The sequence below is a fragment of the Ceratotherium simum genome, chromosome 31 (assembly GCF_057802395.1).
Source record: "Ceratotherium simum simum isolate JZ-2026a chromosome 31, ASM5780239v1, whole genome shotgun sequence".
In the NCBI taxonomy this organism is placed as follows: domain Eukaryota; kingdom Metazoa; phylum Chordata; class Mammalia; order Perissodactyla; family Rhinocerotidae; genus Ceratotherium; species Ceratotherium simum.
The window spans coordinates 12,301,509-12,373,597 of record NC_141930.1 but is presented as its reverse complement, the minus strand read 5'-3'; the positions used below and the strand labels follow the sequence as shown (position 1 = coordinate 12,373,597).

General features: G+C 36.3%; 1 protein-coding gene across 1 annotated transcript; it reads left to right on the top strand.

The window, feature by feature from the left end:
- Positions 1 to 17,290: 17,290 nt before the first annotated feature.
- CRISPLD1 (cysteine rich secretory protein LCCL domain containing 1) lies at positions 17,291 to 64,212 on the top strand. Its single transcript, XM_004436299.3, has 15 exons — positions 17,291 to 17,705; positions 18,691 to 19,010; positions 44,442 to 44,560; positions 44,911 to 45,043; positions 46,066 to 46,181; positions 46,900 to 47,000; positions 48,652 to 48,792; positions 48,966 to 49,026; positions 49,138 to 49,204; positions 49,408 to 49,538; positions 51,272 to 51,315; positions 51,409 to 51,481; positions 56,534 to 56,609; positions 60,399 to 60,529; positions 63,106 to 64,212. The coding sequence occupies exons 2-15, from the start codon at positions 18,753 to 18,755 to the stop codon at positions 63,155 to 63,157; spliced, it is 1,503 nt and encodes a 500-aa protein (XP_004436356.1). The 5' UTR covers positions 17,291 to 17,705; positions 18,691 to 18,752; the 3' UTR covers positions 63,158 to 64,212.
- Positions 64,213 to 72,089: the final 7,877 nt, after the last annotated feature.

Below are 72,089 nucleotides of genomic sequence, written 5' to 3'. Positions count from 1 at the left end.
CTTTCGGATCTCTTTATAATGCAGCTGAAAAGCATATTTCTGCTTCAGTGGTCTCCTCTCTCATCCACCCCCACCCCAAGACAGTGCTTACCAGACCCCTCGAATTTCAATCTGAATCATAATTAGACGCAAGAGTAGTGATCAGGGAATACTGAAAGTGTTTTTAGGGTAAAAAATTTTCACTAACCAAAGGTGAGAAACTTAACTTTAGTCCTAAGAGATGCTATTTTAAAACTACCCTCTAAGGTCTCAGTTGGGGGCTTTTCTAATTAATTACAATCTATTTTAAACAGTTTACAGTAACATTTATTTCTCTGAATGGTTAAAACTACTCTAAACCAAATGCCACACATTCAATATTTCATGTTTGAAATATATTGATTTACCAGAAGAGGGAGCAATCTATCTAGACTCTAAAAACTTAATTGGTCTACCTTTCTATAATTTGTATAAACACAAAACCTTTGAAAACTAGCCACAGTTTTATGCAAATATGTTTTCGCACTTTAAAATTTATTCTATATTTAAATGAAAAGTAGGAAAAATTCGAGATTCTAGATTGTATTAAGAAACTGTAATGAATTTTGAAGAACAAATCATTTTTTAATTACCTGCCTTTTCTGAAGAAATTAAATGAGCTATTGGCACAGTTAGGATGGAACCATAGAGGAAAGAGAATGTCAAAAGGTAAATTACCTCGAGTTGGTTATTGCTACTCATTTCTTTCGTCCATTGCACTGATGCCATTTTTACCAGTTAACCATTAACAGATTAAGCAATGTGAGATGATATTTTCGATGTTTCACTTCTTGTTTTTACAATATCTTAATAAATATAAGGTGGGAATCAATTAATGGCTAATATCAAATTATGTTGGATTAGCCCCTCGAAGATTGGAAGAGAGCGATAATACAGGATATAAATTTTCCTTATTTTTTTCACTTTTTATTGCCAATGATAATATTCAACATATTGTATTAGGTGAACTTGTCCAAAAACATGTCAAGGATTATTTTTCAACTTAAATGATGAGGAAAATATTTATTTCAGTCTAGTTTTTCTCATACCTAGACTGTTGTCCATGGTAGATAAGATGTTTTGAGATTAAATTTCTCTGTTTATGTCTTTAAAATAATGAATTGCCTGACTTTATTAGGTATTAGAATCATGGAAAATACATGAAATATAGAATCATGAACATACAGGTGTAACTAAATGCACCTGTTATATTTAAATGTAGAACTGATTTCTCCAGAGGCTATATTGTGGGAAGGTGAGTTTTGGTGACTCTCCATCATGGATATACTTTATATACCCGAGGCCTGTGAATCAGGAAGAACTAATCTGCCCTTCATAGCTGTTCACCAGGCTCCTCTGCCCACAAGAACCAAGAGCTTTGCCATATTGCTGAATCTGGTCTTCAGTGTCTCTTTTCAGCAAAAAGGCACTCCTCAGAGCCTTCAGTCTTGGGAGAGAGCCTTGGGAAAAGTGGATGCAATCCAAGGGTGTTACTGGAATTAGGGCTCCACGGGGCCAGGTTAGTGTGAGCATGGTTGTGGTTTGGTTTTAAGGGTTGTTGTTTTTTTTTTAATTTTTTTAGTTGCCTTGTGAAGCTGTCCCCATTTGAACCTCCAGTTCTGTCTTCCTTGTGGCCTAGATGGAAAGGCAAAAGAGAGCTGGATTTCACATTGAACCCTATTTTCCCCTGTGCCAAATATGCCCTCTGGTTATAATCGCATATATGCTAAGTCACTCTACGATGGTAACCTGGGCGGGCAGTGATTCTTGAAACAGCCAGGGTTCCATGTCGCACATGGAAAGAAATATTAATGGTGACCCAATAGGCAGTCTAATTCACATGTGTTACATTCACATCTCCCCTTCAGCGCACAGTTTAGTAACATAGAGTTGTAACGGTGCCAGTCAGACCTTCCTAGCCTCAGTGTTGAAGTATCTCCCTAATGCATTATCGTGGAGTAATGAAATTCTCTCCAAAGGTAATAAAAGACGTTCTGTCAGGCTAAGTTACTTTAAACATCAATGAAATGGCATTTTGATTTTAATTTCTTTACCACTGGAAGAGCGTGAGCTTTGGCAGGAAGGTGGTGTTCTTTTCTTCAATTTCCACTGGAGAGGAGACTTGGAATTCTGGCCAGTTTTCAAGGAGGCTTGACAATTAAGATTATTAGGATGCCAGTAGGAACTAACAGGACAGGGAGGGATGCTCCTGTTCTCCCTGAACCTTTATTACCTACTTCCTGACTTTGCACTCCCTTGGCACATCTCAGCGGGGGTGGGGGGCTGCAAATTGACTGGAGGTGGATTAACCCTGATGCTGAAGAAGATCAAGCTTCAGAGTCCCTGACTTGCAGGGGCCCTACCAGGAACTCAGGAAAGGCACTAGCCATATGTTCACATGGTCATATATTTTTGTAAAATTTGCAAAATATTGTATTTTGATTCGTATTTGATTAGCTAAGATCTCCTCTCCATCCTGCTTTTCCTTTTGCTGAGTGATGTTGAAGTGGTCCCAGAGATTGTTGGGTTAATAGGAGTTGAGTTGTGCAGTTAGCCCTAGTTTGGAATAGATGGGATATATTTACATAGTTCACAATCTCTTCTAGGTGTAGTTAAATTATTGCTAGCTTTGTGAGTTAGAAACATTTTCTTTGATCAGCCATGTTGGACGAAAGACTAAATATCTTTCTTTTATCTCTTTAGTAAATATTATAAGATTGTTATCATGTGAAGAGGCAATCAAAGACTATTCACCCAAAGACTAAAAGATTAAATATTATAAGAGTGTTTCATATGGTAATTGATAAATATATTATGCTATTTTTCTAGATTTTTTGATATTAGTGGTGTTTGTTAGTGGTGTTTTTTAAAATTGCATTTTGTTGTGACTTCTAATTTATTTCCTCATTTTAAATGAATATTCACCATTGAATTATTTTTGTTTCATCATTTTGTTTTCTTTTTCTTAAAGAGGGTCCTGAGATTTGTCGAAGCTGACAGATTTGCCACAAGAGCTGACTTGGGCCCTGACTCAGAGTCCCCAAGTGGACTCCTGGCCTGGAGAGCCAGCTGCTTCCTGTCAGAGCTTGGGTACCACGCACCTGGTCATACCTAGGTAGTTTTCTCCTGCCTACAACTTCATAGACTGCCTGATGTTCCTGCATTTTCTCCAATCATGAGTAGGCAAAGAATGAAACAGGTAAGTGTATGCTATGCATATCCTCCCAGTCCTGTCTTTTCCTCTCTCCCTGGGTCCCTCATAGGCTCCCAGCAAGACGTCCTTAGTGTGCTTCCCCTTCCTTTCCACTAGAATGACTTTTAACACACCACGTATGTCAGCCTGGGATCCTTTACTCCCTTCTAGGGTAATGTATTTATATGGGACTTGGACAGAGAGCTGCCAGTTCTGGTTGACTTCCAGGTTCCTGTGTGGACTAGTCAACATCGCCATTAACAAATAGTCATTGAATGCTTACTATGTTCAAGCACTGTGCGAGGCAATGGGAATTTGGGGATTGCGAATTCCTAATCAGAAGAAATTGTTTCTTCTTCTGAAGGAAATTGTCCATTGCCTTGCATCGATAAAGTACATTATATTTAGCATCATATTTGACCCTCGTAGCTCTTTGCAGTAGGTGTTACTGGATTTCTTTTAGAGATGAGGAGTAATCCAAGGCTCAGAGAGCCTCAAATTGTGGCTCACTGTGGCCCCTGCTCAGTGTAGTCATAGCTGGTGGAATGCCTTGCCAGAAAATTTTCTTGGAGCATATCAGATCGGAGTTCTGATTGTGACTCCCTCAATTACTAGCTTTGAGCAAGTCAATTAACATCTCCCAGTTTCTGTTTCATTGTTAAGTGGAGTAATAATAACTATCTTAACTTGCTGTGAGTATATATGGAGATCCTAAGAACGTGAGTTCTGGGACGAGACTGCTAAGGACGGAGGTTAGGAAGCTGCAGAAAGCACAAAATCTAACAATTATTCCCTTGGCTCAGATCTCGCTCTCTTTCTTATTCATCCCTCCACCCCCTTCTCTGTTTCTCTCTCTCTCTCTCAATTTAAAAGGTAACTGACAGACGCAGATGAAACTTCTTTGGAACAGTATTATCTGATTACATTCCTCTATTATCTTTCCTAAAGGCAACCTCTACTCTAAACTGTCATATATCATTCCCAGGCATGCTTTATAATTTATCCATATTTAAATTTGCATCAATGATAGTATGTGCTTAGCAGAGTTTCTGGCAAATAGTAAGTCCCAATAATGTTAGTATGAGTCCTTTTTCTGCATCCTGGTCAAATATTGATATTGCCAATATGATGAATTTAAAATGGTATTTGTTATTTTAATTTGCATTTTCCTCATTACTAATGAGGTAATACATTTCATAAGTTTATTAGCCATTTGATTTTCTTCTTCTGTTCTTTGATAATTTTCCCTGGTTTTTCTTTTGTGTTTTTCTTAATAATTTTTGAGGTTCTTTGGTTATTCTGAATACAGATCTGTGAGTTATGTAAGTTACAATTATCTTCTTTTAATCTCTGATTTGTATTTTAATTTTGTTAATGGTTCCTTTATCATACCAAAGTTATTAATTTTTATCATAGTTAACTGTATCAAGTTTTCTTTTAGATATTGTGCTTTTTCTATCTTGTTCAAGAAATTCTTTCCTCACCTGGTATTAAAAAGATATTCCACTTATATTTATTCTACAAGTTTCAAGCTCCCCCCAATAACATCTAATGAAATTAATATTATTTTTGTTTGTAATGTGAAATAAGTATACAAATTCATTTTCCTCCGATTTTCACAACATGATTTTTGAATACTCCAGTCCACTTCTTTATATACAACGCCACATCTGTTATATACCAAATTTCCAAATATGTGTGAGCTTATTGTGTTCTGACCCGTTGGTCAAATAGTCAATCCCTGAACCAGCAAACATTTTTAATGACAGATAGAGAGGACTTTGTTAATGGAATGTAACTAACAGGAGTCTCTGTAGCCAAACACATGGATGCATTGGCTACTTTTCCTTCAGGTCACACTTAAAGATCTTTAGCTACCTCATTTCCGTTGTGCAGAAATCATCATGGGATGCTATCTACAAAGAGTGGCTCCCTGCCAAGTTAGGGCTGCCCTCTTGGCTTGCTGACCACCTTAATGACCACTTTTATCCTTTAAAAAGATACTTGACGATGATCCAGCTGATCTTCCACATCACTGATCATGATGCTCACTTATGGATGTGGTCCCTGAAAAAAAGATGAACTTGGAGAGATAGAATCATAGAAAATTTGCTACAAGTGTTCCTTATTAAAACAAATTCCACTAAGCTTTGCCAACCATGGTGTTCCCACTTGTGGTAGTAAGCACTACTTTTCCTAATATCTCTTTTTTTTTTTTTTTTTTTTTGTAAATGTCTTGACCAGAAGAGAAGTGTTCATTCAAGTTACCTCCTTTTGGTCATGACTGGACTTGTTTTCTACTTTTCCAAAATCCAAAATTTCAAAATCTTCTGAATCTACAGCTAGAATCATTCCATTTCTGCAAAGTTTGCCCTCAGGAAAGTTGGTGTCTGTGTAGATGTACTTTATCCCTGCTTTAGGCTCAGAAGTTAAAAACAATATGACTTTGCTATATGGAAGGAATTGAAATCCTCATATATTTATGACACTTTCACCTCCATAAACTAGGCTCAATAAAAATAATTAAAATATATCTGAAAACCTTCCACATAGATAGAGTAATGGAGGGGAACCCAATGGCTCCAGTTTTATAATCAGAGAGTTTACCCATCAATCTCATCAGAAACTGCATTTCCCCAGCAATGTTCTCCTCTCTTCCCTTTACTAGGAGCACATGTCGCAGGTGAGGTATCTGGTCAAAAGGCCATCACTCTCTCAAGGCATGCCTGAGAACCTCATCTGATGCAGCCTCAAGGACTAACATTCAGATTTTGTCCAAAGTAATGTAATAATTCCATTAGAAGCTCAATCAAGTGGAAGGTGCATTGACTAGACTTCTAAGCATTCAACTTTTAGACAGAATAAATACAAAGTTGATTGGTTGGATTTTATTTGTAAACTTATTCTTTCATTTAGAAAAGGAATACTTGGGCTATAAAAAATAAGAAAGTGTGTAGAAAATGTCCGTGTGCTGAGTCCTCCATTCTTGTGAATTCATTCAATTATATTGGTTAAACCCTAATTCCATCAGACTCGAGTCCAGAAGCAAAGGTTATTTTTTGTACTTGAAATCTAGAAATAGCTATAAACTAAAAAGATTAAATAGTCTTAGTAAAGTCGGCAAAATAGGTGGAAATATTATCTCAGACTATGGACCAATGTTGTTAATTGTCCTTAGCAGGCATGATGGCCTCTGAGTTTTCCAAATTTAACTAAATGTATATAATAAGAAATTGATATCTTGAACACTTTTGTCTTTTGAGATATTATCTCCAGTGGTTAAACCTCAAGACTAGACTAACCTTTGGCTTTTACTATTATCTCATCGTCGTGAAAGACATGATTCTTATAAACAGAGCAAGCCAAACCAAATTATGGCATTTTCCTGGCAGAAAATTTTTTAAGGTAGTGAAGTTTTCATTTTTAAAAATTGACAATGCTTTGCCAATAATTTGCCTTGTAAATGTATATGCATAAACAATAGTGAATGATTATTTCTTCTACTTGAGCTTACTTTTCAATAAACATGAATAAAGAAAATTCTTTTTAATATACATTTTAATATATCATTATGCCAACAATAATTTGAGGTTGCTCATTTTTATAATCACTCAAAGATATTTACCATATTTTTATAAAACAGATGAGTAAGTGAAAACCAAACTAATAAATAAAATACATTTCCAGAGTCTGTTGAAGCTCTCTGTATTTTCGTGGTGTTGATTACTGATGGAAAGCCACCAAAGTCATGTAGACTTATGAATCAGTAAGTCGTAATTACTGAGTATTCATGAAATGACAAGACAGGGCTACTTCTGTTTAAGGATATTATATTCTCCCCTTAGACGGCCACAGTAGTAGAGTGACGCCAAGGTTATGCCACAAACTGAAGATCAATAGCAAGGTATATTTTACCAAACTAAATAGCTAAAAAAAAAAATCTAAAAACGATTTTTAGTTAAACGCATGTTTAACATATAAACATGCTGATATTAAAAATAAAATTAAATGTCACCAAAAAATGTCTTTTAAAAGAGATAGTAAAAAGAAGGAATAGCAGATAGAATACTAAAAAGGGAAACAGTGAAAGAAAGAGTATATTGTATAACTTTGAATTATTTTTCTTCGTGTTTGCATTCCTTTAATTCTATTCCTATCCCTTGGTTTAACAAAGCAAGCCAAAGGCAGACTTTAAACAAATTGTGAGAAGCCAGAGGTGGAACAGGAAACCTGGTTTGATAAAGTAGAGCCAATTTGTGCAACATGTGGGAGCAGACCTTCATTCCGTTAATAGATGGTCTGTGAGCCAAATTGTTACTAACAGATAAGCTATTAATTAAACATAGAAATTGAATCCGTCTTATGGGATTTGCAGAAGTAATGGTTTTTCTTACATATTCCTTTCCAGATGTTTTTTAAATCACTACAGGCAATCTTAATTTTCAAATATTCCAAATGTATAATTAAAGTTACAGTTTCACCTCAAATTTAAAATATTAAATCTTGAACAAACTTGGATAGACTGCTGCTCTGGCAAAAAGAGAAACGTGTCTTGAATTCTTCTGATTCCTCCTTCAGCCGCCCTGTCTGCCATCTGGATAACCGCCACTCTTCACATCTCAAAACAAGCACACCTACTTCTTCCGTCCTGGCACAACCATGAGCCTACTTTTCAGAACATAACTTCCTTTATATAATATTGTGGAGGGCAGAAAGCCTTTGTACTTCATTTTCCCTTTTCCAATATCAAGAAATATGTCTTACCTTGGATTTGAGCCTATACGCTTCCTGTTGTTCATTTCTTCAGTCAAGTGATTATACCTTTTTGCACCATCAGACCCTTCTAAAAGCAAGAATCCCGCTCAGGATTGAACTAGTCTTTCAAGGCTGTTTTTCTATCACATAGAAACACAGGATATTTTTAAAAATATGATATTATTATTTTTTAAAATATAACGTTGTCTTGGGATTGAGCAAAACAGAAATTTATCTAACAAATTTTTAAGTCACGAAATTCTTTAAAGAAGTGATACAGTTCTTCAAAAGAGGGGAATCTCTAATTCTAGCTAATAGTGGAGTATCATGATATAAACTTTCACCCTATTACTCTTAACGTTTAAATCACATAGACACTGCCACTTATACGTATTTGCTATTTTGTTAAGATACAGCAATCAACATTTTGCCAAGTATCACAAAAATGTTCTCGGATGGTAAAGGTCACAAATGAGGGTATTTAGCCATGAGCAAGATTTGCAAACTTGAAAACAAAATACTTGGCGCATATGCTCTCTATTGGTTTGCTCCTCATCTTCTTTTCCCTACTTCCAATTTTTGCATTTTCAAAAGATTCTTTACTTGCACTTGGAAAAAAATAGGAGCAGTGGGGTGGGGCAGCTGTGGTGGCAGGGAGAGGGATGTCTGGGCAAGCACATTAGCCTTGAGGAAAAGATTTATCGTCAAGTTCTGTGCAGGTCACTCAATCTTCCTGAACTTCAATAGTATATATTTCAAAGGGTTGTTATAATGTTGATACAGTACATATGAACGTATTTATCAGTCAGTCTTTTGCTGTGAGTTTTGTGCAGCACACAACATTAAACTTTTGGAGGGTTATTGACATATTTATTGGGTGTTCGGGGATCTGACAGACTGGCTCTGTCTTGGCTGGCCTCGGTTGGACTAGACTGGACTCCAGGGTTTAGACTGGGTCAGTCCTACCTAAACTAACGGAGCAACAACCACCTGGGCATGCTATTCTCATGACATAAAGCAGAAGCTCCAAGGGGGGGGGTGGCAATAGTCACCCCTCCAAAGGTCCTAGCTTCCACCCTCATTCTATGAGGCAAAACAAGTCACATGGCCAAGGCTCAAGTCAATGGTAAGAGAAAGACTTCTGGGCAAATAATTCAATCTAACACCAAGTGAAATATGCTTGGTTTTCAACAAATGCTTTAAAAAAAAAGTCTTCCTTAAAAATGTCACATTTTATGCCTAAAATGTCACACATTTACACCTAAATTCTAGGATGTACAAATTAAATTAAATTTTGCTTACTATGAGTTTATTATGAGTTTAGATTGCCAACTATGTCTTTTATACAAAAGAGTTTATATTTTAAAGATCCTAATATCTGAATCACCAGTGTAACTCTTCCACTCAAAGAACAGGGGCTTCTCAAGTCTAAATACCGTGTTCTTACACTTCACCTTGGCTTTCCCTCAATGTTTTAGGGTCTAGGAAGATTTTAGAGTACAGATAGAATACTTTTATATGATGACAATAATATAGGACAATCTCTTGGGAGAATCAGAATTTGGAATGAAATCTTGAAAGGAAGGGGCAGAGAGATACACACAGCAATTGAGAATGATGAAGAATTTGGGCAAAGGGCACAAAGATAGGAATATTTAGGAGGCAATGAGATGCCAAAAAGGGGTACTCAAGTTACGGGAACAACATGAAGCAAGATAGGAGCAGGAGAAAAAGGCACCTTCTGTGAACAATGCAGTTACACAACATTGAGGTTATGAACGTTTCACATCTGTTTGTGAAAGCTGTTCATTTAAGCATATTTCCCATTTGTCCATGTGCTCTGTTTATTATTTATAAAGTCATTTACCAAAGCTGTTATTTTGTATTTTTAAAGTTTTTTTTTAAACCAAAGCATTTCTGAAATCTCTGTTAATTCTTGGGCTTATTCTCAGGAGAATAGCCAGAGGTAACACATGGTAAATGAAAAGTGGCACATTTTCTTCCACATTTGCGGAGTTTTCCCCTACAACTTATCTAATAAAATTAAATTTTCTTAATCTCTCCCGTTATCTAGTGAAATAATGTGTTTAACATTCAAATACCACACACACATATACGTTTATGTATTTATATATAATTTTTATATTTTATAATTATATATCTACATTGTTTAATCGTGGAGGATATGCATTTGCAGGAAAACACCAGAGATCTTAATTGTTTCACTTTTGTTAAATATGATTCTTTAAAATTACCATTAAAAGTAGACTGCAGGTGCCTACTTTGCTGACTATTTCTTCATGGGTCAGCTAAAGATAGTTGAGCGAGTTTCCATCCTCCTTATATCAGGATGAAACACCTGTCTCTGACATTAATGCTGTAGATGAAAGGGTAAATACTTTTCCTTTTATAATGCTGGCCTTTCAACAGTGCTTCCTGGTAGATGTGAAAGGCACGTGGGGAAGCACTTCTGCAGATCTAGAGAGAAAAGTGATCATCAAAAGATGAAGCTGTGGCCAAGTTTCCATGTCTCCCCTGAATGTGGTCCAGAGACACTTCTTAAATTTTAAAAGCTTTTAGCATTATCCACTGTTATGGATATTCCGATTTAAAGAAATTAAAATACAGTGTTTCAACCAGGATGGACAGTCTCATATCAACAAATAGCTCTTTTCAGTTTTATATTGATGGCTCCTGCTGTGATTCACAATGCTGCAGATGCTAACACTACACATGTGCCAGATCTTCATAGGAGCTATAAAGAGATTCATGGACATATAAGCCATCAATAGATAAAACATACGTAGTAGAACATCAATCAAGTAGACCATCATTCTGAAACATAATTTTTAATAAATATTTGACTTCCCTCTCTTTACTTTAGAAAACATTTTCCTATGAATGTTTAGAAATGATACATTGAAAAGAGTGAATGGTTTAGAAGTGGACTGCATTCTTCTTTATTTTAAAAGAAAAGATTACATACATAAATTTTTTGAATAAATGGCATAGTGTGGTACTCCTCAAACTTTTCCACTGAAGAACCACTGATGGAGTGGGTCTGGATGTATCGTAGAGAACAGGTCTACCATGCCTGATTTTCATTTTAAAATTAATCTGAATTGCCAGTCTGCTTTATAGATCATGACGTAAATGTTTGTTTCAATATGAGATACTTTCCCTCAAAAGAAAAATCTCCAGGTGAAAATTATCTCCAGCATAACATGCTTTGTTTATTTTGTGGATTCTGGGGCTCCTGCCCCCAGGTTTGTATGTCCAGGGACATGTGTGTACTTTTCTGAGAAATACAGAGTACTCCAAGAATCCAAATTCAATTGTTCACTTACCATACATTGTTAAGTAATACAAAGGTAACATCAACGTGGTCTCTTTTGTCAAGGAGCTTTTAACATTGTGGGGGAGACAAGACAAGTACATGAATAGCTATAATTTCTAAATAGAAATTGATAAGATTTAGAGGAAAATGAAATAGATAATGGCTGGCTGGATCAGTGAAAATCTTTGTGGAGAAGAAAGGTTAGAGCGGGGATACTCAGAAAAGAATGAACAGAAGAAACTTCAAGCAGTGAAAATAGTCTCAAGAAAGGCACAGAAGCATGTACAGAAATTATTGAAATTTTTTTTCAAATGCATAGAGGGCAGCATTGGTGGTAGAAGGTAACTGAAAAATAATTCATTGCATTTAGTGATTGTTCGAGTGCTCCGCTCTGGCGGCCCTGGGTTCGCAGGTTCCGATCCTGGGCAAGGACAGACGCACTGTGTTAAGCCATGCTGTGGTGGTGTCCCATATAAAGTAGAGGAAGATGGGCAACAGATGTTAGCTCAGGGCCAGTCTTTCTAACAAAAAAAAAACTTCAAATGGACAACAAAATAGGACTTCTGCAAATCTAAACAGAAGACTAAAATAATTACTTTTCTATACATTAGGAAACAGGTTAAGAGTTTTCAGGTTATGGCATCAACCTGGATCTCAGCATTTATATTCTAAAAAAATCTGATTGAAGCATCATAGTAACTCTAGATTAAAGAACAAAGACATTTTTCTATCTCAATTTTGAAATTTATACTTTCTTCAGAACAAATTCATAAAGAGTGTTATAGTGATGACTACAAGAAATGCAGGGGTTTTTTTTTTGCTGAGGAAGATTCTCTCTGAGCTAACATCTGTTGCCAATCTTCCTCTTTTTTTGCTTAAGAAGACTAGCCCTGAGCTAACATTTGTGCCAATCTTCCTCTACTTTGTATGTGGGTCACCCCCACAGCATGGCTAGAAGAGTGGTGTAGGTCCATGCCCGGGATCCAAACCAGAGAACCCAGGCCGCCAAAGCAGAGTCACCGGACTTAACCACTAAGCCATGGGGCCAGCCCCAAGAGATGCAGGCTTTTAATATAATTATTGCAATCTTTCTTTAAAAATTCAATTACTCCCTTATCATAACATTACGCAAAAATCCATTCCAGATGGATCAAAGACCTGATTGTAAAATGTAAAATAATAAAGCTAGAAGATAACATAGGAGATTTTTCTTCATGACTTTAAGATAGGAAAATATTTCTCCCACAGGTCACTCACATCACTAACCATAAAGGAAAAGACTGAAAAATTGGACTTCATTAAAATTAGGACATTCTGTTCATCAAGAGACATGTTTAAGAGAGTGAAAAGACAAAGAAAGGAGAGTTAGAATATACTTTATATCTAAAAAGAACATGTCCCCAACACTTACATAAGATTCCTACAAATCAATAAGAAACAGATATACAACCCAGTTTATCTACTCAAATTGTAAATAGGTATACGTTAGGACCTAGTGGTTCTATTCTTAGATATACAGCCAATAAAAAAGTGTGAATATGTGTACAAAAAGACATGTACAGAAATGTTCTTAGCAGCATTATATTTAACAGTCCTAAACTAGAAACAACTCTATATTCAGTAACAGAATGGGTAAATAAATTGTGGTATGTTCATCAAAGAAAAAAGCAAATTACTGTTACGTACAACAACATGGATGAATCTCGCAGACATACTGAATAAAGGAAACAAGACACAAAAGAAGCCAGACAATGGAATTGTCTACTGTATGATTCCATTTATGTAAACATTAAAAACAGGCAAGACTAATTTTATATAAGAAGTCAGAATATTCCTTACCTTTGGGGAGGACGCAGGGAAAGCAAGGCACAAATGAGGCTTCCAGGTGATGGTTATGTTTTCTATCTAGGTAGGAATGTTTTTCACACTGGTGCGTTAACTTGATAACATTTCAGCAGGCTGTACACTTAAGATTTTAGCACTTTGATGCATGTATGTTACATTTCAATAATAACGTTTCAATAATAGATTACATACTTAGCGTAGAAAGACTATGTATGGCATTCATATATTCGATATATATATATATATATATATATCTACAGATCTTGAGGCAGAGACAAATGGCTGCTTTGAATAAGAATGGAAACTGTGTCTATGGTAAGCAGAACTGAATACTATATCAGTTGTGAGGAAAATTCACTACTCATTGCCAGAAATATTATCGATTGTTTTTATCACATGTATAGTCAGTTACTTCTATCTTCTGTTTAAAAATTAAACTTTTAAACTGCACAGTACTTTGATTAAAGCCCATTGAGTTTATAAAGTAGCAACTATAAAGCCTCTGCTTCATTTCTTATAATAATGATATTTAACTCTTGTTGAGTACTTTCTATTTATCTGTTTTAAGTGCCTCCATGTATTAACTTATCTTAATACACTAAGTGACAAAATGAAATAGCTACTATTATTATTTCCCTTTAAAGAGCAAGGATCCAGGGGGGCCGGCCCAGTGGCACAAGCGGTTAAGTGCGCACGGTCTGCTGTAGCGGCCTGGGGCTCACAGGTTCGGATCCTGGGCGTGCACCGAGGCACTGTTTGGCAAGCCATGCTGTGGTGGTGCCCCATATAAAGTGGAGGAAGATGGGCGTGGATGTTAGCCCAGGGCCAGTCTTCCTCAGCAATAAAAGAGGAGGATTGGCAGATGTTAGCACAGGGCTGATCTTCCTCCCCCCCCAAAAAAAGAAGGATCCAGGGCTCACAGAGGCCAGATAGCATAATTAAGTTCCCACGACTAGTGACGTGTCATAAAACTACCTCAGGCATCTTAATTTAAAATTACATGCTTTAAGGGCCCACCCCATGGCTTAGCAGTTAAGTGCGCGCGCTCTGCTGCTGGCTGCTCGGGTTCGGATCCCGGGTGCGCACCGACGCACCGCTTCTCCGGCCATGCTGAGGCCGCGTCCCACATACAGCAACTAGAAGGATGTGCAGCTATGACATACAACTATCTACTGGGGCTTTGGGGGAAAAATAAATAAATAAATAAAATTATAAAAAATAAAAAAATAAAATAAAATTACATGCTTTAAAACATTGCGCTACGCTAATCCCACCTCCCAAGACACAATACAAGTTCAATTCTTACATTCCCCAATGGAGGATGGACTTACTAACAACGTGCTGCTAGAACAGCCAATTCCTCGGCTTGAGATTGAGGTTTGGGGTCATGAAATTGTACAGTGGAGGAAATGCCTAGAGATGAATATATATCTACTTTTGCAAGTACATAGAAAAAACACATATGAATATATTTGAATATAGCTCCTAAGTATGTACATGAGCAGAAAATAATAACAGCAGCAGCATGGAGAAAACATGACATTGCCAGAGGAAGGTATCTTCTTTGTAGAAATGTATCTGTTAGAATGCTTTGAGCTGCAAGTAAATGAATACCCAAGTCAATGTGGTTTAAACAATTCATTTATTATCTCTTATAGCCAGAAAATGGAGGCTAGGTGTTCAAGGATTGGTCAGTGGCAGGGGACTCAGGCACTATCTGTCCTTCTGCTCCCCAAGGTGATCGGTCTCTGTTCTCAGGCTTGAGGCTTGTCCTCGGCTGCATCTTTAAACTTCACAAACTTACACATCAGCACCTGAAGAAACATTTCCTCTTTTTGCCTCTGTTTTTATCACAAAGGAAAACTCTGGCCAACTCTCCTCCTCACCCCCCAAGCAGATTTCTCCCTTCCTTTTAGTAGCCAGCGTTGCATGGCATGTCCATGCTAAGTCAATCAATCACTGGTAGCAGGGATGGATTGTGGCTTTAACTAATCAACTTTCACCTCCTAAGGATGCCAGTTTGACAGCATGTAAGGGTGAACATCACCAGTAAACTGGAGGCTAGGGGTTTGGAAGAAAAGGGTAGAAGGCTGGTTTTGGTTAGGCAACCAACAGTGTCTGCCACAAGAAAGTAGTACTGCTAAAAACAACCATGGCTTTGCAAGTAACAACTTTAGCTACAAACCAAAGTGCCACTTTTACATGAATTCTGTCTGGAGAAGATGTGTTCTTCTGTCTACAAACAGATTTCTCAACAGCAAATAAAAATGTGAACAGTATCATCTTTGAGTATTCAAGAATATTGTGTCTGATTACTCTTCAAAGTGGCATTTCCAGCATATATATTAAATCAAGTATGACAAGAGGTATTATTGAAGTGTTAACGTTTAATATAGTGAATGTTTAAATCATTCTTTTATATAAAAAAAAATGACTTGCAGTACCAAATTGGAAGGCAATAGAAACACACAAGTGATATATACTTTTTTTCTTGCCAGGAGAAAGGTTTGGAATGAAAACATTAAAATCAAATCTTATTTTCTTTAATGTAAGCCTTTAGGTGTCTGATATGTATATTGTGTGGAAAGGTTTATAATGGAAACATTCAAGAGTCAGTGCATTTGATTTCATTTCCTTATCATCTTAATTCCCTTCTTCCCAATTTAAATTCTCTTTGAAAATGTTTCAAGTAATGTTACTACTTTTAACAGTTTTTTGATACTCAGTATACTTTTCAGTACCACTTTAAAATTGGAGTATGGAAACGTGTTCTTCACCTGCTGTCACAAGTGATGGTTCTTTTATTACGAACTTTGGGGTATTCCATCAATTTCCAGGAGGAAAAGCCAGTTTTCTGAACTCTGTGCATAAGAGTTAATAACTATTTGAAAAACACAAACGTAACAGTCTTTTTGTGCTTAAGCTTCCAGCAGATTTCAAAATTACACCGTCTATGAAAGTCATATGGGCACTAAATCTTTTGACTTTCTATGCCCTTCTGATAGGTGATCTTCCCTTTTCTTTACTGTGAGAGGATGCAAGGTCTCATGTTCACCAGAGGCTTTTAGGTTTGATAAAGCATAGTTCGGTGGTGGAAAGAGACAGATAGCAGCTCAGGATGATTTGGGACTTACTATCAGAATGTTTACTTTATTTGATCATATGCTATATACTCTAGCATTTAGAAATAAAGAAAATTGAAATCATGTCTCACTACAGAAAGGAAGCAAAGATAAATGAATTAAATGCTTCTTAATAAAAAAAAAAAAACACCCTACCTGTAGAAGCAGCACCACATTCAGTAGAGTGAGCCTTTGTGAATTGAAAATTAGTAATTTTCCTACTCCAGATTATCACTAGGACAACAGAGAAACTGACTCTCATTTCGCTATCAATTCTAGGGCTGGGTTTTGAATTCCTGTCAGCATAACTGAAATTAATTGAGGGTATCCTTTATATCAACTCCAAAAATGTCTACATCATTAAAAAAAAGTGCTGCGGTCACCATAGGAAGCGAATGCCACATATTTTATGGATGAAGTGGGGCTCTCAACTGTCAGGCAATCCCCAGTCACAGATCACCCATCATTTTCTGAAACCCCTTCCCCATCTGGTCATTATCAAGGTTTAACGGAGCCAAAAAGAGCAACTTCTCAATTCTAGACACTGAGTCCTGGAAACAGAAGCATGCACTGGAGAAAATAAAAGGAAAAGCTTTTCTCTCTCCCCATCCAAGCCCCAAGTTCTCCAAGATGGAAGGTGTTAACCCCACCCCCGCCCCTCCCCATGCTCTCTGGGGAGCTCCTTTTCTGTTAGCGTTGTTAAAGTCATTTTAGCATCTTGTCAGGAAGGAACTAGGAGGAGGATCTCGGAAAGCAGGGGAACGGTGCGGGGCGGGAGGACATGGGGCCCTCCTTGCATTCACCTCCCACAGGGTCCAGACCTTCCACTCCCGGGTCTCAGAAGCCTAAAACACGCCCACAAAGGCCAAGCGCGCTGGCCTCGCGGGGCCGGGGGAGCAGCGGGGCGGCTACTCCGCGCTCCCGCGGCGGGCGGCGGGCCAGGCCGGGGAGAGGTGGGGGTGGGCGAGGAGGGGCGCCCACGTCACGTGCGCGCGCGGGGAGCGCAATAAATGCCCGGGAGCTCCAGGGAGCGGCGGAAGCGCTCGGCGCCCGGCTCTGCGCACGGCGGCTGCAGCCAGCAGGAGCGCGAGGTCGCCGCCAGCCTTTGCCGCCGAGCTCTGCTCGTGTCCCCGCCCCCTTGTCCTGCAGAGAACGCTCGGAGACGCCGGGCGCCCACTCTAGCAAGCTAACTGGGCTGCTCCCTTTCCGCCCCAGCTTCAGGCTCTGGCTTGGGAGCTCTCTGCCTGCTGCCTCTTCCAGGTCCGAAGGAGCCGCGGAGGCCGAGGCAGCACCGTCGTCGCCCAAGGACGCGCGGTGCCCTGGTCCTTCCCGAGCGGGGCTCTCTGTGCGCAGTGGTGCGTGGAGGCTGGGGCGGCTGCAGGAGGCTGGCCGCCTCGCTTGGCTCAGCTCTCCGAGGGAACTTCACACTGGAGAGGTAAGAGCATTTCTAAAACACATCGCTCAGTCGTCGAGCTCCCACCTTTTCCTGTCTACCTTGTTTCTTCTTAAACCCTGCTTTTAAAAAAGCCAACTTGTAAAGAATGGTCAGACACGGAGGGTGGGTGGACTGCTCGGAAAGCAGCAGAGATGGAGACGAGCGGGAGCTTTTGCCCTTGTAAGTGACTGGTGGGTTTCACCTCCTGTCGCGCGCTTTACGTTTGGGTGAAGGGAACGGTGCGCGCCTGCGGCGTGTGGGAGGGAAAGTTCTCAAGTTGCTGGTGAACCGTTGGCTTTATCGGGTGCGGGCCACAGGTTAGGCACACACTTTCCAGGAAACAATGATTAAGTTCTTGACCTGCACCTGGGTAAGAGGAGGCTTTCCCCCAGGGTGACTTGAACGCAATGCATTCATTCGCATTGCTTCACTGGGCCCTCTAGGTGTACCCATGGATATATGTATGAATAACATCTTGTATTTCTTTAAAGCATTCACCTCAATTTCAGAATGTTGTGGACGTTCTGAATGTCTCTGAACTGGAGATGGGACATGAGGGTAAATTAATACCTTAAAGCATAGAAACGTGGACCTCTAGATTGGTATAAAACATTCTAGGTAGAACACAGCCTTTGCAAGCTGTATGTATTATGCAGGCGTTTCAAGCCTTGTAATTCAGAAATTACTTTTTAATTCTTTGACTCTTCTGGGCTACTTTTGCCGTTTATTTTTGGCCTCGTGCATATTATCGTGGAAACTCTGGGTGTCTCTTTTGTGGAAACAATGCATTGTGCAAAGTCCTCTGGAGGAAAAGTTGGTTGCAGATAAGTTATTTCAAAAAGTGCGTGTTCAGACAGTGCTGGCAGTGTAACATATAGACACATCAAGCTGGTACGCTCCCTTTGTAACTGTTGTTTTACTTTTGTGATTGGAAAACTAATATCTGCCTAGAGTTTCACCTTAATCACACTGCATGTCGTTATAGCCAGGAGGAGTGGAAGAGGCTGTCTTGGACATTTGCCCGGGGAAGTCCTGAGATCACTCATTATGAAGTGTACCGCGCGGGAGTGGCTCAGAGTAACCACAGTGCTATTCATGGCTAGAGCCATCCCAGCCATGGTGGTTCCTAATGCCACTTTATTGGAGAAACTTTTGGAAAAGTACATGGATGAGGATGGTGAGTGGTGGACGGCCAAGCAAAGAGGGAAAAGGGCCATCACAAACGATGACATGCAGAGTATCTTGGACCTTCATAATAAGTTACGAAGTCAGGTGTATCCAACAGCTTCTAATATGGAGTATATGGTAAGGAAATTTTTCATATGGTGGGTACCAAGAAATGTTTATTGATGCTTTCAGCCTCCGTGGTTATATTCCTTTGTGCTATTATTTAATCTTTACCATTTTTCTTGTATGAAATTAAAAACGTTTTCTTTGAGAGTGTCTTCCACTGCATGTTCTTTTATTAGTGTTCCTTTCATTCTAGAAGCTTTTTGAATTTCAAAGTAGAATTAAATACCTTTAGATGCAATGTGCCTACTAAGTGCTCTAAATTCTACCCCTACTGGGAAGATTCCTATGCTGAAAATGCTGAACAGCTGGTGTATTTGCTTTTAAGTAACTTAGTAGAACAGTTGCTTCCTGCTTTCTAACTGATGGAACCTAATTATGAATGGTGGATCTGAAAAATGAGGGACCAATAATTTGAAGAAGCTTTCCAGATTGCTGATTTTACGTATATATGTGTATATATATATACACGCACGCACGCACACACACACACACACACACACACACAGAGATATATACATACATATATACATATAAATATATAGTTTCTAATGGGTCCTTGTTTCTTACAAATACATAAATGACACATTGTAAAGGGTACATTTCTGTGGTTGCTTTGTGTTAAGGACTGCTTTGGCAATGGCTTTTTTTTTTCCTTCTGAATTTATTTGTGAACTTTGAAAATAAGCCTGGGCAAAGGATTAAAGGAAAATATGTGACTTATCCTTAGTAACCTTATACTTACTCTTAGAGTAAATTAGCAAGTTGGGGCAACAGAATTACTTTTTTAAGACCATTAGCATGTAACTCATTAATATACTACTTCATACCCTAAATATTTAGAAAATTTTTCAAAAATCTATACTACTTGCATGAATTAGGAATGCACTAGCAAAGACTGATAAATAATCATTGATGATAGCAGACTTATTTAATGGACATTAGGAATAACATTTCTCCTTTGGATACATTGCAGGGTGCAGTTAATCTTAATGCATTCTAGTTTTTCTTTTTTTCTGCGTTTACATTACTTTTGATGGGTATTCTCCGTTTAGGTACTCTCATGAAACATGGTAGTTCTGAGTTCACGTTACCCATGATAAAATACTGCATTATATTAATTTTAACTTCTACTAGAAAAATATTTTATCCTAAATAAAGTAGGTAGTACTCAAGAGAACTCATCAGAGATTAAGAATCAGGGCATGGCAGTCAGGCTGTCTGGGTTTAAGTTCTGGCATGGGACTGATACCCACTGGCTATGGGACTTTGGGTAACTTAGTTATTTCTCTCTACTTTAGTTTCCTTCTGTCTAGCATATATACTCACCTGACAGGGTTGTTATGGCGGTTGAATGAGATAACCTTTGTAAAGTTTAGCTCATTACTAGGCATATTGCAAAGTCCTTGTGAATGTTACTAAGATATACAACTAATTTTATGTCTCGTACTGTTTAAATAGATTATTTGAGGAAATAGTTAGCTCTTTTCAAAATTCTCTGCAGGATATGACATCTGTAATGTCTCATATTTCTGCTTTTTGTGTGTTTTAAAGTGTTTGTCTAAAGTAAAAAATTTGATGACTTCTTCATCTGTGAGCTTTCAAACAGAAAAAGCCAATTATGGAGGTTTTCCAAGTAGGCCGCTCTATGCTTATTCCATGTGGATAGGTATTCAGTTGCTTTTTATTTAAAATAAGGAAGAACTTGGGAGTTCAAGCCCACAAAAAGAAATCTGAGAATATTTGTGTGTGTTTTAAGTAATATGGAAATAATGAAAGAACAGTTCTGTGAATCGTTTTTATGTCTGTCTTCCAAAGAAAATAACTGCCTATTGTATGAGGTCTGGTCTGGGATGTGTTTGTACGAGTTTCTTTTTAGTTTCACTGGTTTTGTTTTATCCTTGAAATGTAGATTCAGAAACCATTCAGGGTTTATGTTGTGTTGCCCTTAGATACTATTAGCCCTGGAACTGTGTCTTGGCCATTAACTGAACTGCAGAGGAGTTCATTGTCCAACTGTAATATTGGAACACACTTTCTAGAATACACATTTAAGGGCAAGTCTAAAAGGACAATACTATTTTATTTGAAATACTGTTGATTTATGTAGTGCATAATAATATACGTACAGGTGTTGATCAACCTTGTGAAAACATTTATTCAAATAGTTATTTAAAGTGTATTTATTCTGAAAAACAAAATTAAAAACTGGCTAAAGAACTGTTCCCTATAAAATCTGCAATGCCGTCTGATAACTGTCACCACTTTTGGCTGATTATACACTATGTGTCATATTACATTAAAAGTTTGAGTAGCTAGTTACCTTATTTACATCTGGTGTTTATTTTAGTCTATTCTTTGCCCTTGAACCTGTGGCTGCCAGGCCATGTCCACATTTATAAACATCACATCCCTGCTCTTACTCTTACACACATTTAATTAACAGAGTTGAAAATGGACTCTGGAAAGCCGCATCTTTTCTTGAAGAGCTTATAGGCTGATTGAGAAGAAAGAATAGACGCATTTGAAAATTTTCAAGTAAGCAGGGACACAGCATTCTTTGTTTATGTGTATGAATAATGCCAAGGGAACACAGAATAATGGAATATTCCCAAAGGGGAGAGTTAATCGATGGGGAAGATGAGATAGATGTTGTCTCTGGAAGGTGATCAGGATCATGAATTGTGGAGAGTGGACGGTGTATCTCAATTAGAGGAAAAGGAACGGACAAACATGGGGTGGCAGACTGGTTGCAGGGAACTGGAAGCAGATTAGGCTGATGAAAGCAGAGACCTGTGGCAGAAAGGGGAGAAATGAGCTTTGATTATAGAAACCGCTGATCCTAAGGAGAGAGATTAGCTGCATTTAATTTAGGGTAAATTGAGAAGCTGGAGCTGTTAGGTCATCGAATGAAGCTGTTGCTGAAGAGGCAATGGATTTCAGAGGAAGAAATACTAGCTTTGAACCTCAATAGCTGCAGGTTCACGTTTCATTTCTGCTGCTGCTTGCCGGTACAAGCTCTGACAGCCAGCAACCATTTTGGGCATTGTTTTTCTGGTTGGTGACATTGGTGTAAAGATATAAACCTCACAGGCTGTAATGAGAGAAGATATTTGAGACTATTGAGCACACTCTTTTTTCAAGCCTTTCCTTTCCATGGCTTTTAACCCATCACTTGGTTCTTGTATTTTTCTGGTGATTTCAGCAACACGTTCTTGTTTCCTCCTCCTCAAGTTTGTTCCCCACATTTTTACTTTTGCCCTTCTCCCTTCCTACAGGACCTTATCTATTCCTTTGACCTTAAATACCATCCGTATATGGATGGGTCCATAGTCCGTATCTCCATCCAACAGTCCTATTTGAGCTTCATTTTCATATTTCCTGCTGCCTCCTGGGTCATGTCTGTAGTGTTAGGCCACAGTTACTCCAAGCTTAAGATGTCTAAAGAGAAAACGAACTGCCTTACCCTTTGCCTCCACCTTTGCCTCTGATCCTACTTCCCTTCCTGGATTCTTTCTTGGTGAATGTCATCAACATCTGCTCAGCCCTCTCTAAGCAAAAAAAAAAAAAAAAAAAAAACCCATAAAATTGTGCATATTCTCAACTCCTGCCTTGCTCTCATTCCCTCTACCCTCTTCCACATAACATACACACACAGACATAAGTACACAGTTACAGTTACATCCCAAATTCTATAGATTCCGTCCCAGAAATATCTTTTTTTTTAATTAATTTATTTTTTTTGTGAAGAAGATCAGCCCTGAGCTAACATCCATGCCAATCCTCCTCTTTTTGCTGAGGAAGACTGACCCTGGGCTAACATCCATACCCATCTTCTTCCACTTTATGTGGGACACTGCCACAGCGTGGCCTGACAAGTGGTGCGTCGGCGTGCGCCTGGGATCCGAACCCGGGCCGCCAGCAGCGGAGCTCACGCACTCAACTGCTATGCCACAGGGCCGGCCCCCAAAAATATCTTTTGAATCCTCTCTTTTGCTTCATCCTCACCTTTGCTCATTATCTCGCACCTAGATGGGTACCAGAGCTTCCCACCCAGCAGACTATACCAATCTAGTCCTACTTTAGTTCTACGTTAGTCTGCCTTCCTCATTGTTGTGAAATCTGCCTTTTCCCTCGGACAAATCTGTGGCGGTTACTCAGCTGCACAAAACTTCTGTTAACTCCTGGGTGCTCAAAGTAAAGCCCACCTTGGTTAACTTATAAAAGGAGACATGCCCAGTCCAATATGCCTCATAGCTCTCAACTCTGTGCATGTGTTTGAATCTGTGTTCACATTGAACCACTCACTGTTCTTAAAGATGGTCGTGCTTCCGTGCCTCTTTGCTCATACAGTTTTCTCTGTACCCAGAACGCCCATGCTTCCTGTCTCCTCCTGACAAACCTTACTCAAGAGTAAGCTCGAACCTTGTCTTTCCCTAAAGCTTTCTCTGGTGCACCCATTCCCCTGCCCCATTACTTCTGTGCTCTTAAAGTATTTTATTCAAACCTATTTATGGTATTAAAATTTTCTGGCAATTAAATATTCATAAGTCTCTTTTTCTTTCCAAGACTTTGTATTTCTAGAAGGGTAAGGATTGTACTTTATTTATCTTCATAACCCTGTGCCTGATGCATAGAAGTAAACTCAGTAAATATTTATTGATTGAATATTAGTGAATGTTCAATAGATTTGTGTTGAAATAAGGGATGAATGAAAGAGTAGGTGAGATTATATAGGCAAGTATGGAGGAAAGGTAAGAAAAAGAAATTAAAATAAGTCCTGGAAGGTAGGATCTCACCAACACCAGAGATACTGACATGGAAGTTGGAAATACTAGAGATAAAGGAATAAATGCTTGATATAATTCAGGATTTTTTTTCTATTTTTTAAAATATTCATGGTATACTAAAAATTGTCCTGTAATATAGAGCTACTGAGATAATAGTAAAGGTACTCAAATCTTCTGGAATTTGAATAATAAAATGACTTAATGGGTATTTATCTCTTGTTACAAATTCTTAACATAGAGCCTCTAAAATATTATAGATTGACTAAAATCCAAAATAGTTCACTGTGATACAAAGTATGCCTAGGTCTAGAATGTGCTTTAGCAACCAGGACACTTTATCTAAAAAGTACACATGGGCCAATTTTATAAGCCATTTTCCGCTTTTATGACTATTTCCATGTCTTTTAGAGAACTGTTGACAGACACTTTCTGGGACGGTTGATGGCTGTGCCTTCTTGCTCTCACCTCACATGTGGGTGAGACTGTGGGCAGAACCTTGGCACAGCATTCTTCCAAATGTAGAACAAAACACATCTGGATACCTCTCCTTTTGCTAGGCAACCAGAGGCTCTGAGCCAGACAGCCAGTGGTACCTTAGGCCCGTGTGCACGTTGATACAAACAACAGCCTGGTTCCGGTTTGTCACTTACATTCTTTCTAAGGCCATGCTTAACATTGGAAATCAAACATTTTTTTCTTTTATGCTTCGGTACAGCAGATAATTCCAGAAACTGGACTTGGAACAACCTAGTTTGCTGAACAGGATGCGGCTAGTCTGGGTTCTGCTCTATTTCTGACTGTCTGTAGCCTGAATCCAAGCCTGAAAAAGTGATCTTTAGCTTTGAGGTTGCTCTGGTTTACTCTCATAAATCTGTATTTTGTGACGTCATTTGCCACCACTGACATATATCCAGAATAAATGCAGATAATGAAATGATGGCCTCATAACTCATTTACCCAAAGCTCAGTGTTTACACATTTCTTATCTTGCTAAAAGTATCAGGAATTCACTGCAGTTAAGTTTTATTGCAACTCTTGATTCCTAAAATGGTGGTTTTTTTCTCTGTATACTGGTGCTTGCCTGGTACTTTTCAAAAATTAAATATTTTCATCTTTTATTGACGTACAGTATAATTTACGTGCACTTAAAGGTACATGAGACATCTTTCTTGGTTCAAGAATATTATCACTTTTTAAAGTTGTTAAGGTGTCTTTATTCTATATTTAAAATTGCTTATTTAATTTTCCTTAAATGTTTTTTATTTTAGGGATATTGTTTAGATACATTAAAGTTATATTTTGTTTTAAGTTTCTTGGTCTACAGAATTTAAAATTTTATAAAACCTTAATTTGAATAGATAGTTGTTTTCTTTTAAAGACATTGACACTTCGAATTAATGTATTTTTTCCTTTCAGAAGTTACACTGTAGTTGGTAATACCTATAGGAAGAAAGTGACATGATAGCCCAGTTCTGTTGAATTTAGTATTATCCTGGAGTCCTGGGAGATTAAAGATCCCTCCTTAAATGTAAGCAGAAAATCTAGGATCTTAGAGAGGCAAGAGAAGAGAAGTAGTTTCCATAGGAGAGTGAAACACCCAGATCCAGAAAAATGCCACAAAATTTTGAAATTGCTATTGTTATTTATTCCTTCATTCAGCAGGTATTAGACGTTTACCATATGCCAGGCACCGCCTAAGACCCAGCAGTAAACACAAGAAACATTCTTTCTTGCCTGGAATAGGTGTGAAGACCCTCAATCTCCAAACTCAGAAAGGGGGCCTATGTGGCTGATAGAGAGTGAGGGTGGGAAGTAATATAGACAATGAGGTCAGAGATTTAACTGAGGAGGACAGATCCAGGTCATCGTAAAGACTCACTTTCAGTCTGAGTGGTAAGAAGCCATTTGAGCCGTTTGAATAGAAGAACAGCGTGATTTTACTTACACTTGTTCAGAATCATTCTGGCTTTGTTGAGAACAGACTTTAGGTGGTAGGAAGAGGGGCAAAGGTGTCAGCAGGGAGACTAGACTATTGCAGTGATGCATGCAGCAGTTGATGGTGACCAGGAGTGGGGTGGTAGCCGGGAAAGTGGTGAGAACTGGCACAAGTGTGAATATACCCTAAAACCTCGTTTTAATCATAACATCAATCTTGGAAAATTGGACTAATTGACTTGGCCAGCCAGGCAGCCAGTAGGCTGGGAGTTCCTCCATCTGGTGCAAGATCTAAATCCACTCAAGCGCTGGATGCGGTTTTTTGAAAACTGATGGCAGTTTGCATTCTGGTTTAAATATCAGTGGGGAACTTTTAACTTGTAGTGACCTCCAGAATGGTTACAGAGATTCAAGAAATCACCTGGTTACTTTATACCCGTTTTGCCAACCTAACTCCAAGAGGTTAGAGGAGGTGAAACCCACCTCTGCCTCCTCACTTCCCAGGATAAGAATGTCTGCTTTTTCCCACGTGGTCTGTCTTCCCCTCCTGAAAGCCAGTCTGCTCTCTCACTCTCTCCATAAACAACACAAGATGAGAACTTCAGCATGAGAAGCAGAACAGGTCAGTAGCCCAGTTCCTGCCCAGTAATCACCAGTTGCACTATCATGGGGTATCTCATTGCGAGTTTATTTCTTTTTGGAGGTATCGCAGACAGATTTTGGATGTGGGGTGTGGCTGTACAGTTTTTGCCTTAGGAACTGGAAGTATTGGAGCTACGATTTTTTAAGGTGGGAAAGACTGTGGATGGAGCAGCACTTGACAGAGGAAGCTGGAGCTCAATTTTGGATATGTTAAACTTAAGATTTAGCTTAAATATCGAAGTGAATTTGTCAAGTATGCAATTAGACATATGTGGTCTAATCTGGATCAGAAAGTTAGGATTCATCAGCATTTAGATGGTATTTAAAGCCCTGAGGAGAGATGAGATCATCAAGGGAATGAGTATAGATAGAGAAGAGACGCTGAAGAAGTGAGCCCTGGACATGCTTTGCAGTGTAGAGGTAGGGAAGGTGAGGAGCAACAGAAAGGGGAATTGAGAAGTAGGAAGAAAACCAGGGGAGCATGATGTCCTGGAAGCCAAATGAAGGAAGGCAGAAAGGATGATCAACTCCTATAGGCTTATAGCTTATATAATCTTATAAAGCTGTTAATGCTGCTTATAAAGATCAAGTAAAATGAGGGCCCCTGAATTTCACAGTATGGAGGCCACATTGGAGGTCTGCTAAAACAGTTTGAGTGGAATCATAGTGGTCCAAGAGTGGTTCAAGGAAGAATGGGATGGGAGAAATGAACATGCTTGTTCATTCACTTATTCATCAAACATGTACCGTCGCCTATGGGCCAGGTGCTATCTGTAGTCTTAACTCTTTTCTAATGAAAAGTTTTCAATTTAGTTTTAGAAGAGGTAATTCAATTAGGGAATGTATCCCAAATTTATAATGATAGTCAATAGGAAAATGCAGTTTTTTTGCATGTTTTTTTTGTAGTTACCTTTACTGAATGCCTTCACTAAAAACAAAATATTCATTTATAATTGCAGTTGAGTGACGTTTAGTTCAAGAATATTCTTTGCTATTGTTCAGTTTTGTTCTCTCATGTATTGCTTTCATGAATTTATACAACCAAATCATTGTACATGATTTAAAATTAAAATTCTCATATTTTTAATAATTTTTACTAATTCAATTAAAGCCAGATGTTTATTATGTATAGTATATACATATATTATGTGTGACATATATATATAATATTTAGTTTGTTGGAAGAAAATGTGAAAAGTCAAGTGGTAATAAATTGTCTGATGAAGTATTATAGTAAGTATGTCTAAGTAACTCTTTCCTTATTTTCCTAAATGTATGTTGCCTTCATAATTTTAAGAAGTTACAGAAAGGCTTTTTTAATTGATTAAAACATTTTGCTAGTCTCATCGATAAATTTGTGTTTAAGAAAGCGTTTAATTCAATACTGATTGAGCATTTTTGTGCCAGGCGCTGCTCTTGATCCTGGAGAATACATTCGTGTATAAAAAGTTCAAGAAGTTAATGAAAATAAGCAGAGAGAGATGATAGAGAATGATAGAGGTGGAGCTAATCATATTGGGGAGTTGGGAGAGACTTCTCTGAGTTGGTTGCTTTTGAGTTAAGAACTGAATTACAAGAAGGAGTCAGCTAAAAAAGGTACGTGGATCTACGCAGAAGGAATACTGGGCACGGTCTTTAAGTCAGGAATGAGGTGGGAGTTTTCAGGGATTATAAAGAAGGCTGGTGTGGCTGAATTTTATTCAGTAATGAGGAAAGTGTCAGAAAATGAACTAGACATATCAGCATGGGTCAGAATTCCTTTGGGGCCTTATAGGTGAGGAAAAATTTGGATTTTATTTCAAGTGAAATGGAAAGCCATGGGAAGATTTCTTGCAAAGGATTGACCTAGTCTTATTTCCAGTTTCCTGTAATTACTCTCTGTTATGGAGAGTGGTCTGAAGGAGGGCTATGGCTGACAGCAGAGAGACGGTTAGAAAGCCACTGCTATATTCCGAGTGAGAGATGGTAGTAACCGGGACCAGGGTGATAGTAATAAAGATGGAGAGACGTGGGTAGTTTCAGGGTGTGTTTTGATGGCATTGCTGATGGTTTTGTTCATCGCTTTAATGTGAAGGGTGAAGGATAAGGAGGAATCTGCGATGTTCTTAGAATTTTACTTAAGCATGTTGAGAAAGGAGGAGAAACAGACAAGAGGAGGTGAAGATGGAATCTGGGGCTTCTTTTTGACCATGCTTAGTTTCCAATGTCCTGTCATCCTCAGTTGAGTCTAACGGTCAGTGGGGAGGTGGGACTTGAGATAAAAATGTGGAAATCATGTAGATGTTATTAGGAACTGTCTTAACTGACTAAACAAAGTCATCCAAGGAGAAGATTTTTGTGGACAAGTGTTGAATGCCTTGGATTGAGCCCTGGGGTCCAGCAATATGTGGAGGTTGAGCAGAAAGGAGAAGCTAGCAAAGGAAGCAGAGAACAAGTGGTCAGCAAGGCTGGAGGAAAAGACAGGATAGACTGGTGTCTCAGAAGCTGAGAGAAAAGAGGTCAACAGGGGAGAAGTCAATGCTTCAGATTGCTGAGAAGCTGAATAAGATGAAGAAGAAAAGTCAACAGTGGCTTCATCAACATGGAGGTTGTTGGTGACTTTGATAAAAGTAATCAATTTCGGTGGTGAAGTATGGCTGAAAGTCTTACTGGAGTGAGAAGAAAAGAACTGGAGGTGAGGAAGTGGAGAAGTAACTTTGAGTAACTCCTCAAGATGATGTTGCTATGAAGGAGATCAGAGAAGTGAAACTAGCTATTGCCAAAGGGAAATATGGAAATTCTTTTGGTTTTGTTTTGTAAAGAGCATATTTGTAGATTGACAGGAATGAACGAGTTGAGCAAGCACTTAGAATGGGAGGGAGAAAATATACGTGCAAAGTCTGCTTATTTATTCTAACAAGAAAGATTGAGGCTGTAGGTACAGAAGCAGGTAGTTTAGTGTATTTAATGAGGAAAAGAGAAGAGAATTTTCATGTGGATGCTTCTGTTTTTCCCAGTGAAGTATGAAGCAAGATCTTCAGCGGAGATGAGGGGACAGGAAAGAAGGGATATGAGGATAGACATTTACGAAATGGTAATTTTGCGTATACTGCATAAGGATCTTTGTGGATTCAAATATATGGGATATTTTGAGATGCTCTAAGTTCACTTGGTTCACAATGCTTTAAGTTAAAAAGTCCTATAGATATGGAAGAGATTTACTAAGAATGTCAAGGTATTTCCAAAAATCAGGGAGATTTAAAGTAATGATGCCTTCTCTGGTTTGCCATAAGTTACACCACTCTTTCTAGCACTACATCTGGGGTCACCTGCTTGGCCTCTGAAGACATTTCACTAACAGCTCCTGGAGATGACAAAGAGATGATCAAAGACATGTTAGTGGGGATTTTATTTTTTTATTTATTTATTATTTTTGTGAGGAAGATCGGCCCTGAGCTAACATCTGCAAATCCTCCTCTTTTTGCTGAGGGCTGGGCTAACGTCCATGCCCATCTTCCTCCACTTTATATGGGACGCCGCCACAGCATGGCTTGACAAGCAGTGCATCGGTGCGTGCCCGGGATCTGAACCGGTGAACCCCGGGGCCGCCGCAGCAGAGCGCGCGCACTTAACTGCTTGCGCCACCAGGCCAGCCGTGGGATTTTATTTTTGAAGTATTTGGATATTAGATAATACAGAACAAGGACAGGTACAGATACAGACTAAATAGTATGTTTGAGGTTCAAATTGCAAACTAAGCGCTAAATACAGATAGTTGTATAGGAACTCAACACGTTAACTCATGGAACTGTTGACCAAATATGTAACTTGGACTAGCGGGTTACCAAACTTGCCAAAAGTAAGAACCTGGAATTATGATCTGGTGAATCTTACTTTTCTTTTTTCTTTCTTTTAACTATTTAACAGAATCAATAAGATGTGATTAAGTCAACTACTTACATGTAGCTTATTGGGGAAAAGGCAACACATTTTCTATATTGGGAGCTCATCAACCTCAAGGGCAAAATATGAATATGGACACAGTCAGTTTAGTAGGCTATGCATGCTTTATAGCTTAAGTTTCTAACGAAAGAAAATGTTGAAATCAATCAGCAGGAAATTAAGGATAGTAAGTATTTTTCATGGAAAAGCAGCTAGGTGTGATTTTGGGGGTTGAAATAAAGAGTGCTTTAGTTCAGTGCCACTCAAACTTTAATGTGCATATGAATCCCCTGGGAATCTTGTTAAAATACAGACTTTAATTCAGTAGGTGTGGGGTGGGCCCCAATACTCTGCATTCCTGACAAGCTCCTAGGTAATGTGGCAACTACTGTCTGGAAACCCACTTTGAGTGGAAGGCTTTAGGCTCCTTTGAGGAAATTAGGGGCCGGCCTGGTGGCGCAGCAGTTAAGTGCGCGTGCTCTGCTGTGGCGGCCTGGGGTTCGCAGGGTCGGATCCCGGGCACGCACTGACGCACCACTTGTCAAGCCATGCTGAGGCGGCATCCTATATAAAGTGGAGGAAGATGTGCACAGATGTTAGCCCAGGGCCAACCTTCCTCAGCAAAAAAAGAAGGATTGGTGGCAGATGTTAGCTCAGGGCTAATCTTCCTCACATAAAAAAAGTAAATAAACTGAGACATGAAAACTTGACTGTAGAATTCAGAGTCTATTTCCGTCCTCAACTATCACGTTCACCTTCTCCCTTTTTATAAGGTAGCAACTATAACTATTAGTGCAGGAAAGCAGAAACAACTTTCACTCCCTTTCAAGAAGAACTTAGAAACCAAAAAGATGGAGAAGCTCTAACAAAGGATTCCTCAAGGCCTAACGTTTAGATCTATCTACTTAGTGGAGGAGTGGAAAGTAAAATCTCAAAATTAGCTAATGGTGCAGTTCTGGAGGTAGTGAAAAGAGACGTGTAATCTATGACAGGATAAACTCTAAAGGCCTGATGAGTGAGAGGGGAGGAAGTTAGGGGGAGGGGAACTAGATAATAGGATAATGAGCTGTTAGTTAAGAGCCAGGAATGAGCATGGGAGTTATTATTGATAGACTCTCTCCTGTATGTTGCTGCAACTCTAACAATACAAAGTAACCACCTGAACAGGGGACAGACCAATAAAGGTGCTGGGAGTAAACGTAAAAAATGTCCTATACGTGCTCCAGACATGGCAAATCCATATCTGAAATACTGAATGATTGACTGATATGATCAAAGAAACTACAATGAGATCCAGTGTTGTCCAGAGAATGGAAACTCAAGAGGTAAAAGAAAAGTGTTGGGGGAGGGGAGGCTCTCGAATGAAGACGGAGTGACATCAGAACTCCTGTCTAGACAGAAAGGGCTGAGAGGTCTGTTAACCAAGAGTTCTGTGAACACAGTGAGTACAACCTGAACTAAGAGAATGCAGTGCTATTCCACGGGACCGTCTATGCAGTCATTCCGTATGCCTTGGGATTTGTGATGCTGTAGGGATCTTGCAAACCCGCCTGGCTTTGCAGATGTTAGAACGCTTTATGCCTTCCTTGTTTTTTCTTTAAAGAATTTCTCCTCTTCCTTCAAGACACGAAAAGAATAATCTGGTTTCGTTTAAACCCTTCTGTACAGAGTTAGGTGCACTCCCACCCCAGTTCTCTTGCTTCCGTGGCATTTTATACTTGCCTCTACCTCTGTTATTTACATCCTTGTCTCTTTCTCTAGCCTTACATTCCTTTGTAGGAAGGTACTGTGCTTTAGTTATTTTTGCATTCCCCAGCTGAGTGGCTGACAGATGCTCTAAGCTCAATTTATACTACTTGGAAGGGAAGAAACGGAGTGAATGAATGAAAAAATGAAAAGAGGACTAGACTTTCGACAACAGTTTTAAGGTGGGCAGAATGAAAAAGGATTTGACTAATTCTGTTTTGTCAAAAAATGCTATTAAAAGATTGCAAAAGCATTCTTTTCAATGAGGTATTGTGTTTGTTTTACTTAATTTTATATTTTTAAGTACAGTAGCATTCTGGTCAGGTAAAATCATTCTTTAATAAGTCTGACAGGTGGCTAAATTAGCGTCACATTTCAGTGACTTTCAGAGTTACAATTGGGTTATGAACGTCTCCGTCTCATGAAGTGGGGATGGCCAGACCCCTCAGCAAGTAGGAAGAGTCTTCCAGGAGATATAATGATCAGAATGCTAAGGGTTTTGCTGGAGAACTGTTCTCAGGATTTAAATCACAATGTGGTAAAAAAGACAAATTAATATATTTTAAAATGCATGTAAAGCTAAAAGAATTTCAGAATAAAGCAGTAACCAGGAAAGGCTTCTTAGAAGAGGTACATTTTGAAATAGCATTTGGCAGAAGTTATAGTCCTTGTGTGGTAGGAAATGTGGTGGCGAGCATTTGGATGATGAGAATCTTATTGATAAGGTATTAATATGAAAATGTGTGTACAGTTGATCTGAAGGGGAGGGCATGGCAGTCACGATCTGTAAGAACTGATGAAGAGATGAAATGATGGAAAGAACCTTGTTCTATCAAGTGTGGCTCGTGGCAGACTTGAGGAGCATAGCCTGATTCATTGTTCTTCTCTGCATACCTATAAAGGAACCGTTCATTTGACATAATTTGGCAGTATTAGTTTGACTTTTGTGAGTGAAAGTTATTACAAAGGATTTCCAAACTTTGGGTTTATTAACACTTTTTAAACTATTCCTGTGTATATGTGTATATATATGTATAGATACATATACATACATGTATATATGCATATATATATATTGGTGTCACCAAAACTACAGGGGTCCTTACTTAGAAGCTTCAGTGGAAATATCATCTTGGAAATTTAATGCGAGCAAAAGCCTTAAATTAGAGAGTTTATTGTCAATAGATTCAAAGCAAAGCTAGGAATAACTTACTCTAAACTTTGTTTTATAATTAATTTTGTGTTAAATTTGAATTCTAAGAAAATTATTTACTTTTTCCATTGGATCTTTAGGTGGCAGTGATTATCTTTTTTGGTGAGGAAGATTAGCCCTGAGCTAACATCCGTCGCCAATCCTCCTCTTTTTGCTGAGGAAAACTGGCCCTGGGCTAACATCCGTGCCCATCTTCCTCCACTTTATATGGGACGCTGCCACAGCATGGCTTGACAGGTGGTACGTCGGTGTGCGCCCAGGATCCTAACCCCGGTCCACCGCAGCAGAGCACGTGCACTTAACCGCTTCGCCACCAGGCCGACCCTATCTTATTTTTTAATCATTCAAAATTTTGGATTTGAATTTCTTTCTTAGTCACATGAATATCAGCAATGCTCCATAAAAAGGCTATGTGAGTCACAGGAAATTAAGCACATTCTTAAAGGAACAGGGGAGTAAGAGAACATTCATTAAGATCTAATAGGTATCAGGTAATCTGTTAGACAGTTTACTAGTACAAATTGTGCGAGATATTTTTATTCTGAGATACTATTTCTCCTCAGGAAACAAATGCCACAATAACAAGGATTCAACAGAAAAAAAAAAATGAGGAGTCTATATGCAGAGTTTGCACAGGGCGTAGGCGAGCCTCAAGGGCTGGGAAGCACAGAGGCCCGACTGGTGGTATCACAGCCTCGTGAGCACCGGAGCCTGGCTGTAGAGCTGTGTGCAAGGATGCAGGCACCATCATGCTGAGCCAGAGGACTCAGAGGGGAGGAGTGGGGCCAAGGAGGGATAATATGTACTTAAAATCATCTCTCACACTCTGCCTTCCTGCCCATGTATTCTATTGGCCAAATTCAACTGTAAGCCAGGGGCCAAGAGAGCCTGAAATAACTCAGTGTGTAGAGTTGAGCCTTTTGGGACGTAGAGTATGGCAGCAAGTGGCTGAGAATGACTGTGTGGAAACAAATGAATATTTAGCACAATATTCCTTCTCAGATTTTCAAATAAAGACTTTTGAAAACCTTATTGTTTTAAATCATCATCTTAGTCATTATTTGAAAAAGACAAAGCTAAAGGCATATTCCAAAGGGACACCTAAAAATCTGATTGAACTATGGTTATTAAACTAGCTTTGAGCTTCCCAGTAGCCAAGGAAAACAGGAAACTGTATGGTTGACATAACTCTCAATGACTCTCTGGAATCATAACAATTTATCATTCTTGAGGCAGGAATTATTGTGAAAACTTAACACAGAATTCTCGATATAGGAACAATGAGCAACTTAATATAACAATTTCATTGGAAGTATGTAAACATGCGTTTGAATGTTTCTTATATTAGTCTTTGGTTTAAATTGAAGTTATGGTGTTAAATGTTGTTTTCTTTTCATAAACTTTATCTTTTACTGATTTGTCAAAGTTTTTCATTTTTTAACTCATCTTTTTTAATTTTTGAAAGTTAAAAAGACATCCAAGTACAATAAATAAAAGCAACTAATATTTTATTTACTTTCAAAACTTGTTTTTATTTTGATATTTAAATATGAAATACAAACTACAGTCATGCGCCACATAATGATGTTTTGGTCAATGACAGTCCACATATATGACGGTGGTCCCGTAAGATTCGTACCATAAAGCCTAGGTGTATAGTAGGCTATATCATCTAGGTTTGTGTAACTACACTCAATGGTGTTCGCATGCTGATGAAATCACGTAACGACGCATTTCTCAGAACCTATCCCTGTTGTTGTGACGCGTGACTGTAATGCATAAGTAAATAGTGTAAAGTGATTTCTTATGAGAGTTTATCTGTCCTATCATGCATTTTTCTAGGCTTGGCTTTTAGATCAATCATACGTCTACCCAAAATTTTGGGGCTATATGAAAAACAGTAAAATGATTACCAGGGGATGGTGGGGATAAGAGTGATGGTATTTAAGGGTACAAACTTGTAACAAATAGTAAATAAGCCATTGAGATCTAATGCACAGTATAGTGAACATAGACAACATATTGTATTGTAATTATGTAATGTGATAAATATTGCTACATCAGCAGTCATATTACAATATACAAATGTATCAGACCTAAACATACACCCTAAACTTACATAATGTTACACATCAAATTTATTCAATAAAAATAAAATAAAATAACAACAAAAAAAAATTTATGGGCTGTAAACTAAAACATAGGTGCTCATTCTTATAAGTTGAACCAGTGTCCGTAGATCAAGACTTAAAGAACTGATAGATGATACTTTCTCAAATAACTAAAGGATTTCCTTAAATACTGAGGTCTGCTAAACATCCAGACGTAGTCTTGAAGAATCACTACTCCTTTCTTAAATGATAATAAAAATTGAAAGCCTTATAGCCTTGGATTTATCAGAAAGTCAATACAAAAATATGACATTTACAAAAATAATCCAAGTTCAACTTTTCAAAGATATACCTTTTGTTTAGCCTAGGTACATTGTGAATCCCCTTTCAGCTGAGTTTATATCACACATGTAAATTTGAGGCAGAGAATTTAGGCTCCTGTGTCTCTGATCCAAGTTATTGCCCACGCCAGGCTAGCTGTGAGACTGGAGAGAATCAGTGAGTACATATTGGTGATGTATTATATGCCAAGTTTTATATTGGTGACGTGGAAAATACACAAAAAATATGAGACACAGGTTTTGATTTAAAATTCTAATTTGGGAATTAAGATCCAAATTAATAGGGACAGATCTAGAAGAACATGTGTAATTGGTCAGTGATGTGTTTAAGATGGTTCAGAGAAGGGTGAGGTAAATAGAGTATTGTAGTTGGAGTGACTTTCAAGAGGAGAGAGAGTGGGAACAGGACTTTGGTGAAAGGATAAAGCTTAAGGGGAGGAGAGAAAGAACAATCCTGGTGGGAATAATTTCTGGTGGATTCAATGGCCGAGAAGTATGAATGGACAGGTGTTGGAACCTTGCTCCTCAAAGTGAGGTTATTCAGGGTAGGGTCCTGGCACCAGGTGTTAGAAATGTCATAGCTTGGATTTCTCTCCTGACCTACCAGATCAGAATCTGCATTTTAATAAGGTCTCCTAGTGGTGATTTATAAGCGCTTTGAAGTTCCAGAGAGTCAGCAGTGGAGGGCCCCTGTTGAGGAGAGGCGGGATACAAGTGACGTAGGTAAGTTATCGCCAGACCGGGAGGTCCTTGGCAGGGAGATAAGATGAGATGAACCAATAGGCATTCCGTAGAATGCAAGGATTTTTGTCAAATTAATGGCTCTACTGCCTCACACGGACAATCTGCCCTACATAATGCATTCAGTCTATCTGTATAATATTGAAACAATGGGTTTAATTGCAATCATCTTGTGAGTTTATCCACACATTAAATTTTTGTGTCAAAAATAATTTTAATTTTAATAAAATGAAGAAGCAATTTTCTAAATTATTAGGTTGAGACTTTTTTAAGGCTTTGTTTTAAAGTAGATTTCAAGTAAAACACTGCCACATCTGCCTCATATCTCTGTAACTTCCAGGAGACCCTAATATGTTCATTGCCCAGAGGTAATGCTGCTTTCTGAGTACCTGGCAGGGCTTTAGGCCCAGTAACACAGGTGTTCTTTTGAAATCTGAGACTCATGCATTTTCCCTGTAACTACAAAGTCCTTTCATAACAGGTGAAGCACAGAAGTTAAACACCTGAGGTAATTTCCAAGTTGTAAGGAATGTACTACTGCTGTTTTCCGTAGTGCTTTTAATACCAGATGACTTTGTCACAAAGCATCATCTATTCCTTCAGCACAGATTGATTTCCTTATTTATTTGTTTCATTGATGTCTGTTTCTTTCTTGTAACTCTGATAATACCACCAATAGGGAGAAAAGAAGGTGGTTTCAAAGGTTGTATAATGGGGCCTTATATTTGGAATTTGAATCTGAAGTCTCATGAACTGTCAAATGTGTTACTTTCATAGAATAACAAGTTCTTTCTTGGAGGTCAGGTTATTGCTGTTGAAAGGATTGCATTGACAATTTACTCCATTGGATTTTTGGATTGCACTTTCTGATTTAAATAGGGAAACACAACAGTGATTTGTGGAGGGATTTGGCTTTGACATATGATGAATAATTTATAAACCTATTTTTCCAGTATTGGTGGCATAGCAAGAATTATCTTTTGAAGGTGGTATTTAGAAAGAGATAACTATATGTCTTTGATTTTCTTCAGCCACTTCTACATTCATGAGCTGGCTGAAAAATCCTACTTTTCCTTTTAGCTATGCAGAAAAATTACATTTAGAAGTCTACGCCTTATTTGAAAGATTTTACCATTGAGTTTTCAGGACTAAGCTGAAGAGAGGCTTGGTTTTAACTTTTTATTGAGAATATCTTCTTGTCTTATTCAATTAAGTTGGAGATTTACTGGGAAGTTTTACTGAAGGTTCTCAGTTGTATTTATCTGTTTTGGAAAATATTAAAACTTTCTTGAATAGAGATGATTCAGAAAAAATTGAGCTCACCTCTAGATTCATAGTTAGAAGATCTGAAACCTTGGTTTTGCAATCTTGAAAATCACAAAACAACTTTTACTTCTTAGTTAAGAAATGCCTTTAATTGTCACCAGAGATATTATTTTACAGTTGTAAGTTCTTATGGGGTTCTACAAACTATACAGGGCATTCTATAAGAGTCTATAAATAGAAAATAATAGAATTTTAAAGCTAAAAGAAGTTGAAGAGACTTATTTTAGCTTCGAATGTTGCAGATAAGGAAAAAGAAACCAAACTTGACATAATCAAAGAGATAAATTTGAAAATATACAATTTAAATAGGAAAGAAAACTCTTCCAGGAGGTATCATATATTTTAATTAATCATAGTTTGAGTAATTTGAACAAGTACAGGTTTATTTTTATCTCCCTCTATAATATATAAGAATATGAAAGGAAAATTCATCGCTAATGACCTCACTTGCATATGTCCAGAAGACATTGCGCTAAGGAAAGGGTATTTTCAATACCATTGAAAGCTAGTGTTATTCTTAGTTCTGACTTGCTCAGAACTGAGGTGGGCTTGGGGATATGAGGATGGTATTCCGAGTTAAGTATGCAGATGCATATGTCTCAAAAGAAGAATGTGGAATTCATTTTTCAAAATTTATTGCAAATGCTTAGTTTTTAAAAATAATTTCCTCATGTTATTTGTAGTTTTCAGTGGTAGGAAAGTAAAACCGAGCTTCCAGCCGACATCTGGACTTCCAGCATAACTGCCTTTTTAACACCACTGAGCATTCATAATGTTAGCACTTGGCCAGAGAGCGACGCATATTTTAAAAGTCCATGTTAAATTGCAAATTGTATCATGGACTGGTGTTTAATTGTCATTTAATTAGCATACCTCATAGTCAAAGACCAATTATTTTTTGCATTTATCTTGGAAATTCATTAAAGCTGTATCAATTTTACAAAAAGGCACAATGAATTAAAACATTATTTCTGTACTATTTAGATACTCTTTCCAATTGTTAGATAATTAATTCCTATTTTCCAATTTTTTGGGGGGAAAAAACTTTATCTTAACTATTTAAAGACATTTTTCTCAGCGTGTCTTAAAAAGACTTATTGTAGCTTCCTCCACTTGGGTGAGGTTTTCTAGAATGGTAGAAAATCTTGCAATCCTATTTCTCCCTGCTTAGAATGGCACTTAATTATTAAATTATGTGAGAGGTTCCAGTTAGTAGATTGTTTCTGTGTGCTTTTAAAGATGTTAGAGTGTGCCAGTCGATTTCCTGTTAAAATTTCTTTATTTACTCATTCATGTATTTTCTTCATTGGTGAATCTAACTCTATAAAATAAACTACTTAACAACTTCAGTGTCACCTAGGGTATTCTCTTTGGTGGACTAATTTTGATAACTTCGCTAATGAGTGCTTACCAATAATTTTGTGGATAGATGGATGCCTGTCATCACCACCCCTACCACCAGTCCTTGAGGTAATTTATGCATGAAGAGTCTTAATTACACAAATATCTGTTATGCAGATACAGGCATACCTCAGAGATATTGTGAGTTTGGTTCCAGACCACTGCAATAAAGCAAATATTGCAATAAAACAAGTCACAAGAATTTTTTGGTTTCCCAGTGCATATAAAAGTTATGTTTATACTATAGTCTATCAAGTGTGTAATAGCATTCTGTCTGAGAAAATAATGTACATACCTTATTTAAAAATACTTTATTGCTAAAAAATGCTAACCACCACCTGAACCTTCAGCGCTGATAGACTTGCTCAAGGCAGGATTGTTACAAACCTTCAATTTGTAAAAAACGTGGTATCTGTGAAGCTCAATAAAGCGAAGTGCAATCAAAAGAGATGTGTCTGTAGTCTCACAAAACTTTGCTCCGTGTTCTTTAATACAATCTAAAATAATAATGATTTAGTTTTTTGTACTAATCTTTTTGAAGCTTCGGTTATAGGAAAATGCTCTTCAGACAAATTCTTAGTGACTAATTAACATTGGCCTTCAACTCTTGTTTAATGCACTACAGTACTAATTTTCAAGCTATAAAGGTTAAACAATTCCCAGGATATGAATTTTCAAACTATGTGAATCTGGAAAGAGCTGTAAATTTACTATGGTCAAGAAAGTATATTTGAAAATATTTAATCCTTTTTAAGAGAGAAACTTCTCAGTATCAAAGAGAAGGAAAAAGTTGTATCACTAATGACTGTTTTTGCCTAAAGTACAGTGATACAACTTACTGGTAAGCTAGCAATGTTAACTCTGTTGAAAACTACATTCTTGAGTGATTTCCAACTGTTATTCACTGTCTATTAATAGAGCAGAATAGCAGGTGTTCTGGTAGGAATATGAATTGTGTATGCTCATTCATGTTGCACAAAGGATAGCAGTCAGTGGGATTTTCTGTACATGTCTGGATAGCTACATAATTTCCAACTTCAAGTACAGTATTTTAGTACCAAAATTACTGTATGTTTCTAAGTTTCCTTTTGAAAGCCCTTTGTCAAGATTTAAGATTTCTCATATATGCACACACAGGAAAAGATAGATCCTTCATGTTGAATTGGCTTAGAAATATCATTGGAGACAAAGTATGTCTGTAGTATTCTAAATGTTTCCTTTACTAATAAAACTTTGTTGAAGACTACTGTGCTCTAAGAAGGAACAGCTTAGGGATATAGTTGGAAAATAGAGTGGTTTTCATTTCTACACATCTCAAGTACCCATTTTATAAAGAAATGCTAATTTTAGGTGAGGTTTGGCTTTAAATTAGTGCTGGGTGAAGAGTTCAGAGGGAGAAAATGAAGCCAGTTAGGCCATCTTGATTTAATTTACAAACCTGAATTTGAAGAGAAATGTGTAGATACTAACCTACACTTAAATGAGATGGGTATGAATTATTGACAGCTTTAAAGCCTGAAGTCTTCTGTTGTAGCATAAAAATATACATTCCATGCTGTTGTCATGTTGTGATAATATTTCTTCCAGGACAGCTATATTTTCAGTGAGTTTTTTTTAAAGACTCTTCTTGATTTGTATTATTAAACTTGACCTAAACACCTATGCTTGATTAGATTCTTTAAATAATTACTTTAAAAATTGTCACTAACTAATATTTATTGATAGTAAATTTTAGTTGTGTGCCCCTCTGCCTCAATTTTTATATTAAAATACTGCATGTCCCTATTTTAGCATTATTATAGTTCTTTTGATGTGCTTCCCCTCTATCTTTAATGGATTAAATAGGAAAATAGAGAACTTAAGTCATGCCGTGAAAGCTTATCCATAGTATATACTCAATAATTGAATTTTAATTCTTGAAAGTACCTGAGTTATCTTATATTTCAACTAACACATTTTACAAATAAGAAAACTTAGCCTGAAGCATTTGAATGATATGCTTTAGGTTTTATTCCAACTTCTACACAACAGATGTGTAAAGGAACTTTTGAAATACAATATGTTTGTGAATTTGGAGCTGGTTGTGTATCCTCCCTAAAAAGGATCCATGTTCAAATTCATAGGAAAAACTGACACCTAGGATTGTAGAATTGTGTAAAACAAGAGTAAATTGCCCTTGAATAAGGGTCATAAGGGCTCTTCCAAGGGCTCAGCTGGGTGGTTCTCACTCATTTTCTCTCACAGAAATTTGGGTCTCTCACAGCTTTGCAGTGACCTGGACATGCAGATTCACAGCTCTCATGCCTGGGCTAGGAAGTCTCAAACAATGGGAACTCCTATATCTCTCTCTGTCTCTCTGAGGTGTTTCCACATTATCGTATCTCTATCTCCACAGTACCTCTTTATTACCCTAAAGAGGTAGCTGGACTCCTAATTCCTTGGCTCAGTTCTGTCAAGATGTATGTCTTAAAAGAGAAAAAACCAGATAGGAACTGTATTTCCTAACCTAGCCTTGGAAGTCAGTGTCATTCTATTTATTAGAAGGAAGTCACTATCCAGCTCAAATTGAAGAGGAGGAGAGGGATTTCAGTTCCACCTTCTGTGAGAAGAGTTGGGAAGAGTGTTTTTAAAACCTTCACGATGGTTTCAAGGCAATATTTTTTGTTTAGCCACTAAGAACTTTATGTTTTTCTGCCGGTTCCTGGCTGCTCTTTGAATATGAGGTTGCTAGATTAGAAACCTATGGGTAAGTGTAGTTTCACTGTGCGAATGACTGAAGTACTATTAAGAACCGGATTTCCAAGATTGAAGATAAGGATTTGTTTGTCACTTAAGGACAACCTGCTTTTCAGGGAACTCCACCTGGAAACATACCTGCTTTTGAGACAAGACTGTCTTCAACTTCTGGATACAAGGAAAATTAGCATCTTGATCATTTTCTGGGACTTCAGCCAAATTCTTAGTTTGGGTAAATAATGATAGCAACTTGAATTACACCTTTGTATAATTATATGAAATATGTAATTATAGAATTAGGTCTAATTTAAGCAATGCATTTAGTTTATAGTTTGCCCGTATTTGGCAAATAAAGTGCTTACCTGATAAATATTTATTTATAGCAAACATTTCTGCTATCTCACAAAACCAGTACTCTTGAATATTTGATGTTAATTCAAAGTAAAATGAAAATCAGCTACTTCTGCTGCTCTTAATTTTTTAGCTGCATGTAAATATACTTTTTTTGGTATTTTTGCTAGGTAATAAAGATATACTATAATAAGAATATACTTATTCTAATTTTGTATAAATTTTACTTTTTGGCTTTGAAAACATGATTTTATGTATTTCAGATCCACAATTGAATGAGGAGGAATGTTCATTTATGAAAAATTATATGAATGAACTTTCCCTCCCCACACACCAATTTTTTGAGGGGTGCTTCTTTCTGCCTAGTGTTCTTTCCCTTTTGGCCAATAATCATGATTAGGTTTTGCCATCCTTTAAAAATCAAAGCAAGCAAACCAATTCTCCCTAGAGCCTGGCATCTTATCTTTTTAAGCTTCCGCCCCATCTTTCTTCTTCCTCTCTAAAGTATTAACAAAGTAACCCACATGCACTTTCTCCATTTCTCTTTCCAGTAACTTATTAACTCTCTGTGTTCTGATTTTCTACCTAGCATCGATCTGAAATTGCTCTTAATCATGAATTAATACTTAGACAATCTCATCTTGCTTGACTTCTCTGTGGCATTTGACCTGGCTGCCCATTCTCTACTCCTGAAGTCTCTTATCCCATCACTTCTATAATTTAATCCTCTCTCAGTTTTCCCTTAATCTTTTTGATCTCATTTTCCCTAGTTGATTTTACTAACTCATTTTGTTTTTACTCTCCTTCGATTTTGGTAACCCCAGAATTTTCTTTTCATTCCTCTTCTCGTTCTATATCATCTTCTTGAAGAAATTCATCTCTGGGTGAATAACTTCAAAATTCATATCTTCTTAGCATGTCTCTTGCCCCAGAACCCCAGTCATATATTCCCACTCTCTACTTGACATAGATACTGCACGTACCACAGACACCTGACACATCACTCTTGAAATATGCGTAGAAATATGTAGACAAACACTTCCGTTACAGCAATCTATTTCTCTTTCTGTATTTTCTTTTTCACAATTTGGTAACCTTATCAGTCTTCACCTTTTTTTTTTCACCCTCACCACCTGCCTCAGTCATCCATCAGCTTCTAGGAATGTAAATTTCTAAGCATTATTTCAGTCTGTCAGCTCTTCTCCAGTCTCATTGCTATCACCTTAGGTTGTGTCCTCATGTTCTAGTTCCAGGACTATTTTTCTATTCTCTTAACATGCCCAGAGCCCCGTAATTGTGCAAAGATTGAACCCAGTTCTACCTAACTCTGTATTTTTACCACCACACTTGCTGCACTGCCCGTTTTTCAAATTAACAAATTGAATATTAAACCCAGGACATGCAGAACTATTTCAGTAATAACTTTGTAATTTTAAATATTTCTTTATAAAGTATTTTAAAAGTATAAATTAATCACCCTCATTGAAATTTGTATATAAAATTCATATATATTATTAGAGGATTCAGATTCATTAATTATTCATGTATTCAACAAACATTTATTAACCATCTTGTCCATATGGCAGGCACAGAAAATAGGCTGAAGACGCCAGCATGAGCTAAATAACTGCCCCCACACAACTCACAGTCCCGTGAAAGAGATAGACGTGTAGACAGATACTAACACTGCAGTGTGTAGCTGCTACACAAGGGAGCAGAGCAAAGCTTGAAGAGCAACAGTCAGGAATGTGTTGCCCAAAGCTGGAATCTGACAAATAATTGGGAGAAGGATGTTTTTGGCAGAAGAAACAATGCCAGCAAGAGCAAGAAATAGCATGTTTTATGACAGGGAACAGTGGGACCAAGGATCTTTGACTTTATGTATAGGGGGATTTGTTGGATGTGTTTAGTCAGAGGAATCACTTAGGTATATTTGTGCCAACTTAGGTAATTGTAAACACTTTTAGGGCAGATTGGAGGGGAGAGAGATGGAGGCAAGGAGATTAATCAGGGGTCTAGCGCAAAAATCTAGGTGAGAGATGGTAAGAACCCAAACTAAGATGTTGACTCTACATAGGAGTGAGAAGGAGAAAACATCAGAACTGAGCAACACTATATTCTGAAAAAATGTCCAAACTCAACATATGCATTATCTGTTTGTATCTATATTTTGTTTTTCTTTTAAACTGTAGACATGGGATGTAGAACTGGAAAGATCTGCAGAATCCTGGGCTGAAACTTGTTTGTGGGAACATGGACCTGCAAACTTACTCCCATCAATTGGACAGAATTTGGGAGCACATTGGGGAAGGTAAGTTAATGTGTAACTTCTTGTTTCTGAAAATATAGGTGTTTGAAGTGAAATGCTTATTAATCCATCATTGCGAAATTTGAAAGGCTTAGTGCCTAAAAAAAAAAAACAAGTAAGCAAACCAACAGAAATAATAAAAGTAAATATCATACCAGAATGATAAGCAGTATTTTAGAATTTTGTTTTAACTCTTCATGGATACATTAGTATTGTAATGGGCATAAGTATTTAAGATTAGTAACTTACACAAAAATATATCTCTACCAGACTTTATCCATCTGTTTTGCAATATTCAGTTTTATATTTTCTCCAACTTTACATGTTCTTTGTGGTTATTTTCTTTCAAATAGATATAGGCCCCCAACATTTCATGTACAGGCGTGGTATGATGAAGTGAAAGACTTTAAATACCCATATGAAAATGAATGCAACCCATATTGTCCATTCAGATGTTCCGGTCCTGTATGTACTCATTATACACAGGTGTGTTTTGGGTATATTATATTTCATTCCTCTAAGTTGAGTTCGTGTAACTATGGGAGAACTTAGGCTACTGAACATGTTTCTTATGTCATTTGGTATGGTTATTAAAAAAAATCTTGTATAGATATTGATTTATGTAGACTAGGCTTACAAATTTCTGCAAACATTAAAAGTAATTATCAGAAAAAAATGTCCAAAGATCTACTTAAAAATACATTATTTCAGTGATTTTACATGTAAAACATTTTTAACGTGGCCCCAATAAATGGGAATGGGAAGAAATTTACTTTTCTCAAAGTCAGGTGTCATAATTTTTTATTTTCCAAAGAATAAAAATATAGTTTTATTTACCAATGACATTCAATATTTACATGTGTGCAGCATTTATCTTTTTTTTAATAGTCAGTGTTCATATTTGGTAATGGATATGTTCTAAACATCTAAATCAAACAACTATGGCAGATTCAAATAGATAACTGTCACCACAGATCTGAGTTTCTAGAATTTCTATGGCTGATTATTAGTGAATGTAAAGCAGATAAATTGTTCTGTATGCCTTTGCATGTGACAAGATTAAGATCAGCATTGAACTCCCTAATAACCAGTAGCACAGTGAAAATATCATGTTGTGTAAGAAATTTGAGCACCTAAATTTTTTCTCCAGTACCTTCTGTTTAAGATGAGAAGTTCTATTCCTTTATTAGGTAGGTTTCTTCATAGAAACATTAAGACAGCATTTAGGTTTGTGAGCATGTAACTTTGAATATGTAGTAAATGTTTGTTTTGAAGATGCTTACATTTTATATCCAAAAAGAGTTATTTACCTGTAGGTCTCTTCTTTTAATTGAATTAAGCACTTCCCAAAGTCTCAGATAAAAGATCCGTTTTGACATTGCTTCGTGTCATTTTGAATGATAAATGGTTGTTTCTCGAGTTTTAGTTCATGTATATTTTTCTCCCAGATATATTGTTTTATTTCATCTCAGCCTGCTTTTTCTGAGTCTTTCTTTTCTCTAATATAGGTGGTGTGGGCAACAAGTAGCAGAATAGGCTGTGCCATTAATTTGTGCAATAACATGAACATCTGGGGGCAGATATGGCCCAAAGCTGTCTACTTGGTGTGCAATTATTCCCCAAAGTGAGTAGATAAGACATTACTCTCGTATGTAAATTTTTCTTAACAACTTGAAAATAACTTTATATTCCTGATTTTGTCTCATTTTCAGTGTATATTATTGAGTAAAGTGTATTGTTTTAACTCAGTTTATTTAATATGGCAACACTTATGGTTGCCTGATGCATAAAATCAGTGCTTAAAAGAAATACGAAAAATAAAAATATGATCTCTGTGAAGACAGGAATCATATTTTTATGCCTTCACTTTTACTCATTGCACTATTATTTCTATAAATATTTAATATTTTTGATTTATTGGGGATAAGCAACTATAGATTAACTGAGAAATGTATTTTCACCTGTGCAAAGACCGTTGGAATAATTATGTTGAAAATATTACGCAACATACTTAGGGTCAAATCCAAGTCTAAAATCTGTTTCATTAAAACAAATGGAGTATAGATGAATAACCCATACCAAATTTTGGCATTCTGCAGAAGTTTGATTTTGTAATTTTTAACAATATACATAGCAGATTACTTAGAATATTTTCAAAAGAATGAGGCAGCAATCTATATCTAAACCTAGTAATCAAAAAGACTCTGTGATGAAAGATAGAAATGTCTTAAATCTACACACCAAAATCATTATTTTGGAGATTCTTATACAGTAATATTTTGCAATGTCTTATAAATTATGCTATTAGACTACCTCTTAATAGAGTGGATCATCTCTTTAAGGGGAAACTGGTGGGGCCACGCCCCCTACAAACATGGACGCCCCTGTTCAGCTTGCCCACCTAGTTTTGGAGGGGGCTGTAGAGAAAATCTATGCTACAAAGGTATGTGCTATTGTGTTGTAATATTCAGTTTGATTTATACTTCAATCCAACTTCTGAATTAACTTGTGTTAAAAAAAGCAAAAAGCACATTTAATTATTACGTGAAAAGTTTCCACAACTTGAAATATTTTGAAGAAGCCATTTAAAATATTTTAAAAATATTTATAATATTAATGTCTGTTGTACCAATACGTGTTTAAAGGAAACTTTCATGATTATTCCAGAAACCACTTCTAATTCTGCTTTAAAATTGTCCCAGAGTGACAAGTATATTTACATTCTTAAAAGCCATCTTGATATATTGTTGACTAGAGTTATTTCCATAACTGTCATCAGTTCTGAAGGATTTAGCAGTTTAACACAATTTATTTTCAGCACTTTAGAAGTTTTTGCCAAAATATCTATCCATGAATCTTATTGAATCACCCTCAATGAAATACACTAATTCTCTGCTTCTCAGTGCAGAGTATACAATTTCTTATGCCAAACAAAAAAAGGTATAATAGTATTATAAAACTATTGTCAAAGCTCTCAAATATGATTGATGTCCTAAAAAGTAAATATAAATATGGTATCCTGTTTATAGCACATGGAGATAAGACGTATATGGCAAAGCTTTGTGCAAGTCATGCTCTTTTTGGGCATCCAAGTGAGCATTTTTTACTCCCTTGTACTTTTTTCTTAATGATGACTAAATGATAGTTAATGCAGACTAAGCCTATTAGAAACAGCTCTTTTGCAGTACTCATAAAGAGATGTGTCTTTTTTTCCTTAATGACTGAATGCTCATTGGCTATAATGAGCAGACAAGAAGTGACGATATATTTCACCCTATCTTATGAGGAATTTTTAATTCCTGGAAGCATTTGCAGCATTTTTCATTGTGTCTGAGTCTGTTTTCTGTCCTCTTCACCCCCGAACCTCCAGTCTACCTGCCCCTTCACCAGTGGCCACTATATTTAACTTAAAGCTTCCTTTCCTCTGACTTCATATTCCCTTTTTCTAGGTTCTAAGTTCTTGGACACACATGAAAATAACACACCTCTCCAAAATGTGGCACTGTCAAGCCCTTGATAGAAGCCAACCTAGAAAAACATATTAAATTCCAAGTGTGAAATTATTCTCCATTTTCAAGTTTAAATTTCTGCACATTGAATTTCCTTGTAAAAGAGAAAAACCTTTCCATAGAAACTGATATTGTAGTAAATAACAAGGGCGGTCCTTCTTTAGGCCGAATTTCCTTTCAGGAGAATTTTAAATGTTATCCTCCTGAAAATATTAAGACTATATTTTCATTTTGGAAAAAAAATTCAAATTCACTCATCCCTGACTTCATTAGATCACTGTGTAGACTTCACGGTGTCATTGTGAAAACTAATCCCTGATATTGCATTGAAATATAAGCAAAGTTTAGAAATGACTCTATTTAACATTAACCAAATGGTAGCGTAAATGAATCAAGGGCTCAAAGGCTTATGCGTGTGTTTATTTACTCCAATGCAGTACCTAAGGTCACCATCTCAATCCCAAAAACAGTACTGATTTTTCTAGTTTTAAATGTTACACGGGCACATAAAAGTATATCATTATTTGATAATTTGTACACATTTAAGATGGGATTCATACTTCTTAAATCCATTCTGTCTTACAGAAGGATCAGACAGGTATTACCCTCCTCAAGAAGAAGAAACAAATGAAATTGAACGACAGCAGTCACAAATCCATGACGCCCCCATTCGGGCAATAGCGGATGACAGTAACAGAAATGAAGTCATCAGCACGCAGCAAATGTGTAAGACCTCTGCGTTATTTACAGAAATTTTAAAGTTTACGTAGATAGCTTATACAACCATATTTTATTAATTCGAACATTTTTAGAGTGGCAAAAGCTTGGCGTTAGACTATATGTGATGAATTAAAGCAGTTTTTACATTATCTAAATTATTTTGTTTTTGTTTTTTTTAGCCCAAATCGTTTCTTGCGAAGTAAGATTAAGAGATCAGTGCAAAGGAACAACCTGTAATAGGTAATATTTATTATTATTATTATTAAAATTAACTGACAAATATAAGAAATATTTTCATTTCATACTGGCATTCAAAGAAACTAAATTTTGTTTCCAATTTCTTTCACTTAGATATGAATGCCCTGCTGGCTGTTTGGATAGTAAAGCTAAAGTTATTGGCAGTGTACATTATGAAATGGTAAGTATTATAAATATAATTATTTGAGGATAGAGTCCTCTCATATAATATTTGATTTTTTAATGTGAAAAATAACAATTGACGTTAGTATAGATATTTTGCTCAGAAATGTTTAATTAAAGTTGTATAAATAATAACTAGTCCTGTTCTATGCAGAACTCTAAATTTTTTTAACATCCTTTTCTCTCTTCCTTTTCTCCAAGCAATCCAGCATCTGTAGAGCTGCAATTCATTATGGTATAATAGACAACGATGGTGGTTGGGTAGATATCACTAGACAAGGAAGAAAACATTATTTCATCAAATCCAATAGAAATGGTATTCAAACAATTGGGTAAGTACCCGAATGATCTTTTGGACCAGAGATTTTAAGTTGTAACAGTGACAACACATTTTTTTTTAAAGCAAAACATAGAAGAATTTAATTTATAAAGAGAGAAAGTAATTTTCAGGGCTCATTTCAACTACATAATTTCCATAGACAGAGAGAAGGGAAAGTATCTAAATTCAAAGTTGAACCCTTTTACTTAAAAAGAACATGCTAAAAGTCCAAATTTTCTAGAGTTTTATTAATAATGTACAAATATACAGTTTTTCCCAATGTGGAGTAATAAATTTTTCAACTATGACAGAAAATACCCCAGAAAAGGCTAATTGATTTGCATATTATTCCTGTGCTGTTTAGGGAGAATAGTTTATTTCATGCAACAGTAACTTTGTTAATAAGATAAATTAGATAACTAGGTAAAAGAGCATTTTGAAAAGTCTCTAAATATGTAATATACTATGTCATCTGTCTTTTGTTCATTTAAATGTCATTTAACCCAACATAAAAGCATTGATTAACTTTTGAAATGTTTCTCGCATTAGATATACTAAATATATTGTTCTAAAACACTATGTATTTTCATATATACTCTATAAAAAGTAGAAAAATGTGGGCTTTTGAAATATCTCTGTCGTGTCTCTTTCTTCTTTGTAAAAAAAATAAACATTATTGAACCTCATATGGAATGCCTTTTCTTAGGAAATAGGACATAGTCTCTTTCCTTTGTAAATATACAGTTGCGTGAAACTCCACAGTAGAGAATTTATAATAAGAAAGAATTTCTTAAATATCCTTGCAAATTTGGTGGAATGACTTCCTATGTAAACAATTTTGTTCAAAGGCTTGATGTGTGGTTTTTAGATATTAGCAATTACTCTCTTAAGTAAAAGCTTTGCAGAAATACATATTGATTAACTTATTCATTCTGCAAATATATATTATTACTCTTCAATAAGTAATAAATATTGGTTATTAGCTTTAGTAAGCCGAACACTGGATGTTGCATTAAAGAACATTTATCTTATTATTTACATTTTTTCTCTAAACTTAGTTTTTTGTTATGTTTATTGTAGAAACTCTCTTGAAACTTGCATGGTGTGTCATATTTAAAATACCATCACAAATAAGCCTTACCTTTTGCAATAAAAGTTTTTATGCAAATCGGGATATAGATAAATCAATTAAAATTTTGATATATAATGGTATACCTATTCTTATATTCCTGCTTTTTAACAATGCATATAATGAGGAGAAATTCATTCGTTTATTGTAGACATTTTTCTGGATACTAGTGGGAACAAAAAATGAATAATGCATACTTCTTTAAAGTACTTACTATTTGGTAGTCTTTTTACACTCCCTATTATTTGCTATTTTGAAAGCTTAAATAGTTTGGTTCTGTGGTGACAGGGAATTAATATGTTGAGAGTTTTAATTTTAACAGGAAACATCTAGATACAAATATGTATTATTTTATGATATCTATGAATTTTTGAGGTTAATATTGAAAAGAGATCATTCTCTAATATCAAGAATGATATTGATTTGGTTCATACTTGAAGATAATATGGATTTGACATAAAATAGATGATGTATTCTTATACTACTACATATCTAGATATTTCAATAAGAATGTTTAAGGAGAAATAAAGTATTCATAGACCTAAAAAATACCAGAAATTATGTGGGTGGTAATGTGTAGAATAAAATGATTGACATTTTTATGTTTTTATCTTCAGCAAATATCAGTCTGCTAATTCCTTCACAGTCTCTAAAGTAACAGGTCAGCACTTTTTTCCTGTTTTCTCACTACTATGTTGCATGTTATTGTTTCCAAAAGATTTACTTATTGTTGCTTTGTGTTTTAATTCTTCAGTTCAGGCTGTCACTTGTGAAACAACTGTGGAACAGCTCTGTCCGTTTCATAAGCCTGCTTCACATTGCCCAAGGTAAAGTTTTCTAGATTTTCTCCTTTTTTTACCAGTGAATATATATGGGGCCTTTACCCTGTGATAACTGTTTTTGCCTGAAATTCTGATGTCTCTAGGATTCAAAGGGTGTATGATCTGGAACTGCTAAGTAGCAGGGAGCAATGGGACATCACAAATTACATGCCTCCAGGCACTCCTAGTGTGCTTTCTCCAAAAATTTTTTGTTTTTTTGTCTACAATAATCTTTATTTTAACATTTAAAAGGAAGAATCACATGTTCATTTCAACAGCTTTGCCAGGTTTGGCCACCCGACAAGTTACACACACGCTCAGGTACTTGTCAGGTTATTGCACGGATCTGTAACTGATCAAGATAGAGCAAAGCAGCCACTTTCCCCACAATCAGGCTCCGAGTTCATCCTCCACAAGGATACCTTGCCTGAAACAGGCTGTGGGGCGGCTGCACTTGAACTTGCCCCCAGATGATGAAACTAGTAAAGTTAGCACAATTCCCATGGCTACTGTCACTTCAGAGTGTCATGTTTATTGAAGCAGAACTTTGTGAATGGGGAGGCTGAGGTAGTGTCTGCTCAGTAAAAAAACATTTTCTGTAGCTCTCTAGAGTTCAGGCAGACAGTTGACAGTAAAATGAATTTCAGTAGCAAGTACTTCCTACTCTTCCATAATAGCAGGGCTTGTGCGTACACTCTGTTCACATGTGCTGTGAAGGGTTCTGTCTTGGTCTGCTTGGGCTGCTATAACAAATACCCCAGACTGGATGGTGTAAACAACAGAAATTTATTTTCTCACAGTTTGGAGGCTAGAAGCCTAAGACCAAGGTGTTGGCAAGTTTGGTTTCTTCTGAAGCCTCTGTCCTTGTCGCAGGTGGCTGCCTTCTCTGTGTGTCCTCACAAGGAGGGGAAGGGTGGCAGGGAGGGAAGGAAGTGGGGAGAAGGAGAGAAAGAACACTCTTCTCTCTCCTGGGTTCAGGCCCCCACCCTTATGACGTCATTTAACCTTAATTACCTCCGTAAAGGCCCCATCTCCAAATACAGTCACGTTGGGAATTGGGCTTTAGCACGTGAAATTTGTGGACACAAACGTTCAGTCTATAATAAGTTCTTACTACAGCAACTAAAATGACATAACATATTTTTAAGCATTGCCATCTAGTTCCTAAATCAGATAAATCCAATTGTGAGTCAAAAAGCCCATCTTCTGCGTTTATTTTTATTTTTGTTCTGTATACTCTTTTAAAAAAAAATTTTAATGGATTTTATCTACTATAAAATAATGAAAAATGCTTCATTTATCTTGACCAGCCTAAAGTGAAAACTGTTAGAAGTATTATGGCCATAAGCCGTAACCATATGTAGTAAAATTGGAGTATGTTTCTGCACATCCAGTCTTAGTTCTATCCACACTGACTCCGTTAATGCAAAGAAATCCCATCTTAACTCTAAAAACTAGTAATGAGATTTAGAGATATAATCGTAATCGATCAATTATAGTTACTAAAAAATTGAGGGAGCTCACTTTTTATGGAAAAGTTTATTTACTTTGGAAAAGCTTCATCACTTGCCCTTTTGAAAATAAAGCAGTGTTTCACTTAGAGTGAGACTGGTTGTTCACAAGGTAATAAAAGACTGTGATGTTGATGTAAGGAGTAAGTATTTCATTTTCTATCTCAATTGGGGAGTTTCTCAATCACAAATGTGATGATAAAAGCAATCAGTTCCTTCACATAGGAATAGTTAACCTGTTTTCCTTCTAAAAACCCAATCTGTTTATTTCTACTCTAATGAAAGAACAGTGTTGTAATGTTTTTGGTCAGCTAACTTGGTGCATGCTGATTTGAGGATTTTTAAATTCTTCAACATGTGTTTTTACTGGAATCAGTGGATTACACAATGTGTAGGATAATTTGAGTTTCCCCTACTGTTTGAAGTGCCTCATATATGTTTTTACCATCTGGTTATGGATGAATTATACCAAATATTTTTGTATAAAATTATAATCCCCTCTTACTAGAGCTTCACTCAATATGCCGTTATGAGGCTCACAGATTTAATTAGAGTTGTGGTTAGTTTTATAATCTTAGAAAATTTTGTAAAATTTCTTTTTTTCAGATTTCTCAAACCCCTATGCTTACAGATTGTATTTTTATAGAGGGAATAAGAGATATAATGTTAGGTGAAGCTGTTAATTTTAGCATTGTGATATCGTGGAAAAAACAAGAATTTTAGAATTATCCATTTATTAAATACCTGCTGTATACAGTATTATGGTAGGCCCTATCTCAGCCATGTGACTAGGCTAATGAGGACCAATTTCTAAGGATAATCTCTGTGAAGCATTCCAGCAGAAAGCCTCCCTCTAGTAGATGCTCAATAAATGATAATTTGAATATCTATGGAACAATCTGTAGCAATACGCTTCCAAAAGAAAAAAAAAGTCAAGTAAAATATTAATAAATGTTTCCTATTTCTTGGCTTATTCAAGGGAGGGTAATATTCCCCCAAAAGGGAAATGATATCTGAATGTTTTTTGTGTTTTTTTTTTTTTGGTGATTTGGCAACATCTTTGCCAATCCTTCCTCTTTTTGCTGAGGAAGATTGGCCCTGGGCTAATATCGGTGCCCATCTTCCTCTGCTTTATATGTGAGATGCCTGCCACAGCATGGCTTGATAAGCGGCGTGTAAGTCTGTACCCAGGATCTGAACCTGTGAACCCTGGGCTGCCAAAGTGGAGCACGAGAGCTTAACCACTACGCCACTGGGCTGGCCCCCTGAATGTTTTAAATTTAATTTTTACTTTTACTGTCACAAATATAACAAATCAGTGCAAGTAATTATTTAAATATAGTTTTGACCTTAAGTAGTCTGGAAAGCTCCCCTCCTGTTTTCTTTTAGAGACTAGTGAAGCAAAGATTATCTTTTCTTTTCTCATATAAAACTTTTAATAGTTTCATAAATTCATAAATAAATGATGTTATTTATATGACAGTTTACAATTTTTAGGCAACCATGTGGTTGGTACATCTGTTTTAGAATTTCACATCATTTAGGTAAGTTGAGACATAAATCTCTTCCGGAGGAAAATGGTAAGAGCAAATAAATGAAAGAAACTAAGCTTAAGATAAGCATGAAGAAACAAAGTTTACCTGCACAGTCGTGTCCTTGAGAGGTTCCATGGCTGGTAGGACAGCCCCAAATAAACTATCTCTATTATTTAGTACCATAACCTTATAAAAATTACGTGTGTATCTGTGTGTTTGCGTGTGCTATTGGAAATCTTTTTTTTCCAACCTAGGGATGAGGCATAGGCAGGTGGAATCTTATCCTGATATCTATAAACAATTAGATCTTTAAAATCTATTGAATGCTGAAGATGTAAGAGCAAGCTATCATTAAAATGTGCCAACATTTTTATTCAAATCTTGCAAGCAAATTGTTGATAAAGGAATGTTTACTAGGTCACTATCTACCTTCTCAGGAGTGTGTAACAAGGTGTTCGAGCCAGAGAATAGACACAAACAAGCAAAAACATCCTCCGGTCTTTCTTTGACCTGAATTGACCTGAGTAGCAACTAACTCAGTCTGGAGCTACTGGCCTGGCCTTTCAAAACCAAAGGCTAAGTGTGGTCAAGGTAGAGCCCACATAGCATGATCCTAAGGGCAGAGCAGGTGATTTTATTACCATTGGGTGAGCACTGAATGCCCAACAGTTCTCAGATACAAGGAGAAAATGTCACAGTCAATGGGGTCACCCTTCTTCCTCCTACAGAAACCTTCAACAGCATCTTTTATAAAAATCAACCCTTTAAAGTTATGAAAATTCAGATTCATTTATTACTTATATTTAAATGGTTCTGGTTTAGATTTAAGAAGTATATATACTCTAGTATAGTGTTATATAAATTTTAGAAATAAGAAATTTAAATAAGAAATGTGGCTATTTCTTAAAAGCGGTCTTAAGGAAGAGCTGCTTCAGTTGGTAAAGGTGGTTGCAATTGAAGTTTTTTTTAGAATACTTTTAGGAAAATTATTGATGCCCTCATTAAACAATGATTTTCATATAGGCGTTTTCTTGAAACTCTGATTTATTATGTAAAACGAATTATGTTTTTTCAGTGTTAGTTTTTAATTTCCTCTTAGTGCATGAGTGTGTGTGTGTGTGTCTGTGTGTCTTGTGTGGGTGTGAATTCAGAAAAAGCAGTTGATAAAACAAAAAGGCACCACTTGACAGTTTCTTAAACTCAGGGAGTGGATTTTTTAAAATATCATGTGATTGATTGAATACTGATAATTGGACCTTATGTTTAAATAAAAAGTTTTTGGAAACTTTTTAAAAATGAACTAAGCCAATCAGATATTGGTAAGGCAGTAAGATGTCTGGAGAAAGAACATTCCATGCAGGGAACGAAGATAAGTGCCAAGGCCTGAGGAGGAGCCTATTTTGTATGTTTGGGGGATAACTGTTAGGCCAGTGTGACTGGAGTTGGGTGAGAGAGTGGCAGAGGAGTCGGATATAAAGTTAGAGAGGTAATAGGGGGACGGAATATGTACGGCTTATTGGCCGTTGTGAGGATCTTCTCATTTCTTCTGATTGAGATGGGAAGCCACTGGGGTATTTGGAGCAGCGGAATGATACGATTGGACTTGTGTGCTTCAGTATCAGTGTGAGGAAAAACCAGATCAGAGGGGGCAAGGTGGGAAGCAGGGAAATGGTAGGAGAGCCTATTGTAGTAAGCCAGACACATTGAGAAATACATCCTGATGTTTCTTTCTGCTTTGAATCCCCAAATTAGAAAGCTTCTTGACTAAATTAGAAAGGAAAAAAAGTTAAAAGAAAAGAAACACATTTGTGCTAAAAGCTGGAAGTGGATAAAGTAAGCAGAAGCACTTGTGTCTACTGCCTGGCTTGTACAATTGACCTATTTCAGAAGAAAAAAAACGGGTAGGGTTTAGAATGCTGAGTTTATTTTTGTGTATGCATGTCTGTGGTCTTATTAATAAGAAAGACTGAAGTAACCAGCTACTTAATATTTATATATATGTTTTTTTTCAGAGTCTACTGTCCTCGTAACTGTATGCAGGCAAATCCACACTATGCTCGTGTAATTGGAACTCGAGTTTATTCTGATGTAAGTATCCTAATTTATGTAGCTCTCAGTATTCACGTGTGTGTATATATATATAAAACACACACATATATGAGTATATATACACACACATGTACACACATATATATATGAGTATGTACATATGTAGTGTGTATCTGTATATATATACACCCTCATATATATATATACACACATTTAAATGTATATATGTACATTTATACTCAGAATAAGGAAATAGATTTTGTGTTGATATACATAGTCTCAAAAGAGTTAATCATCAATAACGTTGAAAAATGAATATCCATATGCAAATATGAGTGCATAATAATTTATTTTGACTAGATTTTTCTTCATATCCTACCCATGTGTCTTATATCAGTCACTTAATGAAATAGTCTGAAGGCATTCTTGAGAAGGAAAATACATTTTGCTTTTCTTTAATCTTCCTTTGGGTTCTTCAGTATTTGAAGTATAAACTGGATAATTAAGAAATTGTCAAATGTATGAACAATATCTTCACTGTCAAAGAAGCATTTAAAAAAGTAACATAGAATCAAGAACAGATAATACATTAAAATACATACAAAAGGAAACCAGTTGAGGGCATGTTATAATGGATGACATTACTGGGGTTGGACAAGGAATGTTAGCTGTGAGGGCTTCAGTATGGATAGGTACTTTTTGAGCCAGGTTTCACGTGTGGGTTGGTAAAGAGGAGTAGGGAACGCATCTAGGTGGGATGATTGGCATCTGCAAAGACAGGGAGGCGAGAGCAGGTGAGCTGTATGCAGGCATAGCATGGTTTGCTTGTCTCTGGACTGGTGAGAATTGAAGCTAAATGGGGCTGCAGCGAATTTTGTGTTGAAGGGATGAAGGGATCCAGCTCCTGAAACTGTAAATGGAGAGGCTGAATGCATGCTGATGAGTTTAGATTTTATGTGGCAGTCATTTAGAAACCACTACAAATTTCTAAGCCAGAGAGTTATAAAAATAAATTGAGAAATATACTCTTGATACACATACTCAATAGAATACTATGGAAATATGGTTGTGAAAAGAGGCCTGAAATGTGGATCTTACCACCTTATTTCTCTTGGTGAGTTCATTTAGGTCCAGGTTTTTTTCAGTTCAGTTTTACCTTTGAAATCATTCTCCAAATCTGATCTCTCCGAAGCTTCAGTTTTGCTGTATTCTTATCTGCACCTTCAGTGTACTGCTAGTATCTTAATTTGCCAGTGCTCATGTTTGTGCTTATCTTCTTGTCTCTGTTTGAAAACATCCTATTTCTAATTTTTCTATCTGTTAAAATCATGGTCATTCTTCACATCCTAAATTATTGCCGCTTTCTCTGTGAAGTGTCTTGCTGGATCTCCAGATGCAAGTCTGATGTCGTCCTTCTTTCAACCCCTATAACTTTGTTTTTTCCCTTTTAGCACTTAGCCAATTCCTTTAGGTACTATGATTGTCTCCCACCTCTTTCATTAATTGTTAAGTTTCTTGAGGGCAGCACCTGGGCAATTCATGCATCCTTTTTTCATCAACAGTTTGATGGGTGCCAGGCTGTAAACAAGACAGGTTCGCTTCCTGCCATCAGAACTTAGAGCACACAGTGACATCAGACATTAAGCAAATACCTTGCACATAAATGTTTGTTGAAAAAACAAATAAATAAATGGATATGAATGAGCATATCTAGAATCACAGAAATTTCCAAAGAAATCATTCTTTTTCAGATTGTCCCTTTAAGCATCAAAACTTTTCATTTTAGTTGTGTCTGGTGAAAATCTTTCAAAATATCCTACCCATTTCTGTAATAATAAGCCATCTCTTCACTAGAGTTAGGTTTTGTTAGAACTTATATCCTGAGATTATTTTATGTTCCTACCTCAGTGAAATGGGTAGATAATTATGTATTATTATGTAGATCCTTTTAAGAGTAAGTTGAAAATGTAAAGCTTACTATTATATAGTAAGTACAGAGGCAGAGATTCAACCATTAACTGCCAATCTCCCCACCCCCTACAAAATACGTTCTCTCTTTAAGTGCAGGATATGGGACAATGAGAACCAATCTACCAATCTCCTTCTCTCTCCCTCCCTCCCCCTTCCCGTGTGTGTATATGTGTGTGTGTGTGTGTGTGTGTGTGTGTGTCTGTCTCTCTCTCCATTTATAGTGACAACCTGTACATTCTATTGCTTTGAACTTTTATTTCCCATTTGTCAAAGATACAGTTAATTTCTGCATTCATTTAAAATGTTACACTGTTTTCACAGACAAATTCTTCTTTCTTTTCATCATATATTAGTTCTTATAAAGTGTGGGTATGAAAAGAAAATCTCCTCTGACCTTTAAACTCAAATAGGAATGCCTGCTGACTGCATAGTTATGGGCCAAACAATAGTTTCAAAACGTATTAAGTGCTTGGATTTAGTGAATGTTATATCTAAGCACTTTTATTGCCTTTGGGAAAAATGCTGATAATGCTCTTTTAACAGAGCAAGATAAATACTGAAATATGTATAGAATTATTTTTAATTCCATCTGTTATGAACTATATTGGATACAAATGTTAATTCAGTGAGAGACTTTAAATGGTGAATAAAATGCCTCCTCAGAGCACGGATATGAGGTTTTAGATATATGGTATTTTGTGATATAGCAAAACGTGAAAAGGATTAAGCAGCTTGGCATTCAGGCTCTCTGATCTAATAAATACTGACTGATGCCACAAAGTTCAGAGCACAGTAATAAAGCAAGGTCATGTAAGATGCACATGCTTATGTGAACTTAAAAAAGCATGTTAAGTCACTCACATGTGCATAGAGATAAGAAAAGAACACACCAGTGGGATCAGAAAAGACCTGTGGGAAGCTGAGTTGGATTGCTTTATACTGAAACAGTTCAAGTGTTTCATTTTGTAGGATTTCCTCAGGCTATACTCAGCTGTTGACAAATTTTGGTGAACATTTGGATTAAAGGAAATGTTAAAATCTAGAGAAGACTTTAGTGGGCCAAAAGAAAAGAGTTGACTTCTAGAAGTCGATAGTTTTAAAAATTTGAACGTGTTAGACTTGAAACGGTGATTTTCTCCTCCATAGAAATCCCATTCAATTGAGATTCTATAACTAGTACAATGTAATCATAGAATTTTCTCTGTATGTCAGACCATTCAAGCCAGGGTGATAGGCATTGCAAATCGAGGTAGAAGCTCTGATTGTTCTTCATGTTTTTCTTCTTGGAGTTATTCTTTCAGGGGAATTTTCTCTGCATAGATTATACTATTTAACGGGAAAAAACTCCCCATTTAATGTAAGCCTGTATTTTGGAAAAGGAACCATAGATATAAACAGAACTATGTTTGAGTTGTTGATGTCAAAACTGAACATAAATGAGGTACAGATAATCCGGCCTTGAGCATTTGGTCAGAGTGACTCAGTAGGGACTGGCAAAGGGTGAAAATTAAGAATGATAATTAGGCCCTTGAAGAGATAAAAGGAGCTAATTTGCTTCTTATTGCTTCAACAATAGAAAAAGCCTGCTGTTTGGACAGGCAAGTATTTGCTAGACTAGCTGGTAAAGGGATTTTACCATTGCAGCCACCGTTAAGATCTGCCGTCAGACTTGCTCAGAATTGGCTCTAACTTTGTGAGTTTGGAAACATTCCTTTATGCACAAAACATCATCCGGTAGCTGCTCACTGAGTATCCATGTAAAGACAGATGACAGTGACTTCAGTCCAGTAGACGAGTAGGCTGGACAAGTTCCGCAGGAATGTCCTACTAATGACGGGTTTTACCTTGTTCCCTCAGCTGTCCAGTATCTGCAGAGCAGCGGTCCATGCCGGGGTGGTTCGAAATCAGGGTGGTTATGTTGATGTTATGCCTGTGGACAAAAGAAAGACTTACATTGCTTCTTTTCAGAATGGAATCTTCTCAGAAAGGTAAATAAAAAACAAAAAAAAAAACGCACATATAGACCGTCTATCCCTTTATGCTTGCTTTACAACCAACTCACTTTATTATAGGTTTGAAGTTAGGTGGCTGAGCCGGTGTATTTTTTGCTAACTGTGTAGGAGTCGGTCTTCCAGGGATGGGAGAAGCTGCAGCACCAGAGGCGCCTGTCTCCTGCAGGCTTATAAAAATCAACGTGAAAATCAGATTACGAGTCAGAACCACTCTTTTGTTAATTGGTTTTATAATGAGCAAATTTCTTTCATCCTCTTTTGGATTTTCTAGATTCGTTTTTATACGTAATTCTTTCTAGGTAAGCAAAGCACTGACTATTTCTCTAATCCAGCTGTCTGGCAAAGTATTTGACGAAAACAATGAGTCTGATTTTCCCCAGAATCAAACTCTCTCTTTGATTGGAAATTGTATTCCTAGTATGAGATTTCCAGTAATCTCATACTATTTGGTCCGTTAGTATTATATATTTTAGTGGTTTGGGAAAATTCGTGTGACTGACTTGATCAAGTATTAATAAGAGTTAAGAGAAAAGAACCTGTAGTGATTTTTCAAATCATTGGTACTTGGTGGAACTAATATTAAGTCCCATGTATTTTGTATGGATACAGAAAAATCCCTAACTTTTAGACATTTACTGGGTTCTTCAAAATTGTCAATGGAGGGTCCACATATACAGTAAAGTTTCTCTAAAGGACACCCATCTAGGTGCCATCTTCATAAAAAGACAGATTTGTATTTAGCATCTATTTTCAGATGAGACTATATCAAGACATCATTGTTAAGAAGGTGACTTCTCTACAGCCTGGCTCAAAGTAATGCTCTAGAGTACTAACTTATTATTTCCTAAGTGTGAAAAGTTGAAATTATATTGCTATCATACTTATTAATATTTTTAACATCTATGGTTTCAAGAAAAATTTTAGTGAGGAAATGTAATGGTCAAATCTGAAAGATCCTAAGAATTTCTTCACTGAAATGGAAACGCACACAAACACAGAGCACTCAATATATATAATTGACATATATGTATATATAATATGGTATGATATATAAAATAGATACAAGTTAGGGAGTCTGATATGCAATTTATAAACTAAACTGAGTGATGTGGTTTCATTTACCTGTCATATTTCTTAAATTTATTCTAAAACTATAAGATGATAGATGATATCCTAAGAAAAATGAGAATAATTATTTTTGAGCACCTACTATGAATTTTCTAGATGCTGCTGGGTGCCCTAAGTCTATTAGCTCCACCAACAGCTCTGTAAAGTTAATTCTATAAACCCTAATTTAATAGATGTGTTAACTGAGGCTTGGAGAGGTTAAATGATGTGCCCAAGGCCATCTAACGAGTCAGTCTCAGAGCTTGGGTTCAGCAGCAGATCCGTAGGCTCAGAAATATGCATTTTTTCCGGTGTATCACTGGGTTCAAAGAAGAAACACCACCAAACGCATTCACTTTCTAGGGCGCTTTGTCAATCTGTTTTCTACAAAAAAAAAAAAATGGCTTCTATTGGCCATCTGATTGTATGAAAACCTGGTGTGTGTGTATTTATTGTGTGCATGTTGTGTGTACACACGTGATGTCTTCGTACTTATTTTTCACTCTAACATTCTCCCCTTTCTTTTCTTGTACATGAATAAATAAATAAGAGGAATTGCACTTTGTCTCCGTCTTAGCATGTATGGCATTTGTCGCTAAAAGCCTTTTTTTATAATTAGGAAAGTAAAACTTTATGCAAAAATGTAAAGACTTCAAAAGGTTACATTTGATTGGAATAACTATTAATGTCATTGTCAATCTGTTTTAACTTTTAGGCATTTAAACAAAACACACCTTGATTGATATTGCCAAGTAAGATATGAATAATTTAGAAAAGAATAAAATGTATGATTCTGCATTGCTTTTAACTTCTGTTTTGAAATACCTCCAAAATGAGATTGAGTGCTTCTATGTGTGTTTCCATTTCAGTGAAGAAATTCTTAGGACCTTTCAGATTTGACCAGATTTCCTCACTAAAATTTTTCTTGAAACCATAGATGTTAAAAATATTAATAAGCATGATAGCAATATAATTTAAATTTTATCAGACTTAGGAAATGATAAGTTAGTACTCTAGAGCACTGCTTAACTATCACTATCTTTTTAACTTAGGGTTAACTTTTAACCATGCCTCAGCTGTAAACCTGGATCTCAGTATTCCCCCAGTAAAACAGAACAATAGTTGTCTAATTCTGCTTTATTAGAATTAACGGTGGTAATATAGGAAAATGTGATCTAGAATCTGTGAAGTTCTATAGGAAATACTATTATTACCACTATGCACCTTAAATTTCTTTGGTAAACTTACAGCCCAGCATACAACGAAGATTTAAAGAATTATGTCATTCTCGCTCAAGCTTTCCAATAACTATAAATTATAGTAGCCTAAGAAAGTTGACCATCTGGATTCATAGAGCTGCTTTCTTGACTGTCATAAGACAGCGTGATTTATTTGAAGGATTATATATGGAAATGACATCAATATACTTTTTGTATTTTTTGCAGTTTACAGAATCCTCCGGGAGGAAAGGCATTCAGAGTATTTGCTGTTATGTGAAATGGAACGCTTGGAAGAGGATTGTAAAGACTATTCCAAATGCCATATTTCTGAAGTTTGTATAGAACTGTAACATTACTGTACAGAAGATATCAACTATTTTCAGCCCCCCAAAAGTGCCAAATGCATATAAATCTTGATAGACAAAGTCTGTAAAATAAAACATGGGACATTATTAGCTTTGAGAAAAGTAATGAATATGTAATGGTTTTAGAAATCCTGTGTTAAATATTGCTATATTTTTTTAGCAGTTATTTCTACAGTTAATTACATAATCATGATTGTTCTACATTTCATATATTATATGGTGCTTTGTATATGCCACTAATATAATGAATCTAAATATTGAATGTGAATGGCCCTCAGAAAATCATCTGGTGCATTTAAAAATAATCAACTCTAAAAAAATGAAGGAAACCATATTATCACATTTTCCCCAGTTCAATACTATGCCATTACCTATTCCAAATAATCTCAAATTATTTTCCACTTAACCCCTGTATAGTTTTTCTCTTCTGTTAAGTTTGGGCTTACAGACATAAGTCCTGATATTGCACTTCTTATTTTGTATAAAATAATCCCTTAATATCCAAATGAATCTGTTAAAATGTTTGATTCCATGGGAATGGCCTTATAGTAAATGGAATGAAGTCAGAGAAGTGGTATGAAAACATTCCCAGTGACCATATAGTAAATATAGGGTTAAGCATGGGCAGCAAGAGCTTTGTATGTGTTGTTCAAACTGGGGTCACACATTTTCTTTTGTATCCTGGCAAATACTCCTGCAGGCCAGGAAGTATAATGGCAAAAAGTTTAACCAAGATAAATTAATGTATTGCATCACCATTGCTACTGATTTTCTTAATGGTATACGGCCTTGTGTATAAATGTTGCCATATTATGGTACCTATAATGGTGATATATTTGTTTCTATGAAAAATATATTGTGCTTTGAGACAGAAAATCTGTAAAATTTTAATTTTGGTATTTTTTTTTCTGCTGGTCAATTTACTCTTTCCTTGTAAACATATTAAAATGAATCATGTTTCAAAATATTATTTTCAGTCTCCTTTGCATCCTTATTTTGATTTCGAAATCATTTTAAATTAACAAAATTATTGTAAGTCTTTTAAATTTGGATTATTGACATTAATATAAATAACATCCTTAATACCAGAAGCCTGCAAAGTCAACCTGATTATTTAGGTATTTGTATATGAACAAGAAGATGGACGGTCATTTATTTATTTATTTATTTATTTATTTATTTATTTATTTATTTATTTATTTTTGTGAGGGAGATCAGCCCTGAGCTAACATCCGTGCTAATCTTCCTCTTTTTGCTGAGGAAGACCGGCTCTGAGCTAACATCTATTGCCAATCTTCCTCTTTCCCCCCCCGCCAAAGCCCCAGTAGATAGTTGTATGTCATAGATGCACATCCTTCTAATTGCTGTATGTGGGACGCGGCCTCAGCATGGCCGGAGAAGCGATGCGTCAGTGCGCGCCCAGGATCCGAACCCGGGCCGCCAGTAGCGGAGCACGTGCACTTAACCACTAAGCCATGGGGCCTGCCTGACAGTTATATATTTAGAAGCATTATATCAAGGGAAAATTTGAATAAAATAGATTAATTTATAAACTAGAAGGAAAGAATCTAAAAGATATCAAGTGATTGTAAAAGAATTGACAAGACAGTAAATACTTCAAATATTTTTAGAAAGTAAGTGAGTAGGCATGTAGGAGCAGATAAAAGAGAGGTAAATTACAGGGAGAGGTTGGGGAACGTTAAGAGAGCTGGATAATACAAAAAATGAAAAGAGGGGCTCGAATAAACAACTACTGGAGAGCAAACTGTGAAGAAACTAACATCATGATCAGTTATCAAGTATTGGCCAGGAATTAAATCATTCAAAATATAGGTAACTAAAACTTAATCATTTATACATAAAAAGTTTCAAAATTTAAAGCAAATTTGGTGGGAACATTTTTTCCAAAGGACACATTACACCTTCTTAAATAGTGTGTTTGAAATATAACCTTTTACCAAATTTGTTTTCTGTTCCTCACTGCCCCCCCAATAGAGAAGCCCCATCAATTCTGTCAGTATAAGGATTCTCATATTTGTCCCTAGTTTAGATATTCATCACCGGTTTTCTGTACTATTGCAATGTGTCCAACCGGGGCCTCCTCATTTGTTCTCCATTCCTTTTCAGTACATCCTTAATTTTTTCACTGGAATTACTCTCTTCCAGAAGTGGCCATTATTTAAGAAAACCAAACCATCTTATAAAAGCATTTAAGAACCTCGTTGTTTTGTTTCATGTTGCTTTTCTGTGCTCTTCTATGCAAGATGTGGCCTTGAGTAAGTTACTTAACTTTCTGTGCTTCAATTAACTCACCTGAAAAATGGGACAAATAATACCTCATAGGGATGGCTCTAAGAATTAATTGAGATATTATGTATAATGTACTGAAAAGAACGCCAAACACATAGTATGTGGTAAATATATGTTAGTTTTTATTATTGACATCATTATAATCATTTTTGTGTTATTTACCTTGGGGAAACTATGCATCCATTACACTACACTACTGATCCTTCAGCACTTAACTAAATGTGAAATCCTCCAGGAATTTTCCCTGTGATTCTCCTGGTAAGAAATAATCCTTCTAATATGCCCTTTCAATTTGACCATATTAATTTTTAAATTTTGCCTTGTATTATATTTAGTTCTTTAAAGCTTAAGGATAAGCTCCTTAACAATAGTAATACTCTTATCTATCCCTGTACCCCAGAGATGCAGTGATCTTTACCCTGTATAAATATTCCAACAATCCCTAATTTTATTCTTGATGAGCTAAGTAAATATAGTTGTCTATTATCACAGCAGAAGAAAAAATATTATAGCTAAAGACAATGGTTTATTGATAAATATTCTAAATGTGGACTTCAAGGTTAATGCTTATGAAATAGTCTTAACATCATTATTTTAGCTTTCAAAGTTTACCAGACCACATGTTAATTATTTCTTTAATGTTCTGCATCTAATAAAAGTAATCTGTGTATTTCAAGAAAGTAGAGTTCTCAAAAAAATTTCTCTTGTAATCTGTGAGAAAATTGGCATATTACGATGTATGCTTTTCCATTCAATATTGTATTTTGAAATCTTGACTGTTCTCTACCATTTCTAAAATGTTTTTAAAAGGAATGTAAACTCTTTTGAAGAGCAGAGTGAGCTAAGCTAAGAAACAGAGCTATCATTTTTGCAGACATACCAAACTCCAGCTTTGGGGTTTAAGCTAATTTACTGCACAAAGAATTACATTGTTTAGGTTGATTTAAAGCACTTATCTGAGGTGATGTTTCAGCCCAGGCCCCATAATATTCAGAAGCTGAAGAAATAGTTTAGCTAAATAATCTGATCCTCTTTCACTAATTTGTTGGAATTAAAGGCTAAATTGTATCAGTCTGAGATTTTTAAATGGCAGGCAAACTCGTTGGAACTCTGCTATTATGCTTAGCAATTAGATATTCTCTTTTCCTCTTATCCTCCAATCATTATGTTTCACAAAATAGTGTAAAACAATGCTGATAAGCAAACATCTTTGTACTAGACCATTAAATTGTGAAAACTAATTTTTCAATGATCACTAAAAAATATTTTCTAATTAAAACCATAATTAATTGTTAATTACATTTATGAATATGCTGATAAAGATGAAAAGCAGAGAGCCTATACAAGGCTGTATCTGATAAGCTCAATTTTAAAAAGGAACATGTATAGAAGACAAAGTGGAAATCAAAGATAAATATTTAGAAGTGCATGAACTGATCTAAAATAATATTAGAAATGTTCGATCCCAACCTGATTGAGCTCCTAACTTGTAAGAAAATAAAGATTATTTTTAAAGCTGTAAAAGAACAGCTTGGCTAGGAACAATATGTTGAAAACCACAAATAAATAAACAAATAATAGCCCCTTTGGAAGCTTTCAGCTTTCGTTCATTCTAAAAATATCAAGTTCCTACAATTTGCTGTGGACTGGCTGATCACTGTAGATATGCTTGTAAGCAAAAATACCTTCAGGAAATTAGACTCCATTGAACAAGACAGATATTAATTAAATAATCAAGCAAATAATATGATGATTACAAACCGTGAAGGTTCCAGAATGACATAGTTACAAAGAAAATGTTAATAGTACCGTGGGAGTATTTAAAAGTGGGACTTGACCTAGTGGGGAGAGGAAAGATGACTTTCCTGAGGAATTGACATTAAAGCTTAGATCTTAAGGATGAGTAGGAGTAACTAGAGAGAGGCAGAATTCCTTGCAGAAAGAATAGAATATGTAAATGCCTTATTGCAGAAGCATTCTAGCAACAACAGCAGCAAAAAGCCAAAAGTCAGTGTGTCTTGAGGGCAAAGAACCGGAGATGTTGTGAAGTATGAGTCTGGAGAAGGAAATGGGGGAGGAGAGCAGGGTGGACAGGATCTCTTTTGGGTTAAAATGCACTGTTGGAGCTCAAAGAAATGCCCAAATTGAATAATACTATGACATGACACATTAATGTGCTCACAAGACACTGAGGTATTCAGAGTTTGAGCAGAGAAGCAAAAGTATTGAATACATTCTATAAAAATATCAATCTTGGAGTTTTATAGCACATTACAATAAGGTATCTTACTTTATCTAATACTCTTGAGATCTAAAGATTTTGATTATTATATGATTAACATGTCTAAAGTAATGGATTGCAGATGACTGTATAAGAAAGGAGAGAGGGGGGTGACATGTATTGAGACCAAGTATGTGTTAGAAACACTGCTTTACATTTCATATATATTATTTAAATCTCACAACAAACCTGTGAGACGAGATTATTTTCCCAAATTTACGTATTAGAACACAGATTATAAAAGGTTAAGGAACATTGTCTAGGGGCTTGAGTTTGAGAAATGTAGTTCAGGTTTCCATCTATCTAATTCTAAAGAGCATGCTCCTGCTACTAGATCATCCCTGCTAGACATTTCCATGGAGACTGTGAATAATTTAACTAATTTTTCCCACACCAGATTGACAAGTACTCTATAATTCTTGAATATGCCATAAATTTGTTAGATGGAGGAGGATTTGCAGAAGAGGAACAGAGATTTAGTTTTCTTTAGAAGTGGCCTATAAGATAAAAAAACACATTGGTTCAGAGAACGCCAGAAAAGAAGGTTTATGTTCCATAGATTTTGAACTAGTGGACTACTTTTTCAAGACAATGGATTAAATTACTTCCCCTCCCTCAATCATTAAAAGGATAGTAAGGAGAGAGAAAAGTAGTATACTCATAAAAGCACAAATATCCTGAAAATGGATGGCAGTTGAATCATGGTGATGGTTGATTCAGAGCACATGGGCCCTTAGTTCAGAGCCCGCATAAGGGAAGGCTGCAGCTGAGGAGAGGGCTTTTCTTAGTGGTAGAGCTATAAATCAGAGTGATTGAAGAATGAGCTTTCTAACTTCCATTCAAGTGGCCTCCCTGACTTCATTCTTTACTCTCCAACCCCAACCTGCCCACCTACCTTCAAATGTGTCCAACTCAACATACCACCACACACAAAGAATTTGAAGTCAGACCTCTCTCATTCATGCAACAGGTTGACAAGAAGAGACACTTATGTTAATCAATCCAATTCTTCAAACTTATATATGAACAGACAAAAAGGATCATCAGACATACACAGAGATAAGCAAATACCACATCAACTGACACCAGAAGCAGCAGACATTTCAGAGAAAAGAAGAGTAACTCTAAAGGTATTATCGTTAATATCCTCAAAGGGAGTTTAGAAGATAATAAAAAAAAGTGTAGAAGATACACATAAAACAAGAAGAGGCTAGTATAGAAAAGAAACAGAGAACAAGAAAAGTACCAAGTCTTGGATGAGATTAGAGTACCTAAGCCTTAACTATTGGACTCTGGGAAGTGAGAAGGAATACATGCTTCAAAGTTGTGATGTGACTAAAAGTTGGAATTTTAAGACGTGTATAGAAGTGGAAAACATAACGGAAAATTTGTTATAGATAAAAATATAAAATGTGTATAGTTGTTCACATGTTTTATAACATCTGATACTATCAACAATCATGTAAAATTAGATGTAAGCATGATATAATCCTGAATTTCTATTGAGAAATTTTGGGTTTCCAAGCCAGCTTTGCCTCTTTCTAGTTGCATAATGCCAGACAAGTTTTTATTAAATGTCTTTTAGCTCATATGTAATGCAGGAATTACAATAACTTTCTTAGAGGGTTGGTGTGAGAAATAGGTTAAATTAAAGACCATGGCTGAAATTGCCTAGCACTTGCTGAACACTAATTAAATGATAGTATATATATCAATGTGGACATATGACTATTGTGTTTTCTCAGAGGTTGTATGGATTTTTATTTCAGATATGATGAACTAGATTTAATCATTTTAATTTTATTTATTTATTTATTTTTTTCCCCCAAAGCCCCAGTAGATAGTTGTATGTCATAGCTGCATTTCCTTCTAGTTGCTGTATGTGGGACGTGGCCTCAGCATGGCCGGAGAAGCGGTGCGTTGGTGTGCACCGGGGATCCGAACCCGGGCTGCCAGCAGCGGAGCGCGCGCACTTAACCTAAGCCACGGGGCCGGCCCTAATTATTTTAAATCAAATTTATTGAGGTATAATTTACATACAATAAAATGTATGCATTCATTATCCACTTTGATAAGCTGTATTAGTTTCTTAGGCCTGCTGTAATGAAATACCACAAAATGAGTGGGTTAAACAACAGAAATTTATTGTTTCACGGTTCTGGAGGCTAGAAGTTTGAGATCAAAGTGTTGTCAGGGTCATGCTCCCTCCGAAGGCAGAAGGAATAATCTGTTCCGTGCATCTCTCCTATCTTCTGCTGGTTTGCTGGCGTTTTTGTGCGTTCCTTGGCTTGTGGCATAAATCCAATATTTGCATGGCATTATCTTTGTGTGTGTGTTTGTGTCCACATTTCCCTTTTTATAAGCACACGAGTCATATTGGATTAGCGGCCCACCTTACTCCAGTATGACCTTATCATAACTGATTACTTTAGCAATAAATCTATTTCCAATTAAGGTTACATTATGAGGTACTGAGGATTAGGATTTAAACGCATGAATTTTGGGGGACACAGGTCAACCCATAACATGAATGTTAACAAATTTATGCATTTGTATATACTACCATCATAATTAAGGTACAAAACACTTCCATAAGACACGAAAAGTTCTGTGGTGCTTATGTCCAGTCAATTCTCCAAATGCCCCCAGATTCAGGCAATCACTGTTGTGCTTTTTGGCATTATTAGATATTTCTTTCCTAAGGTTTCATATAAATATAATTATATAGTATGAACTGTTTTGTGCCTGTCTTATCTTGCTCAGCATAATGCTTTTAAGATCTACCATGTTGTTACATTTATCAGTAATTTTTCCTTTTATCATTGACTAGCACCTCATTGTATGAATATCCATGATTTACTTATCCATTCCTCTATTGGCAGACATTACAATTGTTCCATGTTTTAGCTAACATAAATAGAGCTGCGATGAATATTCACATACAAGGCTTTGTCTACACATATATTTTTCTTTTCTTTTTGGTAAATAAGTAGAATTGCTGAATTATATAATTAAATATATGTTTATATTAAATTTTATATTATTTTATATGTTTATTATTTTATATGTTTAATGTTTATATTAAACATTAAATAGATGTTTAAGGGATTTTTATCCAACTTTTTTCAAAGTGGTTGTACCATTTTACATTCCCACAAGTAATGTCTGAGAGTTCTCAGTTACTCAGTTCTCAGTTTGCCATGTGTTTGGCAAACTTGATTTTTTATTTATTTTTTGGGTGAGGAAGATTAGCCCTGAGATAACATCTGTTGCCAATCCTCCTCTTTTTGCTGAGGAAGATTGGCCCTGAGCTAACATCTGTGTTCATCTTCTTTTACATTATATGTGGGATGCCTGCCACAGCATGGCTTGACAAGCAGTACATAGGTCCATGCCTGGGATCCAAACCTGCGAGCCCCAAGCTGCCAAAGCAGAGCATTGCCTATCTGTGTGTGTGTATATATATATATATATACACATTTCAAGATATATGTATCAAGAAATATGGATTTTAAGCAGCATATATATAAATATATATCTGGTTTTTTTAATGGTGTCTTTTGAATAGAAGATTTTAAATTTGATAGGGTCTAATTTTAAATTTTTTGTGTTGTTTTGTTGTTTATGCTTTTTATGTCATAACTAAGAAATCTTTGGCTACATCAGGTTGCAAGGATTTTCTCCTACGGTTTCTTCTAAGAGTTCTATAGTTTAAGTCTATGATCCATTTGAGTTCATTTTTGTGCATTGTATGAGTTTAGGGTGGAAGTTCATTTTTTTTTCTGTATGGATATTTGGTTCTCCAAGCACCATTTGTTGAAAAAACTATCATATTCCATTGAATTACCATGATATCTCTGTTAAAAATCAATTATCATATATATGTGGATCAATTTCCGGACACTCTATTCCAGCAATGTCCAATAGAAATTTAATGTGAGGTACATATGTGATCTTACATTTTCTAATAACCATATTAATAGAAGAAAAAAATGATTAAGTTCATTTTAATAATTCATGTAACTCAATGTATCCAAATTATTATCATTTCAACATGTCATCCATATAAAAATATCTGGTAATTTTGTTCAGGAGACTTTATTTGATATTAATATTACCACTCCAGGATTCCTATGATAGTGCTTGAATGATAGGTTGCCATCCATCTACTTACTTTTCTCATTCCTGCACAAATTTATTATTACAAGTGTTCTTCAAAAGTATTTTGCTTTCATTTTTGAGAAGTATTTTCA

Excerpts from the sequence above, each read along its gene's own strand:
- CRISPLD1 (XM_004436299.3), top strand. The coding sequence starts at position 18,753 with ATGAAGTGTACCGCGCGGGAGTGGCTCAGAGTAACCACAGTGCTATTC. Across the intron at positions 19,011-44,441 it reads CTTCTAATATGGAGTATATG|ACATGGGATGTAGAACTGGA; the intron begins GTAAGGAAATTT and ends TTTAAACTGTAG. Across the intron at positions 45,044-46,065 it reads TATGTACTCATTATACACAG|GTGGTGTGGGCAACAAGTAG; the intron begins GTGTGTTTTGGG and ends TCTCTAATATAG.